This window comes from Triticum urartu, chromosome 1A (genome assembly GCF_056163025.1).
Source record: "Triticum urartu cultivar PI428250 chromosome 1A, HENAU_Tu73, whole genome shotgun sequence".
NCBI classification, from domain to species: domain Eukaryota; kingdom Viridiplantae; phylum Streptophyta; class Magnoliopsida; order Poales; family Poaceae; genus Triticum; species Triticum urartu.
Window position 1 is genome coordinate 443,589,040 of NC_141873.1, and position 72,089 is coordinate 443,661,128.

A 72,089-nucleotide genomic window follows, 5' to 3' on the forward strand; every position below is an offset into this window, starting at 1 on the left:
GGAGAGGGGGGAGGCGCAGCCCTTGCCCCTTCCTCCAAGGAAGGGTGCGGCCAAGGGTGGGGAGGAGTCTATCCTCCCTAAGGCACCTCGGAGGTGCCTTCCCCTTTTAGGACTCTCCCCTTTTTCTCTTCTCTTGGCGCATGGGCCCCTAGGGGCTGGTGCCCTTGGCCCATATAGGCCAAGGCACACCCCCTACAGCCCATGTGGCCCCCCGGGGCAGGTGGCCCCACCCGGTGGACCCCCGGGACCCTTCCGGTGGTCCCGGTACAATATCGGTGACCCCGAAACTTGTCCCGATGGCCGAAATAGCACTTCCTATATATAATTCTTTACCTCCGGACCATTCCGGAACTCCTCGTGACGTCCGGGATCTCATCCGGGACTCCGAACAACTTTCGGGTTACCACATACTAATATCTCTATAACCCTAGCGTCACCGAACCTTAAGTGTGTAGACCCTACGGGTTCGGGAAGCATGCAGACATGACCGAGACGTTCTCCGGTCAATAACCAACAGCGGGATCTGGATACCCATGTTGGCTCCCACATGTTCCACGATGATCTCATCGGATGAACCACGATGTCATGGACTTAATCAATCCCATATACAATTCCCTTTGTCTAGCGGTATTATACTTGCCCGAGATTCGATCGTCGGTATACCGATACCTTGTTCAATCTTGTTACCGGCAAGTCTCTTTACTCGTTCCATAACACATCATCCCGTGATCAACTCCTTGATCACATTGTGCACATTATGATGATGTCCTACCGAGTGGGCCCAGAGATACCTCTCCGTTTACACGGAGTGACAAATCCCAGTCTCGATTCGTGCCAACCCAACAGACACTTTCGGAGATACCTGTAGTGCACCTTTATAGTCACCCAGTTACGTTGTGACGTTTGATACACCCAAAGCATTCCTACGGTATCCGGGAGTTGCACAATCTCATGGTCTAAGGAAAAGATACTTGACATTAGAAAAGCTTTAGCATACGAACTACACGATCTTTGTGCTAGGCTTAGGATTGGGTCTTGTCCATCACATCATTCTCCTAATGATGTGATCCCGTTATCAATGACATCCAATGTCCATGGTCAGGAAACCGTAACCATCTATTGATCAACGAGCTAGTCAACTAGAGGCTTACTAGGGACATGGTGTTGTCTATGTATCCACACATGTATCTGAGTTTCCTATCAATACAATTATAGCATGGATAATAAACGATTATCATGAACAAGGAAATATAATAATAACTAATTTATTATTGCCTCTAGGGCATATTTCCAACAGTAGGGGGCGCGCCCTACCCTACCAGGCGTGCCCCCACCCTCGTGGGCCCCCTGTTGCTCCACCGACGTACTTCTTCCTCCTATATATATCCACGTACCCCCAAACGATCAGAACAGGAGCAAAAACCCTATCCACCGTTGTAACTTTCTGTATCAATGAGATCCCATCTTGGGGCCTGTTCCAGAGCTCCATCGGAGGGGGCATCGATCACGGAGGGCTTCTACATCAACACCATAGCCCCTCCAATGAAGTGTGAGTAGTTCATCTCAGACCTACGGGTCCATAGTTAGTAGCTAGATGGCTTCTTCTCTCTTTTTGGATCTCAATAAAATGTTCTCCCCCTCTCTTGTGGAGATCTATTCGATGTAATCTTCTTTTTGCGGTGTGTTTGTTGAGACCGATGAATTGTGGGTTTATGATCAAGTCTATCTATGAACAATATTTGAATCTTCTCTGAATTCTTTTATGTATGATTGGTTATCTTTGCAAGTCTCTTCGAATTATCAGTTTGGTTTGGCCTACTAGATTGATCTTTCTTGCAATGGGAGAAGTTCTTAGCTTTGGGTTCATTCTTGCGATGTCCTTTCCCGATGATAGTAAGGGCAGCGAGGCACGTATTGTATTGTTGCCATCGAGGATAACAAGATGGGGTTTTCTTCATATTGCATGAGTCTATCCCTCTACATCATGTCATCTTGCTTAAGGCGTTACTCTGTTTTTAACTTAATACTCTAGATGTATGCTGGATAGCGATCGATGAGTGGAGTAATAGTAGTAGATGCAGGCAGGAGTCGGTCTACTTGTCTCGGACGTGATGCCTATATACATGATCATGCCTAGATATTCTCATAATTATGCTCAATTATGTCAATTGCTCAACAGTAATTTGTTCACCCACCGTAGAATACTTATGCTCTTGAGAGAAGCCACTAGTGAAACCTATGGCCCCCGGGTCTATCTTTATCATATTGTTCTCCTACTACTTTGCTATTTACTTTGCCTTTATTTTACTTTGCATCTTTATCATAAAAATACCAAAAATATTATCTTTATCATATCTATCAGATCTCACTCTCGTAAGTGGCCTCATAGGGATTGACAACCCCTATTTGCGTTGGTTGCGAGGATTTATTTGTTTTGTGCAGGTACGAGGGACTTGCGCATAGCCTCCTACTGGATTGATACCTTGGTTCTCAAAAACTGAGGGAAATACTTACGCTACTCTGCTGCATCATCCCTTCCTCTTCAGGGACAACCAACGCAGTGCTCAAGAGGTAGCAAGAAGGATTTCTGGCGCCGTTGCCGGGGAGGTCTTCGCAAAAGTCAACATACCAAGTACCCATCACATACCCTTATCTCCCGCATTACATTATTTGCCATTTGCCTCTCGTTTTCCTCACCCCCACTTCACCCTTGCCATTTTATTCGTCCTCTCTCTCTCTATCCTTCCTCTCTATTTGCCTCTTTTGCCCGTTTGCCTCTTTGTTTGCTTGTGTGTTAGTTTATTTGCTTGTCGTTATGGCTAGTCCCTTATCTTCTCTGTTGTCTCCGAGAATGAAATTCTAAATTTTAAGCAAAGGGATGGTGAAAATATAAAAGATGCTTGGTATAGAATTTGCAATGCTCAAAATAGATCTACTAGGAAGCAATCTACTACCATTCTCCTTCACAATTTTTATGTAGGCATTACTCCTTGACACCGTTATGTTCTTGATACTATTACCGGAGGGAACTTTTTGGGTAGCCATACTTTTGATTCTTATAATGCTATGTTAGATCTATTTGGCTCACCTCCTCTCTTGGTTAATGGAACTATATTAACTTTGGAGCATGTAATGCAAAGGCTTGAGATTATTGAAAATAAGGTTGCTACCGTAGAGTTAATTGAAAATTTGGATAAAAAGATCCACAGTCGAATCTCTCAATATGGATCTCAAGTAGGAGTTACTTTGAAAGATATTAAAGAAAAGGAACCCATAGTTAATGAGAAAATAAATCATGATTCCGTTAGGATCAATAAACTTGAGAATATTATTACCAACATGGGAACCGCTTTTTATTCCGTAAATAATACTCCAAGTCCTTCCGCTAAAGTTTCCAAGCTTATGTACATTCCTAAAAATAAGGGTGAATCTTCTAGTAAGGAAAATGCGGATCTCAAATCTATAAGTGTTCATCCCAATCTTTTTGCTATCATTAAGGAACCATTTGCTACAAATGAATATTTCGATCTTGTGCCTAAAAGTTTGATAATCAATAAAAAGAAAGAAATTCCTAAAGATGGTAGATGCCTCATTGAAGAATTGGCAACCAAAGATGGCAATACCTAGATCTATTCTTGCTTGTTATGCCTAGCTAGGGGCGTTAAACGACAGCGCTTGTTGGGAGGCAACCCAATTTTATTTTTATTCCTTGATTTTTGCTACTGTTTAGTAATAAATAAATTATCTAGCCTCTGTTTTGGTTGTGTTTTTTGTGTTTAATTAGTGTTTGTGCCAAGTAGAACCGTTGGGAAGACTTGGGGAAAGTCTTGTTGAACTTGCTGTAAAAAACAGAAACTTTAGCGCTCACGAGAACTGCTGTCATTTTTATTTGGAGAGTTCTATTTAGTTAATTATTTTTTAAGATGATTAATAGATAAATTCCTCACGTCCAGCAATTTATTTTAGAATTTTTGGGGTTCCAGATCTTGCGCTAGCTACATATTACTACAGACTGTTCTGTTTTTGACAGATTCTGTTTTCCGTGTGGTGTTTGCTTATTTTGATGAATCTATGGCTAGTAAAATAGTTTATAAACCATAGAGAAGTTGGAATACAGTAGGTATAACACAAATATAAATAAAGAATGAGTTCATTACAGTACCTTGAAGTGGTCTTTTGTTTTCTTTCGCTAACGGAGCTCGCGAGATTTTCTACTTTAAGTTTTGTGTTGTGAAGTTTTCAAGTTTTGGGTAAAGATTTGATGGATTATGGAACAAGGAGTGGCAAGAGCCTAAGCTTGGGGATGCCCATGGCACCCCCAAGATAATCTAAGTACACCTAAAATCCAAAGCTTGGGGATGCCCCGGAAGGCATCCCCTCTTTCGTCTACTTCTATCGGTAACTTTACTTGGAGCTATATTTTTTATTCGCCACATGATATGTGTTTTGCTTGGAGCGTCTTGTATGATTTGAGTCTTTGCTTGTTAGTTTTCCACAATCATCCTTGTTGTACACACCTTTTGAGAGAGCCATACATAATTTGGAATTTGTTAGAATACTCTATGTGCTTCGCTTATATATTTTGAGTTATATAGATTTGCTCTAGTACTTCACTTATATCTTTTAGAGAATGGTGGTGGATTTGTTTTACAGAAACTATTGATCTCTCATGCTTCACTTAGATTATTTTTAGAGTATTAATAGCATGGTAATTTGCTTAAAATCCTAATATGCTAGGTATTCAAGATTAGTAAAATTTTCTTAAGAGTGTTTTCAATACTAAGAGAAGTTTGATGCTTGATAATTGTTTTGAGATATGGAGGTAATAATATCAAAGTCGTGCTAGTTGAGTAGTTGTGAAATTGAGAAATACTTGTGTTGAGGTTTGCAAGTCCCGTAGCATGCACGTATGGTAAACGTTATGCAACAAATTTGAAAAATGAGGTGTTATTTGATTGTCTTCCTTATGAGTGGCGGTCGGGGACGAGCGATGGTCTTTTCCTACCAATCTATCCCCCTAGGAGCATGCGCGTAGTACCGAGGTTTTTGATGACTTGTAGATTTTTGCAATAAGTATGTGAGTTCTTTATGACTAATGTTGAGTCCATGGATTATACGCACTCTCACCCTTCCATCCTTGCTAGCCTCTTTGGTACCGTGCATTGCCCTTTCTCACATTGAGAGTTGGCGCAAACTTCGCTGGTGCATCCAAACCCCGTGATATGATACGCTCTTTCACACATAAACTTCCTTATATCTTCCTCAAAACAGCCACCATACCTACCTATTATGGCATTTCCATAGCCATTCCGAGATATATTGCCATGCAACTTTCCATCATCCCGTTCATCATGACACATTCATCATTGTCATATTGCTTAGCATGATCATGTAGTTGACATAGTATTTGTGGCAAAGCCACCGTTCATAATTCTTTCATACATGTCACTCTTGGTCCATTGCATATCCCAGTACACCGCCGGAGGCATTCATATAGAGTTATCTTTTGTTCTAGTATCGAGTTGTAAATAAATAGAAGTGTGATGATCATCATTTTCTAGAGCATTGTCCCAAGTGAGGAATATAAAAAAAGGAGAAAGGCTATAAAAAGAAAAAAAGAAAAGGCCATAAAAAGAAAAGGTCATAAAAATGAGAGAAAAAGACAGAAGGGACAATGTTACTATCCTTTGCCACACTTGTGCTTCAAAGTAGCATCATAATCTTCATGATAGAGAGTCTCTTGTTTTGTCACTTTAATATACTAGTGGGAATTTTCATTATAGAACTTGGCTTGTATATTCCAACAATGGTCCTCCTCAAGTGCCCTAGGTCTTCGTGAGCAAGCAAGTTGGATGCACACCCACTAGTTTCTTTTGTTGAGCTTTCATACATTTATAGCTATAGTGCATCCGTTGCATGGCAAATTGGCAATCCCTATTCCTTGCATTAACATCAATCCGTGGGCATCTCCATAGCCCATTGATTAGCCTCGTTGATGTGAGACTTTCTCCTCTTTTGTCTTCTCCACATAACCCCCCTCATTATATTCTATTCCACCTATAGTGCTATGTCCATGGCTCACGCTCATATATTGCTTGAAAGTTTATAGGTTTGAGATTACTAAAGTATGAAACAATTGCTTGGCTTGTCATCAGGGTTGTGCATGATGAGAGCATTCTTGTGTGACGAAAATGAAACATGACTAAACCATATGATTTTGTCGGGACGAACTTTCTTTGGCCATGTTATTTTGAGAAGACATAATTGCTTAGTTAGTATGCTTGAAGTATTATTAGTTTTATGTCAATATGAACTTTTGTCTTGAATCTTTCGGATCTGAATATTCATACCACAATTAAGAAGAATTACATTATGCCAAGTAGCACTCTGCATCAAAAATTCTGTTTTTATCATTTACCTACTCGAGGACGAGCAGGAATTAAGCTTGGGGATGCTTGATACGTCTCCAACATATCTATAATTTTTTATTGCTCCATGCTATATTATCTACTGTTTTAGACATTATTGGGCTTTATTATCCACTTTTATATTATTTTTGGGACTAACCTATTAACCGGAGGCCCAGCCTAGAATTGCTGTTTTTTTGCCTGTTTAGGGTTTCGAAGAAAAGGAATATCAAACGGAGTCCAAATGGAATGAAACCTTCGGGAACGTGATTTTCTCAATAGATAAGACCCGGGAGACTTGGACCCTACGCCAAGGCACGTAACAGGAGGCCACGAGGTAGGGGGGCGCGCCCTACCCTACCAGGCGCGCCCCCCACCCTCGTGGGCCCCTTGTTGCTCCACCGACGTACTTCTTCCTCCTATATATATATATATCCATGTACCCCCAAACGATCAGAACAGGAGCAAAAACCCTAATTCCACCGCCGTAACTTTCTGTATCCACGAGATCCCATCTTGGGGCCTGTTCCGGAGCTCCACCGGAGGGGGCATCGATCACGGAGGGCTTCTACATCAACATCATAGCCCCTCCAATGAAGTGTGAGTAGTTCATCTCAGACCTACGGGTCCATAGTTAGTAGCTAGATGGCTTCTTCTCTCTTTTTGGATCTCAATAAAATGTTCTCCCCCTCTCTTGTGGAGATCTATTCGATGTAATCTTCTTTTTGCGGTGTGTTTGTTGAGACCGATGAATTGTGGGTTTATGATCAAGTCTATCTATGAACAATATTTGAATCTTCTCTGGATTCTTTTATGTATGATTGGTTATCTTTGCAAGTCTCTTCGAATTATCAATTTGGTTTGGCCTACTAGATTGATCTTTCTTGCAATGGGAGAAGTGCTTAGCTTTGGGTTCAATCTTGCGGTGTCCTTTCCCGGTGACAGTAAGGGCAGCAAGGGGTTTTCTTCATATTGCATGAGTCTATCCCTCTACATCATGTCATCTTGCTTAAGGTGTTACTCTGTTTTTAACTTGATACTCTAGATGCATGCTGGATAGCGGTCGATGAGTGGAGTAATAGTAGTAGATGCAGGCAGGAGTCGGTCTACTTGTCTTGGACGTGATGCCTATATACATGATCATGCCTAGATATTCTCATAATTATGCTCAATTATGTCAATTGCTCAACAGTAATTTGTTCACCCACCGTAGAATACTTCTGCTCTCGAGAGAAGCCACTAGTGAAACCTATGGCCCCCGGGTCTATCTTTATCATATTGTTCTCCTACTACTTTGCTATTTACTTTGCCTTTATTTTACTTTGCATCTTTATCATAAAAATACCAAAAATATTATCTTTATCATATCTATCATATCTCACTCTCGTAAGTGGCCTCATAGGGATTGACAACCCCTATTTGCATTGGTTGCGAGGATTTATTTGTTTTGTGCAGGTACGAGGGATTTGCGCGTGGCCTCCTACTGGATTGATACATTGGTTCTCAAAAACTGAGAGAAATACTTAGGCTACTCTGCTGCATCATCCTTTCCTCTTCGGGGAAAACCAACGCAGTGCTCAAGAGGTAGCAGCCATGTAAGCCAAGAACGGGATTGTCCAATCTAGGATGACATGAAGAGCCGCCACCAACCGTGCCTCCGGGTCAGGAACGGCCAGATCTTCTTCTGTAGGTAACTTAACAGACGGGTTATGCAAAACATCCAAAAAGGTGTTAGGGGCACCGGCTTACGCTGAGATCCCAACCGGCTTAAAGCATCAGCCGCTTCGTTCCTCCTACGGTCAATGTGTTCCACCTAATAACCTTTAAAATGTCCTACCACAACATCAACTTCACGGCGATAAGCCGCCATGAGAGAGTCCTTGGAATCCCACTTTCCTGACACGTGTTGAGCCACCAAATCTGAGTCGCCAAGGCATCGGACCCGGCTTAGGCTCATTTCTTTCGCCATTCGGAGACCATGGAGCAAAGCTTCATATTCTGTTGCGTTGTTAGTACAAGGAAACATCAAACGCAACACATAACAAAACTTGTCACCTCGAGGGGAGGTTAAAACAACTCCAGCCCCCGAGCCTTCCAATTGTCTGGACCCATCAAAGTGAATCGTCCAATAAGTGTTGTCCGGTTTCTCTTCTGGCATCTGCATCTCTGTACAGTCATTAATAAAGTCAACCAGCGCTTGAGACTTGATCGCAGTACGTGGCACATACTTCAACCCATGAGACCCAAGTTCAATGGCCCACTTGGTGACTCGTCCAGTAGCCTCTCTATTCTGGATGATGTCTCCCAAAGGCGCAGAGCTAACCATAGTGATTGGGTGACCCTGAAAGTAATGTTTGAGTTTCCGGCTTGCCATGAATACCCCATACACGAGCTTCCGCCAATGTGGATATGTTTGTTTAGATTCAATCAGCACCTCACTGACGTAATAAACCAGCCGTTGAACCGGATGTTCCTTGCCAACCTCCTTGCGCTCCACCACAATTGCCACATTAACAGCTCGTGAGTTAGCAGCTACGTATAACAATAGCGGCTCTTTCTCAACCAGAGCAGCAAGAACCGGCGGCTCAGCAAGCTGTTTCTTCAGATCCTCAAAAGCAGAGTTCACAACATCGCTCCAAACGAAATCATCTGTTTTCTTCATCATCTGATACAAAGGCGTCGCCTTCTCCCCTAACCGGCTTATGAACCGGCTCAAAGTAGCAACACAACCCGCCAGCCGTTGAACGTCATTGATGTGTGTTGGTTTGGCCAGGGATGTGATTGCCTTAATTTTCTCCGGGTTAGCTTCAATACCTTGGTTGGACACAAAAAAACCCAAGAGTTTGCCAGTGGGGACTCCAAAAACACACTTGGCCGGGTTAAGCATCATTTTGTAGACCCGGAGGTTATCAAAGGTCTCCTTCAGATTTGTTACCAAGGTTTCCTCTTTCCTGGACTTTACCACTATATCATCCACATAAGCATGAACATTACACCCAATCTGATTGTGAAGGCAATTTTGCATACACCATTGATAAGTTGCCTGGGCGCTCTTAAGCCCAAAGGGCATAGACACATAGCAGAAGGCTCCAAACGGAGTGATGAAAACTGTCTTCTCCTGGTCCTTAACTGCCATCTTGATCTGATGATAACCTGAATAAGCATCCAGAAAACTCAAACGCGCGCAACCCGCCGTGGCATCAATGATCTGATCAATACGGGGGAGAGAAAAAGGGTCAGCTGGACAAGCTTTGTTTAAATCGGTGTAATCCACACACATACGCCAGGTGCCGTTCTTCTTGAGTACAAGCACCGGGTTGGCCAACCACTCTGGGTGAAAAACTTCCACAATGAACCCGGCCGCCAAGAGCCGGGCCACCTCTTCTCCAATGGCCTTGCGCCTTTCCTCGTTGAATCGTCGGAGAAATTGCCTGACCGGCTTAAACTTTGGATCAATATTGAGAGTGTGCTCAGCGAGTTCTCTCGGGACACCCGACATGTCAGAAGGTTTCCATGCAAAGATGTCCCGGTTCTCACGGATGAACTCGATGAGCGCGCTTTCCTATTTTGGATCCAAGTTGGCACTGATGATGAACTGCTTGGATGAGTCGCCGGGCACAAAATCAACCGTCTTGGTGTCATCAGCTGACTTGAATTTCAACACCGGTTCATGCTCCATTGTTGGCTTCTTTAAAGACGTCATGTCTGCCGGGTCAACATTATCTTTATAAAACTTTAGCTCCTCTGTTGCACAAACAGACTCAACATATGCAGCATCTCCTTCTTCACACTCCAGGGCTATTTTCCGGCTTCCATGTACTGTAATGGTGCCCTTATAACCCGGCATATTGAGCTGCAGATACACATAACACGGCTGAGCCATGAACTTGGCATAAGCCGGCCGTCCAAACAAAGCATGATATGGGCTTTTGATCTTAACCCCCTCAAAAGTTAATTTCTCCGCTCTGGAATCATATTCATCCCTAAAGGCTACTTCCAGTTCAATCTTACCAACTGGGTATGCCGACTTGCCAGGTACCACACCGTGAAAAACAGTGCTGGATTGCTTAAGACTCTTATCAGTCAACCTCATCCGACGAAACGTCTCATAGTAGAGGATGTTGATGCTACTGCCTTCATCCATGAGCACTTTAGTGAATTTATATCCACCAACCCGAGGCGCCACTACCAAGGCCAAGTGACCCGGATTATCAACCCGGGGAGGATGATCCTCTCTGCTCCACACAATAGGCTGTTCTGACCACCATAAGTAACGCGGAATCGCCGACTCAACGGCATTGACAACCCTCTTGTGAAGCTTCTGGTCCCTCTTGCACAAGCTAGTGGTAAATACATGATATTGCCCACTATTCAATTGTTTTGGGTTGCTCTGATATCTGGACTGATGCTGATTACCTTGGCCGGGTTGTGGATTATAACCTCCCTGGTTACCCGTATGTCCCTGACCGTGAAAGCCGCCTCCACCTGAACCGGCGCCCGGGCCATGAAAGCCGCCTCCACCTGAACCGCCGCCAGGGCCGTGACTTCCATCAAATGCATTTGAATTTTTAAACGCCTTCATGATTGTAGAGTCCTTCCATAGATGGGGGGCTGGCTTCTCCCGGGTGCCGTGTCTTGGACAAGGTTCATTCAATAGTTGCTCAAGGGTGGGACCTGACCCGCCCGACCGAGGAGGTTGCCTACCCTTGCGCCATTGATTGTTGCCCTGCGCATTGGTGTTAGCCACAAATTCGTTAGCCTTACGTTTATTACCTCCTTGATTTGTCGGGTTATGCTGGTGACCCTTGTCGTTGCCGTTCTTCTTTCCCTTCCCTGTCTTTTCTTCATCAGACACAGGGTCCTTGGTACTACCAGAATCAGCATACTTGACGAGAGCCGCCATCAACTGGCCCATGTCATTGCAGTCACGATTAAGCTGCCCCAGCTTCTGCTTGAGAGGTTCAAAACGGCAATTTTTCTCCAACATTAAGACTGTCGAGCCGGCATCCATCTTATCAGATGAATGAACTATCTCCTTGACCCGGCGCACCCAATGGGTTGTGGACTCACCTTCCTCTTGTTTACAATTTGTGGCGACCCGACCCGAATGGATCAAGTCTACTGTGCTCCTGTGTCATCCCTGGATCAGTAATGCTGACACCACACAGTACATCGAAGGATTTATAGCAGAGTGGCAATCACACACTTATTACATCGTTGTCTCAAAGAGAACTCATTACAATAAATATGGCTTAAGGCCATCTAATAACGATAACAGCGGAAGACTCGGAAGATAAATGGGTCCATCAACTCCAACGGCATCACTGAGTATAGAACCACGACCTAAAAGCACCTTACTCGTCGTCTGAAAAGTCTGCAACATGAGAAGTTGCAGCCCGAAACGGGTCAGCACATGGAATATGCTGGCAATGTAACACATAGAGAGTAATGGAATGAAACAGCTATACTACATGCATATATGGCTGGTGGAAAGCTCTATGGTTACAGTTTTGCGTAAAGCCAGTTTTTCCCCACTGCAAAGGAATAAATTTATTTAACTATCATGGTAGTTGTTAAACATCGAGAATGGTTGACAGCATTCCGATCCCAATTAAGTGAACAATTAAAACCCAACAACATTAATTAGAGTAACATGATGAGATTCACATGATATTCAAGTACTAGATACTCAAGTTGTCCATAACCGGGGACACGGCTAATCATGATTAGTTTGTACACTCTGCAGAGGTTTGCGCACTTTTCCCCACATGACTCGATCGCCTCCGTTTGTTTTCTCGCACTACATGGTGTTTGAGAAACGGATGACCGAGACATAGTCTTTCAGAAGCGCTAGCACCTTACATGTGGGGTAGACCGTACCACCTACAACCCCTACATCTGCTAGTCCACCCCGTAAGAGTTCGCACAACTTAGTCAACTATGCCAGAGCCCATAGTAGCATGTGGCTGCACACGGAAGTTTCTAGCATGAATTATCTTATGATCCCTTTGAGCCTGGGTGGCGGTCCGAAAAAAACAGGCAAGTCCTGATAGACATCAGGTGCCTCAATCCACCCAGATGTGTGTTTAAGTTGCCACCTTAGATAAACCATTAATTAACAATACTCACATCTGTCATGGATATCACTCACCCAATCCACGTCTACTAGCATAGCATGGCATAATAAGCAAACTTAGAAGTAACTCCCAAAGGTTTCATAATAATACAGGTAATAGGTACTACCTCATCTACTTCCCATCCCACAATTTAATTAGATCCTAATCATGCAATGTGTGAGGATTGATCTAATGCAATAAAACATGGGTTGTAGAAAAGGTATGATCAAAGTGTTACTTGCCTTGCTGATGATCCGCGAGACCTAGGGAATCGAAGTAACAAGCGGCGCAATCCGGGTGATCTATCACAGACAAACAACAAGCACACAATAAGTACTCATCTAATGCACAGGTAAAACTCGAACAAGAGAATGAACCAGAAGGTTCAACTTAAGAACTCCGGTTGCAAAGAAAGAACGAACCGAACAAAGAAACGGAAAACAAACGGCGGAAGAAAACAACTCGGTTCTAGCAAGTTGAAACTAGGTCAAATTTTACCGGGGCAAAAACTTGTTTAAGTTGATTAGACGGAATGGCGGTTTCGAAACGAAACTCCAGGCGCTTGAATCACCTGATTCCGATAAACGAGCGAGAAGAAAGACTAGAACGAAGATCGGATCTGAGATCACGATCGCGGAATAAATCCGATGAAAAGAAAGAGATGAACGGTTAAATGAACGGGTGTCGTTAACCGGGAAAAATCGGTGATCACGTTCGTTGAGACGAACGGTCCGAAAGAAGAAAACCGATCTAGGGTTTTGGAAAAGAAAACCGAAACAAGAACGAAAGAAAACCGGAACGGTTTAGAAGAAAAACTGAACCGAGGGGAGAAAAAGAGACGCGGCGCGGGACAACCTCGGCGAGGCTCCGGCGAACGGCGGTGACGGCGGCTATAGGGCGGCGGCGGCTATAGGGCGGCGGCGGCGGGTGAGGGGCGCGGCTAAGGAGGAGAGGGGCTTGGGATTGATGTGAGGAGAGGGGGGGGTTGGGGTGTATTTATATAGGTGGAGGGGGATTACTTGGGGTAGGGGGCAAGCAAAAGACGGAAAACAGAACAAGGAAAGGGGGGGCTAACCGGCCTAGAGTCCCTCTGGGACTCGGCCTAGAGCGAGGGAGGTGGCGGCCTGGCGCTGCGCCTGGCGCGCGCGTTGGCTGGGGAGGCGGCCGGCTGGCTGGGCCTTTGGCCCGGCTGGCCTTGGTCCTTTTTTTTTAACTGGATTCGCGCGCAGAAAAACAAAAGAAAACGAAACTAAACAAACTCCAAAATTACTAAAGTAAATTTTCCCCGACTCCTAAAAATGAGTCGAACAAAATGAACTTTTCTCCGGGCCTAAAATGCAATTTTTGAAAACACGCATTTTTCCCTATCCAAATAAAAAGCAAACAAAACTCTGGCAAAACTAAAATTTGACTTATTCATTAAATCTTCATTTTTCCTAACTTTGGGAAAGTCATATTATTCCCTCTCTCATATTTTGATATTGGGAAAATAATTGAAGACGAAATAAATAAATCAAATGATCCTCTTTTCCAAAATTTGAGAAAACTTTCAAATATGGAAATAACGAAATCTCCAACTCTCTCCGAAGGTCCTTGAGTTGCGTGAAATTTCTAGGATCAACCAAAATGCATGAAAATATGATATGCATGATGTTCTAGTGTATAACATTCCAAATTGAAAATTTGGGATGTTACAAACCTACCCCCCTTAAGATGAATCTCGCCCTATAGATTCGGGTTGGCTAGAAAATAGGTGAGGGTGGTCCTTGAGCAAATCTTCTTCTCTTTCCCAGGTGGCTTCATCCTCTGAGTGGTGATTCCATTGAACTTTGCAAAACTTGATAACCTTGCTGCGGGTAACTCTGCTGGCATAATCGAGAATCTTGACTGGCTTCTCCTCATATGTTAAGTCATCCTTCAACTGAATCGCTTCGAGTGGCACGGTATCTCTTAGCGGTACCTCCGCCATCTCGGCATGACATTTCTTCAGCTGGGAAACATGGAATACATCATGAACTCCTGACAGTCCCTCTGGTAATTCCAACTTATAAGCGACTTCTCCCATACGTTGCAAGATCTTATACGGTCCAACGAAACGCGGTGCTAACTTTCCCTTAACTCCAAAGCGCTTAACTCCTCGAAGTGGGGATACTCGAAGGTAAACTCTGTCTCCGGTTTCGTAAATTGTCTCCTTGCGTTTAGAATCTGCGTAGCTCTTCTGCCTGGACTGGGCTACCTTGAGCCTATCGCGAATTAACTTAACTTTCTATTCAGACTCCTTAATCAAATCTGGTCCAAAGAATTGACGGTCTCCAACTTCGTCCCATGACAACGGTGTCCTGCACCTCCTTCCGTATAAAGCTTCGAAAGGTGCCATCTTCAAACTGGTTTGGTAACTGTTGTTATAAGAAAACTCCGCATACGGCAAGTTATCGTCCCAACTAGATCCATAATCTAGTGCACAAGCTCTCAGCATATCTTCCAAAATCTGATTGACTCTCTCGGTCTGTCCATCCGTCTGTGGATGAAAAGCTATGCTGAACTCTAGTCTGGTTCCTAAAGTTTCATGCAACTGATTCCAAAACTTTGAGGTAAATTGGGTTCCTCTATCTGATACGATGCTCCTCGGAACTCCATGCAAACAAATGATCCTAGTCATGTATATCTTCGCCAACTTAGCACTGGTGTAAGTGGTCTTAACTGGAATGAAATGTGCTACCTTTGTCAAACGATCAACTACTACCCATATCGAGCCGTAGCCTGATTTTGTCCTGGGTAGTCCTGTGATAAAATCCATGCCTATCTTATCCCACTTCCATTCGGGTATCGGCAATGGTTGTAACAATCCTGCTGGCTTCTGATGCTCTTCCTTTACTCTCTGACATACGTCACAAACTGCTACATATGCTGCAATATCCTTCTTCATTCCGGTCCACCAGAATGTTTCCTTCAAATCCAAATACATCTTGGTATTCCCTGGGTGAATCGAATACGGTGAATCATGTGCCTCTTGCAAAATCAACTTCCTGATCTCCGGGTCATTGGGCACATAAACACGGTCCTCAAACCATAAGGTATCGTGCTCATCCTCACGAAATCCATTTGCTTTTCCTTCGCTCAATTTCTCTTTTATAGAAGCAATCTCCTTGTCAGATTTCTGAGCTTCTCTGATCTTATCCATCAATGTTGACTGAATCTCCAATGCTGCTACAATGCCTCTCGGAACTATTTCCAAACATAGCTCACGAAGGTTTTCTGCTAACTCCTTTGGTACTTCTCCCGTCATTAGAGTATTGACATGGCTCTTACGGCTCAATGCGTCAGCTACCACATTAGCTTTTCCGGGATGGTAATGCAATCTCATGTCATAATCCTTGATGAGCACCAACCATCTCCTTTGTCTGAGGTTCAACTCCTTCTGAGTGAAAATGTACTTCAAACTCTTGTGATCCGTGTACACCTCACAATGATTTCCAATGAGGAAATGTCTCCACGTCTTCAATGCATGCACTACGGCTGCTAACTCCAAATCATGTGTGGCATAATTCAACTCATGAGGCTTCAGTTGCCGTGAAGCATACGAAACAACTCTCCCTTCCTGCATAAGCACTGCTCCAAGTCCTCGACGTGAAGCGTCGCAATACACCTCATAATCCTTGGTCTGATCTGGCAAAATCAATACTGGTGAGGTAACCAAACGTTTCTTCAACTCCTGGAAACTAGCCTCACACTCCTCAGTCCATTTGAACTTAGTATCCTTCTTCAACAACTCCGTCATAGGCTTCGCAATCTTTGAGAAATTCTCAATAAATCTCCGGTAGTATCCTGCGAGTCCAAGAAAACTCTGGATCTCTCCAACTGTCGTTGGTGCTTCCCATTCGGTTACGGTCTCAACCTTTGTGGGGTCAACTGCTATACCTTCTCTGGATATAACGTGTCCGAGGAATCCAACTTCCTTCAACCAAAACTCACATTTGCTGAATTTGGCATATAACTGATGTTCCCTTAGTTTCTCCAAAACCAAACGCAAATGTTCCTTATGCTCCTCTTCATTCTTTGAATAAACCAGGATGTCATCAATGAACACTATGACGAACTTATCCAAAAACTCCATAAACACTTTGTTCATCAGGTTCATAAAATAGGCAGGTGCGTTAGTCAATCCAAATGACATAACGGTATACTCATACAGTCCATATCTCATGGTGAATGCTGTCTTAGGTATGTCCTGCTCCCGAATCTTCAATTGATGGTACCCTGATCGCAAATTGATCTTGGAAAACACTTTAGCTCCTTGCAACCGATCAAACAGATCGTTGATCATTGGTAGTGGGTACTTGTTCTTGATGGTTACTTCATTCAATCCCCGATAATCTACAACCATCCTTGATGATCCATCCTTCTTTTCCACTAGAAGTACGGGTGATCCCCAAGGCGAAGAACTTGGGCGAATGTAACCTTTATCCAATAACTCCTTAATCTGATTCTTAATTTCTACCAAATCCTTTGCTGGCATCCGGTATGGTCGCTTCGATATTGGGCCTGTACCTGGCAATAACTCAATCAAAAACTCAATGTCCCTATCCGGTGGCATGCCTGGTAATTCCTCAGGAAATACATCAGGAAAATCTTTTACCACTGGTACTTCTTCTTGCACAACTCCTGTTAGGCAGTTTACTTGTGTCCTGTTTGGCACATGCCGGGATACATACTTGATCCTTCTTCCTTCTGGTGTGGTAAGCAAAATTGTCTTACTGGCGCAATCGATGTTTCCTCCATACATCGACAGCCAATCCATACCAAGAATCACATCCAGACCTTGAGATTCCAATACTATTAGGTCTGAGGGAAACACATAGTTACAATCCTTAATGGTAACCGATCACACCATCGTCTAGCCATAAACTCCACTCCTGGTGAGCTTACTAACATGGGTGACCTAAGGGCTTGGGTTGGCAGGTTATATTTATCCACAAATCCCCTTGATATGTATGAATGCGATGCACCAGTATCAAAAAGAATGAGTGTGGTAAAAGACTTAACCAAAAACTTACCGATTACTGCATCGGGCTGATCTTCAACCTCCTCCACATTAACGTGGTTCACCCGTCCCCTGTTGAAAGGGTTCGGCTTCTTCCCAGAGCTTCCATTGCCATTTCCATTCTGGCCTTCAGGACATTCATTGGCATAATGTCCGGTCTTGGAACACTTGAAACAGGTGACTTGACTCAGGTCTCTCTTGGTTGGGGTCGATGGGGTGGTCCGGTTCTGGCCGTTGCTTCCTCCATTCCCATTACCATTCTTGTGGCCATTATGGTTGTGCGAGCTACCTCCTCCATGGGTGTGCTGAAACTGAAATCCCGGTTTAGTGGTAAAACGGGGCTTCTGCTGGGCTCCAGAGTTATACTTCCCCTGTCCATACTTCCTCTTACGGTTCTCAATCTGTTGTTTCTTCCCTTCAATCATGATGGCACGATCTACCAACTCCTGGTAGTTGTTGAAACTTGCTACCATCAAATGCATGCTTAGTTCATCATTCAGTCCTTCCAGAAACTTCTCCTGCTTAGCTGCATCCGTAGCAACGTCATCTGGGGCATAACATGCTAACTTGCTGAAATCGTCAACGTACTGGCCAACTGTCCTTCCTCCTTGGCGTAAGTTGCGAAACTCACGCTTCTTCAGGGCCATAGCTCCTGCTGAAACATGGGCAGTGCGGAAAGCTTGCTGAAACTGATCCCATGTGACAGTGTCAACTGGGTAAGTGGCTGTGAAATTCTCCCACCATGATGCCGCGGGTCCGTCAAGCTGATGTGCGGCAAACTTCACTTTCTCACCATCCGTGCATCCTGCAGTGGTCAACTCCCTTCCTATCTTGCGGAGCCAATCGTCTGCTATTATTGGCTCGGTGCTACTGGAAAACACCGGCGGATTCAGCCTAAGGAAACGGGCTAAGTGGTCAACAGGTGGTGGTGGTGGTGGTGGTGGGTTGTTGTTGTTGTTCTGCTGGTTCTGGACTAACATCTGCATCAATTGATTCGGCTGCTGGATCAACTGAGTGAGCTCCGGTGGGAATCTATTGTCACGTCTCGGAGGCATCTGAGGGTTTTAGAAAAGACGAGATTTAAGAATAGAGTGAGGTCTAAAGGGAAAACACTACCCCAATGCACACAAAATCACTCCAATCAATCAAACAAGGGCTTACAAACGGTCTAACTATCGCAAAAGTGCTTGAACTATTGTGTTTACATGGGGGAATACTACTACTATCTGGTGGTCATCTAGAAATTTGAACCGGTGGAAGACTCCATGATATCTGCTCCAGCTTCGTCTTCAAAGTCGGGTTCACTTGGATCCGAATCGGTGTCGTCGATGATGATGTAGTTGTCCGGACATGCGACGTACATGTCTTCCTTCCTGGATGCTAACTTCCTCTTGAGTTCTTCAATCTCCTGCTTAAGATCGCCATTGTGTCTCGCTAGAGCTACGATCTCGTCCATGTAGTCCTTGCGTGTAGACTTCAGTTCTCCTTCTAGCTCGATGATCCTTGCCTTTGCATTCTTCAACTCTATCATATCATTGCACATCTGGTTCTCGTGGCGTCGAATGTGCTGGTTTAACTCCTGGATGAATGATGCAATGGATCTATCCTTCTTGGTGCTGACTAACTCCCATTGTTCATCTCGGCGTCCGCAAATCTGGTAGATAGTGTCCTTGAGGTCTTCTTGATAAACTTCTCCAATGCGTCCTATGGTGATATGAGTTGTCATGCTCTTTCCCAGACTCCAGGTTGGTGCATTGAAAACACTATCTATAGGCTTCGTGATTGGCGCGAATGTCCTTCCCGGAACATGAGCTTGAATCTTCCAGCGCTCCTCTTCAGGCAGAGTGGCGTTGAAGGTTCCCGTGAAGCTTGGTAATCCAATGTTCAGGTACTTGGTAACTTCCTTCAGGTGAAATCCAAATGGTGTGCCTTCATCCGGTTGAGCATACTTAATCTTCGTGTTCGTCATCCTAAAAGAGTAGAAAAGATGAGGAGTTAGAAAATGAGAAGAGAATGGTGACCTATGGCTTTAACTTAGTGGTCGTGTCCTACAGTCAGTGTGTGCTCTGATACCATCTCTGTGGCGACCCGACCCGAATGGATCAAGTCTACTGTGCTCCGGTGTCATCCCTGGATCAGTAATGCTGACACCACACAGTACATCGAAGGATTTATAGCAGAGTGGCAATCACACACTTATTACATCGTTGTCTCAAAGAGAACTCATTACAATAAATATGGCTTAAGTCCATCTAATAACAATAACAGCGGAAGACTCGGAAGATAAATGGGTCCATCAACTCCAACGGCATCACTGAGTATAGAACCACGACCTAAAAGCACCTTACTCGTCGTCTGAAAAGTCTGCAACATGAGAAGTTGCAGCCCGAAACGGGTCAGCACATGGAATATGCTGGCAATGTAACACATAGAGAGTAATGGAATGAAACAGCTATACTACATGCATATATGGCTGGTGGAAAGCTCTATGGTTACAGTTTTGCGTAAAGCCAGTTTTTCCCCACTGCAAAGGAATAAATTTATTTAACTATCATGGTAGTTGTTAAACATCGAGAATGGTTGACAGCATTCCGATCCCAATTAAGTGAACAATTAAAACCCAACAACATTAATTAGAGTAACATGATGAGATTCACATGATATTCAAGTACTAGATACTCAAGTTGTCCATAACCGGGGACACGGCTAATCATGATTAGTTTGTACACTCTGCAGAGGTTTGCGCACTTTTCCCCATATGACTGATCGCCTTCGTTTGTTTTCTCGCACTACATGGTGTTTGAGAAACGGATGACCGAGACATAGTCTTTCAGAAGCGCTAGCACCTTACATGTGGGGTAGACCGTACCACCTACAACCCCTACATCTGCTAGTCCACCCCGTAAGAGTTCGCACAACTTAGTCAACTATGCCAGAGCCCATAGTAGCATGTGGCTGCACACGGAAGTTTCTAGCATAAATTGTCTTATGATCCCTTTGAGCCTGGGTGGCGGTCCGAAAAAAAAAACAGGCAAGTCCTGATAGACATTAGGTGCCTCAATCCACCCAGATGTGTGTTTAAGTTGCCACCTTAGATAAACCATTAATTAACAATACTCACATCTGTCATGGATATCACTCACCCAATCCACGTCTACTAGCATAGCATGGCATAATAAGCAAACGTAGAAGTAACTCCCAAAGGTTTAATAATAATACAGGTAATAGGTACTACCTCATCTACTTCCCATCCCACAATTTAATTAGATCCTAATCATGCAATGTGTGAGGATTGATCTAATGCAATAAAACATGGGTTGTAGAAAAGGTATGATCAAAGTGTTACTTGCCTTGCTGATGATCCGCGAGACCTAGGGAATCGAAGTAACAAGCGGCGCAATCCGGGTGATCTATCGCAGACAAACAACAAGCACACAATAAGTACGCATCTAATGCACAGGTAAAACTCGAACAAGAGAACGAACCAGAAGGTTCAACTTAAGAACTCCGGTTGCAAAGAAAGAACGAATCGAACAAAGAAACGGAAAACAAACGGCGGAAGAAAACAACTCGGTTCTAGCAAGTTGAAACTAGGTCAAATTTTACCGGGGAAAAAACTTGTTTAAGTTGATTAGACGGAACGGCGGTTTCGAAACGAAACTCCAGGCGCTTGAATCACCTGATTCCGATAAACGAGCGAGAAGAAAGACTAGAACGAAGATCGGATCTGAGATCACGATCGCGGAATAAATCCGACGAAAAGAAAGAGACGAACAGTTAAACGAACGGGCGTCGTTAACCGGGAAAAATCGGTGATCACGTTCGTTGAGACGAACGGTCCGAAAGAAGAAAACCGATCTAGGGTTTCAGAAAAGAAAACCGAAACAAGAACGAAAGAAGAAAAACTGAACTGAGGGGAGAAAAAGAGACGCGGCGCGGGACAACCTCGGCGAGGCTCCGGTGAACGGCGGCGACGGCGGCTATAGGGCGGCGGCGGCTATAGGGCGGCGGCGGCGGGTGAGGGGCGCGGGGTGGGGCGCGGCTAAGGAGGAGAGGGGCTTGGGATTGATGTGAGGAGAGGGAGGGTTTGGGGTGTATTTATATAGGTGGGGGGATTACTTGGGGTAGGGGGCAAGCAAAAGAGGGAAAACAAAACAAGGAAAGGGGGGCTAACCAGCCTAGAGTCCCTCTGGGACTCGGCCTAGAGCGAGGGAGGCGGCGGCCTGGCGCTGCGCCTGGCGCGCGCGCTGGCTGGGGAGGCGGCCGGCTGGCTGGGCCTTTGGCCCGGCTGGCCTTGGTCCTTTTTTTTAACTGGATTCGCGCGCAGAAAAACAAAAGAAAATGAAACTAAACGAACTCCAAAATTACTAAAGTAAATTTTCCCCGACTCCTAAAAATGAGTCGAACAAAATGAACTTTTCTCCGGGCCTAAAATGCAATTTTTGAAAACACGCATTTTTCCCTATCCAAATAAAAAGCAAACAAAACTCCGGCAAAACCAAATTTTGACTTATTCATTAAATCTTCATTTTTCCTAACTTTGGGAAAGTCATATTATTCCCTCTCTCATATTTTGATATTGGGAAAATAATTGAAGACGAAATAAATAAATCAAATGATCCTCTTTTCCAAAATTTGAGAAAACTCTCAAATATGGAAATAACGAAATCTCCAACTCTCTCCGAAGGTCCTTGAGTTGCGTGAAATTTCTAGGATCAACCAAAATGCATGAAAATATGATATGCATGATGTTCTAGTGTATAACATTCCAAATTGAAAATTTGGGATGTTACACAATTAGTCAGGTCCACGATTGGCATAGGTTGTTTGCATGTCTTCTTGAAGTTCTGAATGAATCGGGCTTTTAACTCCGCCCATGAGCTGATGAAATTGGGGGGCAATCCTTTTAGCCAAGTGCGAGCCGTTCCATCCAACATCATAGTGAAAATACTTAGCCATTGTCGCGTCGCTGATCTCCAACAACTCCATTGCCATCTCATAACTCTCAATCCAGGCCCCAGGCTGTAAGTCAGCCATGTAGTTAGACACTTTACGAGGCCCCTTGAAGTCTTTAGGTAAGCGCTCATTACGTATAGCCGGCACCAGGCAAGGGACACCTCTGGTTCTCGTGGCCACTCCTGCCTCAACCGAGGTTGCTGGATAAGCCGGAAAAGTTTGATGAGCCGCCTGCTCCGCTGCTAGTTGAACCGCTCGCTCAGCCTCCTGCTGAATCCTCTCCTGATCCACTAAGTTAAGGGCTCCCGCCTGCACCAGCTCATGCCTACGCGGTTGGTTGTGGCGCTGAGTGTTGCTTGACATATCAGCTGAGTCCATATGCCTGCTATAGCTCGGGCTCTGGCTCGGGCGAGGGGTTGAATGGATTCTGTCTCGACTATAAGAGTATGCATCCTGGTGTGCCAAAGCCGTCTGAAGAAGCTCTCTCACCCTTCGAGTTTCGACTGCTGTTGGAGAATCGCCTTCCATCGGGAGAGCTGCCAAACGAGCCGACGCAGCTATGAGATTTTCCAAGGGATTAGAGAAGTGACCTGACGGTGTTGGCGCATAATGAGGCAGAGAGGTATTCATGCGAGGTGGTTCCATGGCCCGTGGCTGAACCTGTGCTTTGGGTGTCGTGATCCGATTTGCTTCCGGCGGGTTGCTTTGACCGGCCCCAGGTGTATAGAAAAGGTTCCTTGGATCGAGCGTTAGAGGCAGACGTGATTGAGTTTTCTGATGCCTTCTCCTCATGACCTCGTTTGACGCGTTCAGATCCACCGAGAGCCGGAAAGTCTCTACTTGAAGCTGCTGAGCACGAGCGTCCAAAGCCGCCCGCTCCGTGGCCATCCTGACCTCTTCAGCCGCTAAGTTTTCCTTGGCATGTGCCATCTCTTCGCGCACCCGTGTCACCTCCGCATCATGCTGAACTTTATCCGCCGTTTCCACCACGGCAGTCAACAGGGTCGTCATCTTATCTGTGAGGTCCATTAGTGTCTGAGCCGGGGAGCGCGCGGGGTCTCCTGGCCCAGCCGCTACTGACCCGGTGGTCGTCGCTGTTCAGCCGTGGAATTCTGCCCGGGCTGGGTGCCTGCCATGAAAACTCCAGCTCGATTTGGCGGCTCAAAGGGGTCCGAAATACTGCTGCCATTAGAATAGCCCCCCAGCATGCCATCCTGCAACTGATACAAAGAGTTCGTCTCGCCCGTTGATGATGTAGCGTCAGAACAGATGGCCGTCTCACCGCCATCCACCGATCCTTCCGAGTATTCATCGTCGTGGATGCAACCCACGAAGGTGTGCTTCACGACAGATTGAACACAGGTGGACCTCACGCGCTGAGCCGTTTCGACGAGGTTGGTGTGGACGTCTGGCTCAGGGCCCGATTCGTCGATCCGGCCGATGAAGACATGAATTCCGCCGAAGGGGACCCGGTACCCGTACTCAATTGAGCCGGCCTCGGGGCCCCAGCCTTCGTCGTCGATGTAGAGCTTGCCGCGACGACTCTTGGTCATCCGGCCCACATCGTATCCCTTGAGCCCTTCGAAGTTGCCCTTCAAGAACTCAAATCCACTGTGCGCTGGCCCCACGGTGGGCGCCAACTGTCGTGGAATTGTCACGGCAGATGTCCTAGCAAAAGGACTTAGTCATAGGGCCATCGCAACTAGGAAGCTTAAAGGGGTTAATTGAGACAAAGGACACGAGAGGTTTTATACTAGTTCGGCCCCTTACGATGAAGGTAAAAGCCTACGTCTAGTTGTGTTGATATTGCTGGATTTTCGATCACCAAGAGGCTAGTTCGCCGGCTTGGTTATCGGTCTCTTGTTTTTTGCCCTAAGTCGCCACCGGGCCGTCCCCTTATATACACGGGTTGACGCCTGGTGGCCTACAGAGTCCCGGCCGGCTCATACAGCGTGTCCGGCTCGGTGACTTCTTTTACATGTCTTTTCTTACAAGTCTTTCCTTACATACGGCAGTTTACAAAGTTGGGCCTTAAGCCGCCTCTAGGCTTTAGGCCTTCTATAAGCTTTTAATAAACTATCGCCTTGAATGTTTATTGGGCTTCCTTTGTGACCCGCCATTGGGGCTGACCCGCCCCTCCTGGGCGGGTCATAGCTGATAGCTATATCCCCAACAGAATGTGTGTGATAGGTTTGCCTAAATGACAATCTTGAAGTTTACCTGAATGTGTGTCAGATATGCAATGTCATGTTTGTAGATTGAATGTGTGAACTGCATACATGACTATCTTGTAACATGCAAATCTTTTGTTGTTAAATACGTGTCATTTGAGTGTCTCCATTACATACAATCTATGAAGTTTACCTCTCTAGCTGCTTTTATTCCAGGGAGACTTATTTTTGATAATTCGATAATTGCCTTTGAGTGTCTTCTTACTAGCCGACTAACATTTACCTAGCATTGCTTGTTGGTTGACTTGAGTGATCACCTAGGAGGGTTAAAGGCCCTATGCAACTAGTGGGAACCAAGCCCGGACTTTGTTTGAAACCCTGACGATAGAAAGTTGAACAGCAATGAAAACCCTAAATGGGTAAAGTAGAAAAATAATTTCAAAAGGAAATAAGAAAAACATTCAAAACAAATGAAGATAGTTCAAAGGAAAATTCAAGTTAGAAAAACAGGAGGAAACTATTTTGGAGAATAAAATATAGTCAAAAGAATTATTAGTAAAGCCTACAAATAATAGTGCAGAAAAAAGTTAAAAGTCTCAAATAAAATGTTGGAATGTTCATAAATATTCAGGAATGAATTTAGGGAAAGTTTGTCTTTAAAGAAAAATCAAATATAAATTTAGGCTGTAGCCAACCCGGCGTCGGCTACCATGCAGTAGGACGAGATCCACACCGCAGCATAGAGGAGCCCAGCATGCCGGTGGCAGAGTTGGATCTCGAGCAGGTCAAGGGGACCCCAACCGGAACCAGAGTATCCATTCCAACCACGAGGCCCCGTTGGATCCATGAAGAGGGAGGGCGAGGGCGGCCCCGGAGATCTCGCAGGGCAACGCCGTACGGGAGCGATGAGACACGAGGACTGAGGAGGAGGAGAGGAACGGGAGAAGGCAGGGCTTTGCCCGGTGGTGGCAGCGTGGGGAGGGTGCCAGACCAAGCTGTGGCAGCGGCGATACGCCCCCCGTGGCGCCCTAGGTAGGCGACGCGGGGCATGTTTTTTCAGCGATCTCGTTCATAAATAAAAAGTTCTAACTATTTGGTGATTTTTTTTTGCGATGAACTATCTTATGAATTGAATGTATATATACATGTTTTTGTGTGCTTGTTCATTTATTTTAGTCCGTACATATTTCATATTGAAATATTCAAAACATCTTATGTTTATGTACTAGGTGAGTATGTTTTTGCCAATGTTTTCTCCGTGGTAGAATATTCCACCAATTAAATCGACCCATGGATGAGGAACTACACATACGATGAATTATCGCATGATGTCTGTACGTTCAGACTGATCTGGTTTTGTGGGCCATAACTTTAGGAATCAGGCCTGTGTCTTGTGGCACAAAAATCGGACGAAAAAAGTATCGTGCGTAAGGCAGTTCCGGCGAATATGAAACCCGTTCCTCATTGATGAAGATGCTAGGACAGTGTTCAACAGTTTGGTGAAGATAACGGTGGGCAATGGCGAAAGAGTGCTGTTTTGGAAAAATAGATGGTTGAATGGCATGACATTTGCTGATGTTGCCCTAGCCATTCTAGCCGTGGTACACGCTAGAGCACAAAATCAGTGAACGGTCTGTCAAGCTATGATTGACAAACATTGTGAACAAGACATCAGCCGAGACCCGTCCTTTATGGCTCTCATGCAACTCATGCACCTCTGGGTGGCCATTACTGCAGTAGAGAGAGATGTTGATTCACCGGACGTGTTTACTTGGCCATGTGATACATCTGGGAGATACGCGACAAAAACGGTGTACCACATATTGTGCCTTGGGCTTACCAGATCACCGGCATATAAGTGCATTTGGAGGAGCGGTGCGATACTTAAATGCAATTTTTTTTTGCATGGCCGGCTGTACAGTATAGGTTGTGGACATCAGACAGGAGGGTGCGGCATGGGCTACAGGACGAAACGGCAGTTTACTACTCTTGTCTACAAGAGGAAGACACAATGGATCATATCATGATGCAATGTGGATACGCCAAGAAGGTTTGGCATTCATGCTTTGCGAGGGTGGGTGTCAATCACAACCAGATCAAGCTTCCACCTTCACATCTTGGTGGCTTCAGGCACGAATGGTAATTCCAACAAGGCATAGAAGAGGGTTCGATACTTTGACCATACTCGTTGCTTGGTCCTTATGGAAACAATGGAATGCACGAGCATTCAGGCGCACGGAATAGCATAGGAGACCACAACAATTGATCTTTCAAATCATGGAGAGATTCAAGATTGACACACCACGGGAGTTGGACGACTACAACTTTTTGTGAGAAAGTAGGCTAGAGGTTTCTTGTGTGGTGTTGGTGTATCTAGCAAGATGTTCACATCCACGTTTAGCATCTTGTAAACTAGATCGAAAACGCGCCTTGGCGCGTGGTGCCCGGCTGAACGTTTTATCCCAGCTTTTAAACAACCGCAATACTGTTGATATTTGGTATAGGATCATTTTCCAAAGTCATGGAAGAAGGCAAGGCAATCACATGTACAAAATGCAAAGCAACCATGAGGGATTTTTTTTTGAAACAGAGGCAAAAGACTTACCTCATTCATTGATAAAGGAGGAGAGTTTTAGAGTACAAATTAATGGCTCCACAACATAGCCCGTTCGTCAATAAAAGGAAAATAACAACTACTCTCGCGGCATGATAATGCTCAAGTGCCTAGCTCCTGCCATGACCCAAAGTTTGGCTTCATCTTGGATTAGTTTTAGAATGTAGAAGTGAGGCGTTGATTTCTTCCTAAAAACTCTAGCGTTCCTCTCATTCCAGATGGCCCAACCAACAAGCATAGTAAGGGAAGCCATGGCCTTCCGGTTCGCCGTATTGGGCTTCGACATGTTTGTCCACCAATGCTTGATGCTGCGCTCCGCCTGCCATTGATGGATCTCGAGAGCCCCTAGGCCAAGCCACTCCTTTACCAATCTCCATACGCGCAAGGTGAACCTGCATCGAAAGAAGAGGTGCGCGGACGTCTCATTTGCCCTTCTGCAGAGGGTGCATAGGCCGCAATTCTCCCAACCTCACTTCTCCAATCTATCCGCCATCCATATCCTGTTTTGAATCGCTAGCCAAGAGAAGAACTTGACCTTGGGAGGTGCCCAAACCTTCCAAATAGTCTTGTTCATGATTGTCGTCGTGGAGCCCAAGAACTGGATCCTATAAGCAGAGGCCGCCGAATACTCACCGTTGGCCTCAAATTTCCAGGATATGTCATCATCAATGTCCGGTGAAAGCTGGAATTGCTTCAAACGGACCACAAACTCCACAATGTGGTTGATCGTTAGGTTGATGGAAGGATCGATCTTGTGCACCCAAGCATTGTCTCGCAGAGCATCTCTCACCACCCACTTCCTACGCTTGGAGGCTGTGAAGATGAGGGGGGCGATATCTTTAGTTTTTTTTCCTCTCAACCATGGTGCCTCCCAGAAGGGCGTCTTCCCTCCATTTCCCACGGTAATGACGGTGGAGGCGTAGAAGAGGTCCATATCCACCTCAGAGCATGGGTTTCCTAATCCCACCCATAGTCTAGTCGGGTCCTTCCACTCCACCCACGGCCATCTCAACCTACCATGAGGGATTTTGTAGTAGAACCATTCATCTTGAAGTTCATGAGGAATGTAAATATATACTTTTCCAAAAGCGAGACCAGACGAACAATCCACATCAAGTTTGATACAATGTACTTCTCATACAGCAAAATCAAGGCACAGCAGCAATGCGAGACAAATAACCTATGTAGTTCCACGGAAGCATATTTTTGGATAGATCCACCTGATCTTCTTGATCGTCTTGACATTCAACCTTTCATAGGGCCATGAGCAAAAGGAAGAAAGCAGAGAGATTTAGTTAGTGGCAATAGGAGGATAAAGAAGTAAACTGTACTATTGGTAGCTACTACAATGTCCAAATCGAATAATCTAACGATCATATCCACTTGTACATATTTGGGCCCTCTGTTCAATATGTACCATATAAATTAGGTGTCGCCCAACCTGGGCGATTGGGGGGAACCCAGCCGCCGGTGGCTCACCACCCCTCCTCGTGCCTGGCCCCGCGTCACCGTTGCCGGATACTGATTTATATGGTTCTTCTATGGCATAAAGTGATGCAATTTATTGCCAAAGTAGGAATGGTTCATAGCAGAACCATATAAATTAGGCGGCAAATGAGTAAGAAGATTAGCCCTCTGTTCTAGCCAAATTAAGGGGCTGGCTAAGGCATGGTGCTGCACAATCTTCATACCAATTTTCCCTGCTACAATGTAATGAAGCTTTGAAACTACATATACCAAGATATTCATCAACCCATTCAGAACATATACCAATGTAACGAAGAGGGAACAGTTAATTTTGATACAGAACATGCACTTGTGAATTGGCAGGTAATATGAAGGTGTTGTATTGGAATTTTACCTTCGCTTTCAGTGACACATATCAGATAATCTTCCCTCGACCCTTTCATGATGTGGTTGCTGCCGGTGCTCTAGGAAGAACACAGTTTTCTTAATACTAATTTTGAAATAAGAAAACCTTATCATTGTGGAATATAAACAGAAGAAAAAGCAAATATATGCAAATTGTTAAGTTTGAGTGAAATTTTAGAAACTGAAATGGCATGTGAAATATATTTTTATCTACATTCTTCATATAAGCATCGTAAAGAGAAATGTAACCATAAACTTGCCCTATTGGATATATCCTATATATTTTCTAAAATAAACTATGTATCAAACAGAAGTCAGAACAAAGGGAATATGCATCAAATATGATTTCACCTACATTCCTCATGTACACTTCACAAAAAAATAGTGTTGGCTTGCTTTTCATAAAAATAGCAGTGGGGTCTTATCCTACTTGTACAGCTAAAAAATATATACGAATTCACCCCACTCAAAGAAGTAGACCTTTTTTTAGGAATCAAGTGTAAATCAGCCAAACCTGTAGGTAAAACAGAATTGGAGATTACATAGCAGAAAGAGTTCCATGATAAACATTAGGACATGGATGAAAATTAGACACTGTTACACAACTACTACTATAATTGACCAAAATAGAGAATAGCCTAAGATCCACTTGTCCAGCTCTATGAGAAACACAGAAATGAGAACTTGGAAAGTGAAGTTGTCACCTGCTGCGCCATCTTCAGATGGACCATCCACTTGTGCATCATCATCATCTGCTGGTGGTGGTGAGGATTGAGCTCCAGGAGCCCTGCCATTGCTAAGTTTTTTAGAATCTCCTGCAACAAAAATGGGAAGGTTATTTAACACAAAATATATACAACAGTGCAAGGAGCTTCCAAAAGAAGGATGACATGTGAGATTCAGCAATCCATGTAACCAGAGTAGTTGGCATCATTTGTAGGACTGTTGTAATCACATATCACTTTCTGACTCGGTTACATGGGAAGTTAGAAAGTGATATGTGATTACAAAAGAATACATGGAAATAAAAGAATTTTAGTAATAGGTTAATAAAAGCATTTCTCTTTTTGTCTACAATCTACCTGGGTCTAAAAATACAAAAGAAGTTTCGGAGTCCTAATTAAAGTTTCCCCTGATTGAGTAATCCTTAAGAAAAAACTGCAAAAGTAATTGGCTAATAAAAGCATTTTAGTACTATATATATGAACGTACATGTGGTATATCTGTACCAGAAACATAAGAATTAGCTCTCATGTATAAGGGAGCGAGCAGGAGAAACATGGAGGCATGAGGGGCAAGAGTGTACCAAGATTCGTCGACCGAGATTAATCGAGCGGGGTAGGGTTTGTACCTTGACTATGTCGAGGTCGCCATAGCCGCACTTCCGGATCCAGGCGAGGTACCGTGAAACTTAGACATGGAGAGAAAGGTGTCTTCTTGACTTCTTGTATTCCTCTCATTTGCTACTCTTTTATAATTGGGTTGAGCCCAATCCAGCACAAGGGGGCCTAATACATTTTGTTGTCTGTAGAAAGTAACAACAGTCGAAATAAATTAATCAGTTCAGAGGAATATGAATAGCTGACATAGTTGATCATTTTTTCGCGCTTAAAATACCGGGAACCTAATACCTTTAAAACATCAGCATCCCAATGAAAAGCACCATGGATATTATTAACCCGAGACAGACATACAACAATTCATTTTTGTAAGGATCTAAATGCAATGACCATTTTTACCCTAACAATGACATAGGTCTAGATTATATATTTATGTAAGTACCCACGGGCGCATAGGGAAATCAGAGTGATTGCTGAAAATGACCAGTCTAATATAGCAAGCATACATCAGAAGGATGGCATAGATATAAATAGGTTCAGTACATAACAGTTGGTCCAAGCAATAACAAGATGCAGTGGAATCAGTTATGCCAAAAGCAATGCAATTTGGACTGAAATTGTTGCCTGGAGTCCTGGAATCTGTCCATGACTCCAGGGTGCTAAGCAGCAAATTCACCTGCTACTACATTCTAGAATATGTATGTAGTTTAGTTAGTACCTTTCTTTTCGATGTAGTGGCCATGGTCGCTGCAGCAGGCACCACGGCTGTCTCAGCCTCCTCTTCCGTCTCTACGGCCCGCGCTCCTCCTTCCGAGTCCTGAGGAACCGCAACGGTGTAAGCCCCTGAAATTAAAAAAGAAGAGGAACCACAACATCTCATCAGCCTGATTAGTCATGGAAGGAAGCATCACATTTATATACACGACAGGGGCAACCTAATTTGAGAAATATTCTGGGAGCTTATATCAGTCTAAGCGGAAAATTGTTCCAGTAAACCATAGTCTGATGTAATTGTAATAAGATTCAGGAAGAATTAATATTTCAAAGCAAACCAAATACTCACGTCCCCACAAGAAAGCACAAACAGTCCTTGTTCTTTAAGTTGAATCTGAACTTCGCAAGCAAAATGATATACTCCCTCCGTTCCTAAATATTTGTCTTTTTAGAGATCTCAAATGGTTACCACATACAGATGTATATAGACATATTTTAGAGTGTAGATTCACTCATTTTGCTCCGTATGTAGTCACTTGTTGAAATCTCTAGAAAGACAAATATTTAGGAACGGAGGGAGTAGGAAATAAACAATATACGAAGCATGCAACAAAGAGACATCAATCCAAGCAGGGAACCAAAACTCTTCGAGATATCCATCAATCCACTCCCTGGTCCACATTGGCAGGGGTGGCAAATAACTTCCAAGAAATTAATGCTCGCATCTACTATGGGGTCCCAATGCAGAAACGGAAAACATAATTGTTTAACTAAAACAAAAAGCTACAGGCAAGCACATAACAAGCACAAAAAGCTACAGGCAACCTACCTAGAGCAGCACAAGAGAAAGAGAGGGAGCCAGAGGTAGGAGAAGGGCTCACTCACCTGAGGGGGAGGTTGTGGTCGACCGCCGTCGTCGGGGTAGGACGTGGGTTCCACGTCGCGCAGCAGCAGCGATTCCTGCGGGCTCAGGTCTGAAATGCATCACAATGTCCAACACCGTCAGACTCAAATTCAGGTTTAGTATGACAAAGAATGGGACGCCAAGACAAATCTGATTCAGGTTCAGTATGACAAAGAACACATCACCAAGTGAAATGTGATTAAGGTTCAGTATGGCAAAGAACACGCCACCATGAGAAATGTGGTTTTTAGTGTCTAGTGAGCAAGTATTATGTGTATTCATCTGTAACTTGATTACATGAATTCAGGTTCAGCATGTCAAGAAAGAGCAGTAGTGCTATGTATTCCTCTGTGATTGGATGACCATGACCAGTATGTCAAAAGCTTCATCTTACCTGTAGACTTCAGATAGTAGTATAAACACTGTGCTTGTAGGACAACAAAGCGAGGAAGCCAGTCATCGACATCGGCGTCGTCTATGATAGGTGGCTCCCCAGGAAGTTGAGTCCATCTCTGCAACGCACAAGAGATCATTTAGAGTCATCAGTCTGTTGAACAACTGTCACACAAACGAAGCTGTTTTTGGGGCAAGCAAACAAAAGTGCACTGGTTTCTTACGTACACTTCTGATATGGAGGTACCCGGAAAGGAATGCATATCTCAAGACTTCGTCAATATTTTCTAACCTGCAATGCTAAACTGTATGAATCACGTCTGACGGAGAAAAAACACTGAATATAAACAGACACTTAGGTTCAGGTGAAAATCCACACAAACGTTGAGGCTGAATATTGAAGGGGTACTTCATCATACCGGGCTTTTAGCTGGGACTCCCTTTCATCGGCATCGGCAATTTCGCTTCGTAATGATTCTACTTCAGCTCTTGTCAATTCAATCTGATAACAGTGAAAACCGTTGGTGTACTTGTAAGACAGGATTCGAGATACATGACAGAAACAGGGGTAGTTAGAAAACATTGTAACCTTGTCGTCATCCTTGTTGCTGGAAGACCACCTAATGCGAGGAATAGACAACAGTTGCAGAAGCGACGAAGCTCCCTTGACTCATTTCGGGGTCCAAGAACACCTGCGTGGACTGCTTATTACAGGACAGGAACAGCAAGCGTGTCAGTACACCCAGAATTAAAGGAAGCGGTCGAAAATTAAACAAGCCTTTGACAGCCATTGTTCGTTCTGCCATGAGTATCATCACCTTGGTGACGGATCCATGTTGCTCTTACTTGTGGACAGACCATCGGCAGCGTCCATGCCTCCATGGGCTCTTTCTTGGGCGTGAAGTGCTGCGGGAAGACATCTATTCTTCCGTAAACATCATCCAACCAACGGCACAGGTGCTAGAAGAAATTGCATAGTCTGTTTAATGGTACAATGTAGCGTAGAATTAATAAGTGTAAGACAATATCGATAGCGAAGTGGTACGCCACATATTAATTAGACTATCCAGTGCAGGTATTATCTGTTGAATGGGTAGTTTCAGCAAAGGTATTCTGCGCAAATAGGAAGGCTCGTAATATGGTCCAAGCATCAGGTGAAGGCCTCAGATTGCTTCCACGAGCATGTTTGAGTGTTCTAACAATGCTGAAATTCTATTATTAAGACCCGTGCAATAAGCCATTAACTGACAGTTTTATTTATTATTCTATCATAATGGCTAACTATCCAAGAGCTATCACTCCCCCTAATTTTCTGTCTCGGAGAAGATGCACATTGGTCCATCAAAATAAAACACTAAAGCCTGGAACACATTAGTTACATTGGATATGGATGCTACTGCATACTTCTAATCTGAAACCATGAACATTTGACAGGCAAATAAATTGTAATATAACAGATGTATGAGCAGGTATAACTTGGGATATCCAGGAGAACTATTTCTTAGAAGATCAAATGATATTCATGATTCAGTAATATAAGTAAGGTCTCCCAATAAACATACTAAATCTGAATTTTGATGTCAATACAAATGTGACCATCGTACACTAAACAGAAAGGACTATCAGAACCTCCTTGATTCTCCTAATAGCAATGATGGCCTGCTTTTGAATAGTCCCAGGATTAATTAACCATGGAAAACAAAAGCAAGTTCTCCTAACAGAACCTCCTTGGTTCTCCTAAAATCAAAACCAATCGTTGAAACTAATAGGAGGCTAAACTGCCTAAACACACACGCGCGCGAGCGCGCATACATCAGACATCTCTATAGTACCAATTCAGGTAGATCAAGAAAATGAAAAGCCGAATAGCATGGCATATATAGAATTGTAGATTAGTATCTGGTATAACCAGAAAAGTTGAAGAGCATCCAAACACACAAACACCTCATACCAAATTATAATATTCAGCATAGGGCACACACTACAGTATCTCTGAATCCATATCTAAAGACTGCAGTTATTGCTGAATGGCATATATATGAACAAAATGCTAAAACGGACATATATAATCCTTACTGGCATGGATATCAAGGAGGTCGGCCACCTGCCCTCTTTCATCAGTCACATGAGGTAGTTCAGACACATGTCTCGGCACCCCATCAACAATAATCCTGCAATGATATATTCGAGATGTCAGAACCAACGATACAGCATGATCTTTCCCAGATCTCTGTAACACCTTTTTGAAGTAATCATATTGATTTTTTAGTATTTTAGCATGTCATTTCCACTGTATAAAACATTTCAAGAGCAGATTAGGTAAATGGTAAACCTTGATGTCCAGTTATCCCATGATCCCTCCAGAAATGACCTCATTTCCTCCTTGACTCCATGTAATCAAAGTTGGAATTCCGTTTTCCAGGGGGCTATTGTTGGTGCATTCATCCGAGCCATTAATCCCTGAATGGTAAAAAAGGTGAAAATTCAGTCGGTATCGGCAACGGAGCTACTGGAACCTGTCAGGTTCACTTAACCGTGAGTGCAAGCAGGACCATCAATAATGTTCATACATGTTACATTTTTGGGCACCTCGTTAAAAATGTTCACAGCCCAAAAATGTAAAAACATAATGACCAAGAACTTCAGTCCACCTGCTGATATTTACCTACGGTGAACATGTTGGTTTTTTGATCTTGTACTCCGCCCACTCTGGCTCCGGATCATCTTCGTCTGCAAATGTTATCCCGGACGAAGCCTGCTTGATATACAGCCTACAGATATAAATCGCAGATACATCATTTAGGGACCAGGGTCCAAGGATGGGATCCACACAAAGATAGCTGTGTAAGCCATGGATGGTCAAAACGCTTGCAGAAACAAGTTTAGAGCTTGACTTGACTGAAAATGGAGAGGAATGAACATATTAACTGAAGCATAGCAGAATGGTGGGATAAATACTATATGAATATCAGTGTCATCGGGAGCATTACGATTGCATGAGGATGATGAGGTCACCCTCCCCGTACGTGCTGGCGGACAGCCTCGTGCTGATCTCCTGCTACACCCTCCCGTGCGCATCCAATTGCTGCACAAAGCGCAAGAACACGGACATTTCTTAGGCAAACCATGAACCAAGAAAAAGGGAGGCTTTGGGGATTAAGGGGCGGAGGGCGTACGTACCTAGAAGATGCCGTTCCACTTGCCGGCGTTGTGGTCTAAGGAGGAGTCCGCGCCGGAGAGGCGATCTGTCGGGGCGAGGACGACGGAAACAGCGACGTGGACGGCCGTCTCGGCGGCCGACGCTCGTCCCGGCGATGGCGATGCGTGGCCGTAGCCCCCGGCGTTGGTGGTGACGGCGATGGCACGCGCGCAGAGGTGGCCGCCGGGCCTCTCGTACGGCAGCGCCCAGTCGCCAGCCTTCCTCCTCTCGCTGGCGCTCATGGTCGCCGTGTCCAGGTGATGAGGCTGGGGGCGGCGCCAGGGGGAGCAGCAGCGACGGGAGAGGATGGGGAGGCGGCGCGAGGGGGAGAAGGGAGGGAGGGGACGGAGGCTAGGGTTCTCACCCAATCGGCACCTTCCTTGCCTCATCCGACCATGGGCCAATCAGCGCCCAACACGCACGAAGAGGCAGGACGTGAAAAGACGAGAGTGCCCTCGGCGGGGCGCGTGATTTACGTGCGGTAGTACGAGATCTTTACAGCGGGGGTAACTATTCATTGTTACAGCTCCTTTTTTTTATCCGACGGCCCAGCTCTTCCAGCGGCTTGATCCAACGCACGAAAACGCATCAAGCAAACGGATCGGACGGCCAGAATCGCCTGTGCTCTGAGGACGTCCGGGAGTGACTCGATCTCTTATTTCTCGATACTTTGCTCCTTTCTATAAAACTATGGTATGTCATTAGTGTACTCTTGAAAAAATACAATCACAATTGTGAAGCCCTCTTTCTCATGTCGTTATGCCCCGTGAGTACAAATGCTCGATCTATTCTCAAAAAATGACTCGACACTAGGTTCAAAAAGAAAAAAAGACAACATCGCCAATTCTCCAGTCCACGGTCCAAAACGCCAGAGACGTGCACCGCTTGCCTGCAGCGGGTGCGGGACAGGTGTCCCTGCGCACCTTTCGTCAGCCGTCCGATCGACGGCCACCTCCACGCCTCACGGCACACTGGACGGCTCCCGCGCCCCGCTCCGCTCCGCTCCTGATGATCTTGTCACCTTCCTTGTCCTGATACGGTGCCAGCGCTTGTCGGGCTATGGGGGCTTTGGCTCTGACACATCGGAGCGGCGAGCACGAGCGCGATGGCGGCGGTGGCCGAAGCCGGGAGGGCAGAGGGGGCGAGCCTGGTGTCGGCGGTGCGGGCCGTCGCGGAGACGGCGCGTCCGGCGTCGAGCGCCGCGGTGGCGGCTGGGGTGAGCATGGCGGCGGTGATCCTCAAGGGGAATGACACACCATTCGGGTCGGTCGGGTGGTAGGCGTACGCCGGCATCTCCTGCTTCCTGGTGTTCTTCACCGGGATCATGTCGGGGCTTACCCTCAGGCTCAGGTCGCTTGGCCTCGTTGAGCTTGAGATGCTCGAGATCCTCCAGCGCAGCGGCACCTACTCCGAAAAAGAACATTTGCGCTTTCCCGAAAAAGTGAAAAGGAAAATTCTGCTTCATGATTATGGTTTTTTGTTTATTTCTTGTTTGTTCCTGATTTTTTATTCCCTTTTTTGTTTATGTTTTTTTGGTTCCTGATTTTTTATTCCCATTTTTTCGGTTCTTTTAGAACTTATTAACATGTGATATAGTGTTGAAGAACTTGACGTGAAAAAGGCAGCGGAAATGGTTTATGATTATGACAGATGGTTTAAGAGATGAAATGTTTTGGGAAATAAATATATGAAAAAAGGCAAAAAAGAAAACTCACAGGTTGTGACAAGTGTCCAATGCGCCACTTGTAACCATGGAGAAGATGAGAATCAACCTTTGGAAGGGCATCTCCAATGCAAGCCCTCAAAACAGACACCCCGATACGTGGGAGGGAGAGAGATGAGGACATAGTGTGTGGGGTACGTGGTGGCTTTTGGTTCGTCACGTAGATGTTCAGACTTCCGGATAGCTTCGACAGGTTTCCTTTCAATATATCGGGAATCAGACATGTAGATTGGTCCGCGGTCATTTAGGGGACCCTATTGGATGGCAAAAGCGGTTCAGACACTATGATCTTAACATATATAGGCGCTTTGATGGTCCGCTTTGGAGATGTCCTAAATAAATTCGACCGTCAACTGCTTCTATCAAAAGTTGGATTGAGGTAAGATTTCCTGAATAGCACTGGCAAGCTGAAGTTATGTGAGCATCTTTGGCAAGCACAACCCTCTAATTAGTGATTTTGGAAAGAAAAAAAAACAGTGCATTGTTTTTTTAATAGAAACCAAGGCATAGTTTTTTTTTTTAACAAAACCAAGGCATAGTGTCTACCCGGGTTGGTTTGGGCCGGGCTATGATGCTTTCACGCCGCATGATGTTTTTCTTTATGGATATGGAAGCATCAAGCTAAGTCAATAATTCCTGATGTTCTTTGGGTGACTTTTCTCAACAACAAAAAGAAGAAGGAGAAAAAGAAAGAACTGATGTCTACTCGTCACTAGATTATCTTTGGACTTCCCTAGAAAAGTGAGTATGTATGAGTTGCATTATCATGATCTCATGAATCATGATGCCGTAGAGATCCACGGTAACACAACACATGAACACGTCCGTCTTTGTCTTTTTATTTTTGAAAATTAGGCACGTCTGTCTCAAGCCCAAAGTCGTCCATAACTGAGATACTAGTACTGTGCTTTTTCGGATTTTGTCTAGCTAGCAGCAGTAGTTCGAGGTGCCTTGTTGACAAGAGCAATGGAGTGCTGCGTGTTGGAAAATAGCATGTGTTGGCAAGACAGGTAGCATGTATTCCCCTCATCCGTAACTGTCAACGTCGTTATCAAAAGGCAGCACTAATGCACAAGATAATTTTTTGTACGTAGTAACAGTTGGGCAGACCAATAAGGCAATCACCCCATACGACATCTTTGATCTTACCATCAACATTGATGTCACCAACTTTGATCACTTCCATGTCAAACTATTGCCAAGCACCTGCATATACGATAATTTTTTCCCAATGTTTTCTCCGTGGTAGAATCGGCACATGGAAGGGAACATCACAATCTACAATCACATCATCAAAGTTGGCCATCGTGAAGCCCTCTTTCTCATGCCGTTATGCACCGCGAGCACAAATGCTGAATCTAGTCCCACCAGCGACTCAGCACACGTACTCCAGCCACCGCCAATTTTCCAGTCCACGGTCCAAAACGCCAAAGACGTGTACCGCCCGGCCGCAGCGGGTTCCCGAGCGGCGGGACAGGTGTCCCCGCGCTCCTTTCGTCAGCCGTCCGATCGACGGCCACCCCCACGCCTCGCGGCGCATCGGACGGCTCCCGCGCCCCGCTCCGCTCCGCTCCGCTCCTGGTGATCCTGTCGCCTACCTCTCGCCCACATCCTTATACGGTGCCAGCGCTTGTCGGGCTGTGGGGCTTTGGCTCTGACACATCGGAGCGGCGAGCGCGATGGCGGCGGTGGCCGGAGCCGGGAGGGCGAGGGGGGCGAGCCTGGCGGCGGCCGTGCGGGCCGTCGCGGCGACGGCGCGCCCGGCGTCGAGCGCCGCTGCCGCGGCGGGGGTGAGCGTGGCGGCGGTCGTCCTCAAGGGGAATGACACGCCATTCGGGTCGGTCGGGTGGTGGGCGTACGCCGGCATCTCCTGCTTCCTGGTGCTCTTCGCCGGGATCATGTCGGGGCTCACCCTCGGGCTCATGTCGCTCGGCCTCGTCGAGCTCGAGATCCTCCAGCGCAGCGGCACCGACTCCGAGAAGGCGCAGGCTGGTCCGATCCGAACCCCTAACGTTTTCCTCGCCGCCCCCTCGTTGTGCTCGATCTGTTTTCCGTTTAAGGAGTGATGATTTTACGAGGTATCGCGGTACGTTACATTTTGGGGATTGTGGGTATCGTTACTGAATGGTTGAAAATTGTGGTTTATACGCTGCCGTTTATGTTACGAATCGGAAGGATTTAAGGGCTCCGACCATGTCTGCTCATGTGCTAAATCATCTGCTAGTAAAATTTCCGGTTCTGGCAGTTAAAAAATTCGTCACTAATGATGACATGTTTCTAAAAGTGTTGTGGAAGGGAAGTTGGACTAACAAAAAGGTAGTGAGGAATTGGGGAAATGGGAAAAGGGGGTGTGGATGGGATTTGGCTTTTTGTAGGACTCACATCTTACGTGGGCAGATATGAAATGAGCAGAGGATACTTTAGTCAACTGGGAGTTGGAAGTATTTTGCAGTAGATATACTATAAAGATGTAATCTAGTGCTTCTTTGATCTGTCACATTTGTTTACAGGGTTGTCATGCAACTATGGCTGCTGTAACTTTTGGTGTTTTTGTTTATCCTTCTGATATGCTGTAAATTGACATAATCTGTCACGAGACATTACAGAACCTCAGACCTTCAGGTGGTAGGAATTTTCACTTGAAACGCCAAAGTGGCGATACTGCCTATCTCGTGTTACTCTTAACTGTCACCTCTTTCAGCAGGTTTCATTTAATGTGTGCCTCTACACTGATGCTACTATCACTTTTCTTCTTTTGAAAATCTGTAATTTAATAATCGGGTTTTGTCACTGTTCGTGTTTTAGTTACTTGTGTGTTTTGCTTGCTGCAGCTACTATCCTTCCAGTTGTTCAAAAGCAGCACCAACTTCTTGTCACCCTGCTACTGTGTAATGCTGTTGCCATGGAGGTACATAATTTGTTGCATTTTTTAACGATTTATCACACTATATTGCACTGTCATCAGTACATTTGTGCAAACATATTGCCTCTCTTCCAAGTTTCTAACTAGGATTCTGATGATCATATACTGGTAAACATGTTAAGATATGGTCTAGTGCAGACAAACGAATCGACAGAGAGAACTTCAATACACCACTTTTCTATCTGAACACATAAATGAGTTTAAAGACAGAGGTGTTGAGCTGAATAATATTATGCTACAGATACCCAGTGATTCCGATCTGCAACTTGGGTGCTCATCAGAATCTGCACACCATTTTACTTTAGTTGTACTATTAAAATTGCGGAGAAGAGGCTTTAGTTCTATGTTAATGCCTTGAAGAAAGTTTGGATGAGATTGACTGTCGTGCTTATTGCATCCTCTGTAGATTTATTCACGAAGTGGACAGTGCTATTGTATTTTTCATTTGTGATAGGATTGATATGCAACTGTCTATATTTCATTTTACGTGATTTTGCAAATTGGAAGTGCATGCTATGAGATAAAACATGCAGTAAGCACAATATAACTGGAGTGTTGACTGCTAAGTGGATTCATAACTCATAAGTCATACCATGTTGTCATATGCATCCTTGTCCTAGGTATATTGTTTTTCAGCTATGCACAAAGGATCTTCTGCATTCATTGTTTCACATTTGCAAACCTTATTACGTAGTTCTTTCTCCTAGTACAGTTGACATGCATGTGCACTACTTGTTCCCACCATCCGCTTTATTCAGAATCATACATCCATTGGTAAATAGAGAATGCATTCTCTGGTACCTTTTGCACAATGCTTTGTTTTAGCCAGTAATTTTTTTCATTTGTGCTCGTGGCCTTTGCAGGCTCTTCCTATATTCCTTGACAGGATTTTTCATCCTGTTGTCGCTGTTGTCTTGTCAGTGACATTTGTTCTTGCTTTTGGAGAGGTACTGCTTTCCAAACATTGTTATTATTTCGTGTTATTAATTCCTCTACAATGCCAGGTATGGTCTAATTAATTTCCTATTTTGGCACCAGGTTATACCACAAGCAATCTGTACTAGGTATGGGTTGGCGGTGGGTGCTAACTTTGTATGGCTTGTACGTATCCTCATGATCATGTGCTATCCTATTGCATACCCTATTGGGAAGGTAAAGAAATTTATATGTCCTTTTCAAGTTTGGTGCCTATGAGTTAATTGCATAGAATCTATGGTTTGGAAATCCCATGAATTAGATTATTACAAGGCTTATGCTCAATTTAGTGGCACAATTGATGGGCAGATTGGTATTTGGATTGCACTATCCTAATTGGAGATTCTGATAGTTAATGTGCAAGTTATTTCTAGTTTTTATGCTTTAGCCCTTGTAGCTCTGTATGTTTGTATGCTTCACAAATATTTAGCCCTGCAACAATTAATTTTATTAATTATTCCCTGTCATATGTTGAAACTTGAAAGCAGTGCTGCTAGATGTATCGAGAAGAACAGCTACTAGTGATTGTAAATATGGTTAATAGTTGGAATCCCATCATGCATCTGGCTACAGAAACTAGTAAAAGCATTGGAATTTAAGGGCTTAGCTTTGGTTCTGTGTTAAGTACATTGCAATTGATGGATTCAAAAGGGTACTTTTATTTCGGATTTTTTAGATATTTGTCCAGATTCTGAAGTCCTCATGTGTTCTTGGGATCGATTCAGTGGTCTTATTTCTTGTTTTTAATCGAAAATTGATATTGGTTCTTCATGAGTGACTTAACTTTTGTGGAACACCAACGATCTTCTGTGTGTTTAACATTTAAGATTAAATTATCAATGAAATAACTCCTCTGATAAGGTCTAAGCTGATCACATTGGAACTCACTTATGCGCGGGGATATATATATATATATATATATATATATATATATATATATATATATATATATATATATATATATATTGGTTGCCATTTTTTCCTGATAAGCCTGTCTTGAATAGCACAGTTTATGAAAATGCTAGCAGGCGATATGTCGGTGAGTCAGTAATTGGGTCCAATTGGAGTCCAAGTTGGGTTCAGATTAGAGTCCAGCTACAATTGTAATCAAGCAGTATTTGTAAAGGTGTGAGGGTTCTGGCACTGCTATGGTACAACACACGATTATTGCTATAGACTCCAACAAGCCCTCACAGATTGACCCTTTGGTACATTCCATTGAGGATTTATGTCTGACACATCATATGAGCTTAGAGTAGGTTAATCAATGTCCTTCGTTGTAGTTGTATTGAAGCTTCTATTCACATGAGCAATGCGTGATTACCGAATGTATCGTTTAAAGTTCCTGTGAGCATTTAATGCCCTATACTACAATTCAGTCCAGAATTTTGATGCAGTTTTGACATGTTGATGGGATCATGGGAGTTTGATTTCTTGCAGATTCGTATTTTCTTAGTATTTAGTAAAAACTAACTTGATTACAAATCTACAATAGGTATGCAAATTTTTGAACTGGAAAATAGTATGTGAATTTTGTGTTGTTGTGTTCTATTCTTTTTCTTATGAGTTTGAATTGTAGTTGATCTGATTTTTAAAGGGGTTATTGAAGTATTTGAAACTTTGATGTTATCCCAGCTCCTAGACTGCGCTCTTGGGCATAATGAATCTGCACTCTTTAGGCGAGCTCAACTGAAAGCTCTTGTTTCTATACACAGCAAAGAGGTACATGATATTAACATGTAACTTTTTACGAAGTTCACACTTTCTATCTAAGATTCTCTCATTTAAATGCTTATACCCTGGCAGGCTGGTAAGGGTGGGGAGCTTACCCACGATGAGACTACAATCATAAGTGGAGCTTTGGACTTGACTGAAAAGGTGCACATCATGTTTATAATTTGTCTTCTATTTCTATATGTAATGCGTAAGCATAATCTGAAGGCGACATTGGTAACTGGAATTCAAATAAACTTGGTGCAAAGTTAGATGTTGCTTGACTTACTATTTTCTATATGTGACTAGTGCCTGCCTTTTTTGGCTTTTGGGGGAGAATAAAAGAAACTGAGCTACGATTCTTGTCTTTAGTCTCTTAACATTTGATGATGTGCTTGTATCTCCAATGATCTTGCCTGTAGAGGACTTTGATCTATTTCATGCTTTATAGCTCTCTTCGTATTTTTGATAAGTTATTTTGGGCGATTCTACCAGAATCGCCCCCCTCCCCAGCTTCTCCCAGAATCGCCACTCCATATGTTTTTTACAATCCTAGCTAATTAGACCTTAACTAGATAGGATTGTAAAAAAAATATGGAGTGGCGATTCTGGGAGAAGCTGGGGAGGGGGGCGATTCTGGGAGAATCGCCGAAAAGAACTGGCCCTTATGGGCTTGTAGCTTCAGAAAACATGTTACTCTTGAGAAGTATTTTAAATCTTTTTCACAAGTCTTGAGCAATCCTCTGTGTTGTATTCAGAACTAGGTGCCTCATTTTCATTGCAACTCTTTGAAAGAAACAAAGTGAATGGTGATTTCGATTTAACAGAACAGTGCTGACAGAGAACGGCTTGATTATACTTAGAATGAGAAAGCATGAATTATTGTAACTTCACTTGGCAGAAATCTTATTATATCTGTGTGTGCAGACTGCTCAAGAAGCTATGACACCTATCGAATCAACTTTCTCACTAGACGTGGACTCCAAATTGGATTGGTAAAAATAACAGTCCCACTTAGTACACCAGAACTTTTGCTCATTTTATCAGTTATTGTTCATGCTATATTTTTATTATATTCCATTTTGTTATTCTTTGCTTTCCTTGTACTTTCTTGTTTTTGTTGTCCTTTTTGTGGAGTTTTGCCATTGTGTATATAATCTTGGTTTTGGTGATCGGGTGCTGCCATGTGTTGATGATGTGCACACCAATTCCAATGAACAAAGTTAGTATGCCACACATTAGATCCAGATTCACTTAGTGCTCATTTGCTTCACCTGAAAGGTTGCAATAAGCAGTTTACAATATCTGGTTGTCATTCTGTACTTCCCCTCCTAGTCGGAAGGTTCAAGTCCATCCTATAACTCCTGATTCTTCTATCTATTTGTGGGCCTGAAGTTAGATGACACAATCTTTTGTATTCTGCATAACACGTGTAATTTAGGCTTCATGATGATGCAACTCTGCGCCTTCATAATGATAGTTGACTTAGGAACAACAAATTTTGTTTAATCATTAATGAAAATAGTGATATGTCCAGAACACTATGTTATGGAATTTTTTCCAGACATACTTATTTTACTTGCAGCAGTTTTTGTAAGGCACATTGCCAATCTTCTTTACTTGCATTTGCAGGGAAGCAATTGGTAAAATTCTTGCCCGGGGCCACAGCCGTGTGCCCGTGTACTCAGGAAACCCTAGAAATGTTATTGGCCTCCTGTTGGTAAGTGCCAATTATGCCATGAAGTATTAGAGTGATTTGTCGTGTATGTTCTTCACTAACTCAACCATTTTGAATTTAACTAGGTGAAAAGTCTTCTGACAGTTCGTGCTGAAACAGAGACACCAGTTAGTGCGGTTTCCATTCGAAGGATTCCGAGGTATACACCTTTTGTATTATATACTTCAGATTTTTTTGGTTTCTGTGTGTGATACAATTGGTCTAGCAGTTGAAGTACAATTGTTCCAGCAGTTTAACTATCTCCTTTGGTGTACGATACCTCTAAGATAATCTGAGAAATCATTGATCAATATTTACCTTTTCAGGGTTCCGGCGGACATGCCTTTGTATGACATATTGAACGAGTTTCAGAAAGGGAGTAGCCATATGGCTGCTGTTGTGAAGGCTAGACCAAAGAATCCTCCAGCCGACACAACTGAACCAAACATGGAAGCAGCTGGGGCAACACAGCTGACTGCACCCTTACTATCCAATGCTGAAGAAAGGGCGGAAAGTGTGGTTGTCGACATTGAAGCACCGCATAGCAGGCAGACTAATGGAAACAAACACCACTCTGTGCAGCAAAACGATAAGCCATCGAATGGAGTGGGTCGGTCATCAGAGGACATAGAGGAAGGCGAGGTCATTGGTATCATCACACTTGAAGATGTATTTGAAGAACTCTTGCAGGTAAGCTGTAAGCTGGCTAATTTGTTCTTTGGAATGTATCATTGTTTTGTTTTTCTGCTGTATCGTGGACGATCGAATATGTGGTTTATTAGTACAAAAAACACAATCTGAATCCAGTATATTGAACGTATGCACCCGAACATTTCATTGTTTTACTCTTGCGTTTTCTGTTGTAGATGTTGTACTGGAAAGCAGGGAGATATAGTATCATGTGACAGTTTTGGTAAATTGTGAGATGATCTAGGAACCATGTCTATCATAATTAATTGATTTTGTAGTCAACACTTGAAGTGCACTTTCATTTTGGCTTGCAACAACCAATCTATGGTATAGCTCTTGTCATTTTTCCTCAGGAAAACGGATACTATTTTCAAGATAAGTTACATGATTCAGTTTAATCATCTAAAATATTTGATGATTTTGGGAATCTCTTTCAAGTTATCACGGCTTCTGTTTATGTACCTTCTGAACTATTGTATTCTTTGTGTATAGCCAAACACTGACAATCATTTGTATTGGTCCTAGATAATTTATACTGAAACATGGGGATTGGGCAACACAAAGTGTTCCACCTATTGGCAAACAGAGTTTAAGAGTGTCTGAAAGGAAACATAGAGCATGGATATTTACCTGTATGGTTTGGATCAGGAAAAGACAAAACCAAACAGATTTGTTACCTCATCTTCTTGACTCAATATTACGAGTAAAGTCTTTTCGTGACAAGCGGGAAAACCCCGGCCCTCTGCATCACGATGATGCACACATCCCTATTATTATGAGTTACTACCCCTAGATGATTATAAAGTACAACAGCACCCACACACCCCACTGTTTCAGCTAGAATAAGCACGACCAACACTCAACCATGACCAAACTAAGACTCCCATGGTCAGTCGGGCCAATTCATTTGCCCCGGCTCAAGGGAAAAACCCTCTAGAGGATTATGTTGTCTGTAGACACTAGACAGTTCTGTCATGCATATACTCTGCCTCTTGACCATCTACTTATACGCAGGTTGCTTGGTCTGATGAATTGAATCTTATCAAATTTCTGGAGGTTGCTTCATTCGCTATTTAGCAAAAAAAAAAATCCTAGCCTTTGTTATTTGAAATCTATCCTAAGACGATAATCATCCCAATTGGAGGCATTTATGCAGTTCGTAATTTTGATTCAAACATCTTTTGAATCTCTCACCGTTTTGAGTTTTCTGATTTTGCAGGAAGAGATAGTGGATGAAACCGACGAATATGTTGATGTTCATAAAAGGTATTGTCTCATCTTTAGAGGAACTGCTTGCTACAAGCTGCATTCTTCAACTTCTGCTGAGTATATTATATGCACAAAAATGAATTATATTCCTTACAGGATCCGGGTAGCTGCTGCTGCTGCCGCGTCATCAGTTGCAAGGGCTCCATCAGTTAGAAGATTAACTGCTCAAAAGGCTTCCGTAAGTGCCATTTTTTACTTACCATGTGTGGAAGTGTTGATGGGGGTCCTCTCCTCCCTTCTCAATCTACTCTCATTTAGATATTAGTACATGTGCCTTTAAACAAATCCTGATACTAGTACATGGTAAAATATTATTACGTGTAGGAAACTGGTTGAAATATGATTATATGTGCATTTTAACAACAGAAGTACTAAAACGGTATACTTATGAAATAAGAGATGACTATAATCTTGGTCTTCTTGTGCAGTCTTTGATCAATTTTCTTTTGTACAATATGCACCATCCCCATTCTAAACAGCCTCGGAATTGGTCAAGGGGCTAAAGCAGACAGTTTTGGTGTTTAAGGTCTGTTTCAGACGGTTTTTAAGTTTAGGACCAAAGGTGGAGTCGAGGCAAAGTTCAATGCCCAAAGTGGATCCTTTGTCTTTTCGTTGTTTTCACTTTCGAGTTCAGTTTCCTATAGGCTTCTAGCTAGCATCTGAGTTGTGGCGATTCTTTAGGCCCTGTTCGTTTAATCCCCTCGCCACAGGGATTGAATGGGGATTGGGGAGTTTTGAGGGGTTTTTTGACTTGCAAGGGATTTAATCCCCTTCAATCCCTTTCAAACCTCTCCAAACCCTGCCAAACCGAACAAGGCCTTAGGAGTCTACCTCTACAAAATACTGCATCTTCTAAAAGTAAATTATAGCATACAAAGTTAAATTTGATATATAAATTTCTGTTGGCAGTGTTAATCTTCTTCCATTCTTTACCCATATGCTCGTTGGGCATTCTTTTCCTGGTTACACTGAATGTTTGGTGAAAGTTATTTCGTAAGCTTTTGTTATATATGAACTGTTAAGTTGGAATTGCCAAATTTCTGTAGAAGTCAGTCTTACTCGAACTTATATTGTTGCACATAAAACACATTCTTTGCTAAATAGACTGCAATTTAGTCTTATCTTTATAAAAAATATATAACCGTTAGTCTTGCTTCTATGATAATTGCTATTTTTTTTGAACCTTCAAAGACAGTAGGGAAGGTTCCTACTGACATGTATTAACTCATGAATCACAATCCACAATTACATGATGGTGTCTCACCCTATTCCTTCTCTCGATAACTATTCCGATGGTCCATCTTATGCGAGGGTCAAAAGATGTTAAATTCGCTTTCATTGCAGGGAGCGCAGAGCCGGCAAGGGCAGGCTGGACAGCCTGCTGGAATTTTGAAAAAGCCTGCTACTGAAGGTGATTCAAACCCATCAAAACAGGTGAACCTTGTCGAACCTCTGCTGGAAAATAGGAGGTAATTGTAGATGTCTCGCATAAATAGAGCGACGGGACGCATGGAAGCATGTTGTGATGTTGCTATATCCAGTGAGAGTAAATACGAGTTTGCTCGCTGTAAATTTCCACAGTAGCAATTTGAACCTTGTCATGAATGTCACTATGTCAGCGTTGAGATTCATCACTGGGACGGTAGCAACTACTGACATTTGGGAATCATAGACTTGGAACTAGTTCAAATGATAAATTAGATGTGTCCGCAAACTTTCTGAATGTCAAGCACGTGGAATATTATAAGGTGGAATGCCTACACGGTGTGCCTGACTTCAAATCGACTATTGGCGTAGTCAACAAAATCCCGGCTCATGTACGAGCATCATTTTGTTAGCATCAGTTTTTTTTTAAATGGAGTATATGTTTCTCTTTCAAGTGAGCTACTGTTGAATTTTATTTTGGCACTGGAGAGTATTGCGTGCGATTTTCGTGCTTGTTGGAAAATACGAGCGGTCCGAGTGGAAGTGAAGTCCAGACCGACATGGCCTTGCGTATGCCAAGGCTTCCACCACCCCTTTCCGGATAAAACAACGTTTGTCTTCCTACGCTGCGTAGGTTACGTGTGCTCTACTCTTCCTATATCTCGATCCTTCCTTCCACTCTGGTCTCTTTCTAAGATAAGAATGAACTTGGCTGCCAAGATACCTGCACAACTAAAGCGCGTCGGGTTTCCATCCGACTCAGTTCCGGGCCTCGCCTTACATATACGCTACCATAATCCACGAAACGGCAGCCGAGCAATCGAGCACAAGGATGCGCTGACGAACCCGGCCGATCGACCCCCGACCAGCGGCGCCCCCGACGCGCGCGCCTCCGTACGTGGCAGAGATGACGATGTCCGGGCGGTACGTGGCGGCCACGGGCGCCCTCATGGCGTGCGGCCACTGCGGCGGCCTCCGACGCGTCAGGATGGAGGGCGAGTTCGTCTCCTGCGACTCGTGCGGCAAGGTCCTGCAGCAGCGGGGCCGGAAGCAGCGCGCCGTGGAGGTGGAGGCTCGGCGGCGGCGGCGCTGGTTGGGGGGCAGGAAGAGACGGGACGGCCGCGTGGCGGCCGGTGGCGGAGGCATGGTCGTCGGACGGGAGGCATCTGATGCCGAGTCCGACACTGGTTGTGTTTGTTTCGTGTAATCGTCGTCGTAGTGATTGCGTCCTCCTCAACTGATGTTTTAGAGCAGTTTGTGGATTCTGGGCTAGACAGCGTCACTGAACAAGATATCGATGATAATGCTGGGAAAGTTGCAATTTATAGCCTGTTTGGCTGAATTTAATCCTTGGAGGACAGCCAGACAGGTGGGAGTAGATTAGCGTGTGAGTTTTGGTGGGTGCACTGCCTACCTAACCTTTCACTTGTTATAGGCAGGGGCCTCTTGTAAACATCTTTGCTATATTTATTTTTTTGACAAAAATGATGTCTTTGTTATCTATGGTCATTAGGACATCTCCAACGGCAACTAGCAAATTTTCTCCCACATCCGTCCGTGGTCAGGGGGACCAGTCCACGAACACGGATGCGGGAGGAGGACATCCAGCGCTAGCCTCATACATTTCAAACTTTTTTTTATCAAACCGGATGAAATTCATGCAAACATGCCCGGATTTCATACAAACATGACGGATTTCATACAAATACAGCGGATTTTATTACATTTAGAAAAAAAAGATCCACCCCTAAACCTATCCTACGGCGTCGGCGCCCGATGTCCAAGTCCGTGTCCTCCTTCATCCGTCGTCTCTGTGAGCACGGACAATAAGACCGATGAAGTGAAGTGCGGTCTTCGGCGAGGAAGAGTAGAACATGAAAGACAGACCTACCCATATGGGACACAAGGCACTGCCGCCTCCTGTTGCCTACTCATTCTTGGAGGAGTTTGCGACCTGTCCGTCGCCAGTGGACATGAGTTATATATAGTGAAGTGGAGTTAGCATTATAAGATGAGACACCCAAACATTTTTACAAGCGATGGAAATGCAGCCAAGGTTTACTGTAGTTGAACGAAACCATCATCGATGGAAGAACGGCTAAAAATGATGATAAGAGCATAGAGATAATGCAACGGTGGAGTCGAGGTAGAGTTGAGAAGCTGATAAAAGAGAATACACAAATCTCCTTCATAAATAAAATAAATTCATACTTATACGTCAAGTAGTAATGGCGGCAATGGTAAAAGATGCACACACTAACAGTTATGGTCTGCTAGACTGTTACTCCTTCTGTCTTATAATGTAAGATGTTTTTTGACACTACATTAATGTAAAAAAAGTCCTATATTATGGGACAGAGGGAGTAGTACTTAACTATCTGCTAGACTGTCAGTACTTAACAACTTATGCCTACTGAAGTAGCAGCAACATGGGAGATTTGTTTAGAGCCATCTCGGCATCGCCGCCCTTGCCTTACTGAACTTAGCAGCGGGCTTCTCTTCTCCTTGGTTTACTTCGTGGTTTTGCTGAGTGATATTGGCCAAGTGCTTGCGAGATGTGCTCTGTTGGTGATCACCATTATTATTATTATTATTATTATTATTATTATTATTATTATTATTATTATTATTATTATTATTATTATTATTATTATTATTATTATTATTATGTCTGTGTATAATATACTAAATTTAGGTGTGCAATTTGAATTTTGAGCTTGCAGAGCACCAACGGTCTGTCTAATTCTGCTGAACTCGAAACTTGTGTGAGATGTGAGGAATGGCCATAATCTCATTCATCATTTTTTTATTATCTACTTCCCTGCACCGAATTATATACCCGCTTGAGCTTTTAAGTATTATAGAGAAAGTTACCCTACGTCTGTCACCTGAATGAATTCAGGTCAAAAAATTGAATTATCGATGCAACTCTGTGTTTAGATAGGTAGAATCTGCTGTTGCTCTCCAGTTGCAACGGACAGGCACATTTACTAAAGAAGCTATTGCTTCTTGTGGTACGTTGCGGAAACTGCCCTCAAAATTGCAAAATATTACTTAAATGCTATTAAGTGATAAAAAAAGTTTCACACAGGGGAATCCCTCGTCTGAGCCTACACATGCATTAGGGGCCTCCTATACCGCGCTCTGCGCGCTGGCCTGTTTCTAAAATTTCCTTTTTCCTTTTTTTATTTTTCTTTTCCGTTTAGTTTTTCCCACTTTAAATAATGAGACTTTTGAAATAGAATGTTTAATAATTCATAAAATGTTTGCGATTTTATAAAAAAAATTTGCATACTAAAAATGGTTGAAAATTTTAAAACAAATGTTTGGGAAATTGAAAAATGTTAATGAAATTGAAAAAATCACCAATTCAAAAAAAATCATGAATGGAAAAATATCCTAAAAATTCAAATTGTCATGACTTACAAAATAGTTTATTCATTCACAAAATGTTTGATGATTCAAAAAATGATCATGCATTTCAAAAAATGTTCGTGAATTTTAAAAATTGTTCTATCAATTTTCAAAACAATGTTCGTCTATTCTAGAAATGTTCGCCGATTCAAGAAAATTGTTAAAAACAATGCTCTTTTTTTAAATGTTTGTGAGTAGTATAAAATGTTCATGAATTCAGAAAATGTTCTTGGTTTTAGAAAATGTTTGAATATTTGTTAAAGTGTTCATGAATTTAAAAAATGTTCATGATTTCAAATATGTTCGCTAGTTAAAAAAAATTATTCACAAGTTCACAAAATTGAGAGTGATAGTGTATCTCGGTGATGCAACAAAATGTGATCATGGCCATTGGAGGTTATGATTTTTTTTTCTTCCGTTGCAACGCACGGACCCTTTTGCTAGTATTACCATCTTAATATCAAAAACTATTGCATGAATCAAACATATCATATTCAGCGATCTATATGAAAGTTTTTATTATATCCCCCTTGAATACCTATCATTTATGGACTAGTCTTATAAACCGTGCAAATTGCCATTACTATTTTATACCCTCAAGATTTAAGTGGAGCATGAGAGTGCAACTATTTCTATAAAATATAACCACAGCCGTGCTCTAAAATATATAAGTGAAGCACTAGAGCAACTGACTAGCTTAAAAGATATAAGTGAAGCACATAGAGTATTCTGAAAATCACGAATAAATGTGTGTCCCTCTCAAAAGGTGTGTCCAGCAAACAATGGTTGTGGAAAACTAAAAGCAAACAAAGCAAAAAAAACTACTATAGTGCAAGACGCTCCAAGTAAAACTCATATCATGTGTTGAATAAAAATGTAGTTCCCAGTAACATACCGATAGATTGTAGATGAAAGAGGGAACGCCATCCGAGGCATCCCCAAGCTTAAACGCTTGAGTCCTCCTTGAATATTATCTTGGGGTGCCTTGACCATCCCCAAGCTTAGGGTCTAGCCACTCCTTATTCCTTCATCCATCGTGATCTCACCCAAAACTTGAAAACTTCAGCACAAAAACTCAACATAAATCTCATGAGATCCGTTAGTATAATAGGCAAATCATAAATTTTAGTTACTGTTATCAACCCATTCATATTTTAATCTTGGATAATACCTATTATATTCCAACTTATCCATGACTTATACCCCCCGATATAATCCATAGCATCATCAAAACAAGTGAACTGCGCAATAAAAATGGTAACTGTCTAAAACAGAACAGTCTATATATAATGATCTAAACAAATACCATACTTCTAGAACTCTAACAATTCTGAAAAATTAGGACAGCATGGGAAATTTGAATATCAATCATGTGTTATGTTTCAGTGAATTTTAATACTTCCTGGACTGAGAGCAAAAGTTCCTATTTTTTCCACAGAATCAGTCAACTATCATCCAAATCATCCCAAAGACTTTACCTGGCACAAACACTAATTAAAACATAAAAACACAATCATAATAGTAGCCATAATTGTGTTAACGCACCAAAATGGAAAGTAAGAGAATTTTTAAGATAACTATTGTGTTGCCTCCCAACAAGTGCTATTATTTTATGCCTCTAGCTAGGCGTAAGGCATTGTTTCAAGTATCATCATCTTCGGATTCAACTCAATTATGCATCCACTCTTCCTAGGAGCCTTAGCATACATGTTTTTAATAATCACACTCCTAGGGACAAAGTTGAGGAATTTATTTTCATAAATAGGTTCCTTTATCAAATCAATGAAATTGGGGTGCACACTAATCATTTTAAGATCCTCACTTTCGTTACTAGATGTGGCACCTTTATTCTTAGGAACATAAATAAGCTTGGGATTTTATTCTTATTAAGAGGAGTTCTTTCTATAGATTTAAAGAAAGAAAAAGCGGATCCAAAATTAGTAATGACTTCTTCCAACTTATCGATTCTAGAAGGACTTTCCTCTTTCTCTCGTTAATTATTGATTCCTTCTCTTTTAGCATCTTTAATGTAGTTCCTACCTTGGAGCCAAATTGAGTAATAGATTATGGACCTTCTTGTCTAGATTTTCAATATTTTCAATAGTAGGCCTTTAATTTTCAATCATCGGTATGTTACTTGCCCGAGATTCGATCATCGGTATCTCAATACCTAGTTCAATCTCGTTACCGGCAAGTCTCTTTACTCATTCCGTAATGCTACATCCCGTAACTAACTCATTAGCTACATTGCTTGCAAGGCTTATAGTGATGTGCATTACCGAGAGGGCCCAGAGATACCTCTCCGATACTCGGAGTGACAAATCCTAATCTCGATCTATGCCAACTCAACATACACCATTGGAGACACCTGTAGAGAGCACCTTTATAATCACCCAGTTACGTTGTGACGTTTGGTAGCACACAAAGTGTTCCTCCGGTATTCGGGAGTTGTATGATCTCATAGTCATAGGAACATGTATAAGTTATGGAGAAAGCAATAGCAACAAACTAAATGATCATCGTGCTAAGCTAATGGATGGGTCAAGTCAATCACATCATTCTTTAATGATGTGATCCCGTTAATTAAATGACAACTCATGTCTGTGGTTAGGAAACATAACCATCATTAATTCAACGAGCTAGTCAAGTAGAGGCATACTGGTGACACTCTATTTGTCTATGTATTCACACATGTATTAAGTTTCCGGTTAATACAATTCTAGCATGAATAATAAACATTTATCATGAAATAAGGAAATAAATAATAACTTTATTATTGCCTCTAGGGCATATTTCCTTCAGTCTCCTACTTGCACTAGAGTCAATAATCTTGTTCACACTGTCATGTGATTTAACATCAATAGTTCACATCTCCATGTGACTAATACCCAAAGGGTTTACTAGAGTCAATAATATAGTTCACATCGCTATGTGATTAACACCCAAAGAGTGATCATGTTTTGCTTGTGAGAGAAGTTTAGTCTATGGGTCTGTAACATTCAGATCCGTATGTATTTTGCAAATTTCTATGTCAACAATGCTCTGCACGGAGCTACTCTAGCTAATTGCTCCCACTTCCAATATGTATCCAGATTAAGACTTAGAGTCATCTGGACAAGTGTAACACCCTCGATGCGACTATAGCTCCCACGTGTCGAGGCACGACTTAGAGACATAATCGCATTGAAGGCATATGTCGCAAGTTAGGCAATCTTCACAACATCCCATGTAATATAAATAATAAAGGGGAGATAACATAGTTGGCTTACACTCGCCACGTCAATCAAGTACATAAATAACATTACATCATCCAAACACTCATGGACCGACTACGGCGCCAAAATAAAAGAGAACCCAACATGCGACACGGTCCCAATCACCCCCAACTGGGCACCACTACTGATCGTCGGGAAAGGAAACATAGTAACATTGAGAGTCTTCGTCGAACTCCCACTTGAGCTCATACGCGTCTCCTGGAGCGGAATCATCAGGCCCTGCATCTGGTGTAATAGTAATCTGTGAGCCACAGGGACTCAGCAAACTCGCACCCTCGCGATCAAGACTATTTAAGCTTATAGGTAAAGGCAAGGTAAATATATGAGTGGAGCTGCAGCAAGCGACTAGCAAATATGGTGGCTAACTTATTCGCAAAAAAGAGCGAGAAGAGGAGGCAAAGCGCGAGCGAGAAACTAGAGAGCAACCTGCGCAAACATTACTCCAACACCGTGTTCACTTCCCGGACTCCGCCGAGAAGAGGCCATCACGGTAACACACTCAGTTGATACATTTTAATTAATTAAGGTTCAAGTTATCTACAACCGGACATTAACAAATTCCCATCTGCCCATAACCGCGGGCACGACTCTCAAAAGTTCTAATCCCTGCAGGGGAGTCCCAACTTAGCCCATGACAAGCTCTCACGGTCAACGAAGGAATAAACCTCCTCCCAAGACGTTCCGATCAGACTCGGTATCTCGGTTACTCAAGACACTTCGACAGGTTAAAACAAGACCAGCAACACCGCCCGAATGTGACGACAAATCCCGATAGGAGCTGCACATATCTCGTTCTCAGGGCACACTCAGATGAGCAAGACGTCGGGTAGGCCAGCCCAGAGTTGCCCCTGGTAGCCCCGGACATCGCTCAGTTGGACCAACACTCAGAGGAGCACTGGCCCGGGGGGCTAAAATAAGATGACCCTTGAGTCTGCAGAACCCAGGGGAAAGAAAAGGGCTAGGTGGCAAATGTTAAAACCAATGCTGGGCATTGCTGGAAAGGCTTTAATCAAGGCGAACTATCAAGGGGTTCCCATTATAACCCAACCGCGTAAGGAACGCAAAATCCGGGAACATAACACCGATATGACGGAAACTAGGGCGGCAAGAGTGGAACAAAACACTAGGCGAGAGGCCGAGCCTTCCACCCTTTACCAAGTATATAGATGCATTAAAATAACATGGCATTATAATGATATCCCAACAAGTAAATAAATGTTCCAACAAGGAACGGCCTCCAATCTTCACCTGCAACTAGCAACGCTATAAGAGGGGCTGAGCAAAGCGGTAACATAGCCAATCAACGGTTTGCTAGGACATGGTGGATTAGATGTTTGACATGGCAATTTGGGAGGCTTGCAAGCAAGTGGTAGGCATCGTAGCAATGGCATAGCAAAAGAGCGAGCAAACTAGCATAGCAAAGATAGTAGTGATTTCGAGGGTATGATCATCTTGCCTGCACAGTTGTCAGAGTTGACTGGATCCTCGAAAGCAAACTCAACGGGCTCCTCGCTAGCGAAATCGTCTCCCGGCTCTACCCAAACAAGACAAACAAGCAACAAGGATACAATCAACCACGTGCAAACTCAAACAACACAATGCAAAGATGGTATGCTATGCGGGATGCGATGCGGGATGCAAAATGTAAGATATGACAGGAAATGCATGAACCTGGCCTCAACTTGGAATTCCAAGTGTGCCACTGGAAAGATGAGATGAAGTCGCTTGAAAACGATATAAAGAACGCCGGAATCGGAGTTACGGTTTGGAAATGTCAAGAGATTCAAAAATGACACCGGTCTGCGATTTACAGCAAGTAGGCATCTAAATGCAACGAAATGAACATGCTACAGCAACCAAACATGACAACAAAATACATGGCAGGGATGCACACAAGATGCTTAACAAAAGTCTAGCACTGAGCTACGGCCAATTCATCCATTAACAGGTTCAAACAAGCATGGCAAAAATGCATATGGCAAACAGATCTCAGACTTAGTGAAATTAACACTTGTCTGTAATTTCAGATCAGGTAGCCCTCTTCGGAGCAACAAAACTACATGCTACAGGATCTGAACATGGCAAAGTAAAGCATGGTATGGATCTACTCAAAGAGCTTAACAAAAGTCCCTTAGTGACCTTGAGCCAAAAAGGACCAGAAAATACAATTGCAAGCATGTGAACATAGCAAAAACATAATCAGTTTTCAGACAGTGAAAAACTGACACATGCTGAAATATAACTCAAGTAGGCATGTTTACGAGCTCGATGCACTCACTACAGAGCAAGTCATGGCAAGACAAGCATACATCCATCAAGAAGGCACAAAATTAAAGCTAGGCATGGCAAGAACAATAGCATAGCATGCACGGATCAACTACAACATCACCGGCAAAATTGCAAACAAGTTGACAATCTGCCCAGATTCACAAAGTAGCAAAAGTAGAGCTCGATTGACTCAAGCTAGGGTGCTCCATAATTTCAAACAAAGGCATGGATGGATAGAGCACTACAATATTAACAAAACATCCTTACTGATCATCCTCAAAAGAGGCACGGATCACTAGAAAACAACAAGAACATATGGCATCATGAGATAAACAGCTCCAGGACTTAGTGAAATTACTAAGTCCCTGACAACAGAATTAGCAAGTGCACCACTTTGAAAGCTTGCACAAGTCACCACACATATCACAAAAATACATGGGTTGCACCTCTGGAAAGATGACAAAACCCTTAAAAAAACACATGTAGAGCATCAGGGCATAGCATGCACACATTAATCATGGCAAAAATGACAAAAACCTAAACGAAGTAGCAGATCTGACAATTAACTCAAGTAGCCCTCTTCTAACAGCATTTCGGGCATCAAGATGAATTCAAATGAAAATGATGCAATGGAATGAAATGATGTACTCTCAGAGATGAAAATTTTGATATGCTATATGCATGAATCGGAGCTACGGATGCAAAGTTACAGGGTCACGAACATGAGCACTTGGACTGAGAATTTCGGGACTTAGAGAAAAAAACGACCTAGGGTTTCACTGTTCACCCCGATCCAGATCTGGATCGCACGGAGCACGAGGTTCGTCGGCCGGAGGAGTCACCGGAGGGGACGCGGGGCGGCGCCGGGGAGGTCGAAGGAGGCCGGGGCCGACCGGATCCGGCCGCCGGAGTTGGGTCGTCGGTGGTGGCCGGGGTCGGGCGCGGCGCCGGCGGGGCTGACGCGCGTCGGGCGGCGGGAGGACTCGCCGGAGCTGCTCTCTAGTGGCGGCGCCGGCGTCGGTGCAGGAAGGCGGCGGCGGGCGGCGCGGAGGAGGAGGACGCGGGCGCGCGGGCAGGCGGCTCTGGCCCGGGCGGCTCGCGGGGAGGGCCGGCCTCGGGCCCGGCGGGCTTCGGCGGCGATGTGGGGCGGGGAGCCACGTGGCAGGTGGCGATAGGGCGTGGGCGGCGGCGGTTTTGTCCGGCCGGACGGACAATGTCCGGTGCGGCGCGGGGTGAATTTAGGGTTTCGGAGGTAGGAGGAGATCCGAAAATCGGGGGGGGGGGTGTTTAAATAGGCATAGAGGGAGCTAGGAGAGTCCAAATGAGGTGCGGTTTTCGGCCACGCGATTGTGATCGAACGCTCTAGATGATGGAGCAGAGTTAGGTGAGTTTTGGGCCAAATTGAAGGGATGTTGGGCTGCAACACACACGAGGCCTTTTCGGTCCCTCGGTTTGCCGTTGGAGTATCAAACGAAGTCCAAATGATACGAAACTTGACAGGCGGTCTACCGGTAGTAAACCAAGGCCGCTTGGCAAGTCTCGGTCCAATCCGGAAATATTTAATCCCCACACATGAAAGAAAGCTAGAAATGATCGCCGGAGGAGAACGAAGCACCGGAATGCAAAACGGACAATGGGAAAAATGCTCGAATGCATGAGATGAACATGTATGCAAATGCAATGCACATGATGACATGATATGAGATGCATGACAACGACAACAACACACGGAGACAAAACCCGAACCCGAGAAAATAAATATAACTTAACGCCAGAAACAGCAAGAGTTGAAGTACAAATTGGGAAAGTTACATCCGGGGTGTTACAATAAGTGTAAAAAACTTGCATTGACGTAACCCTTTACGATGAACTTTTTGTCACCTCCATAGCCGAGAAACATATCCTTATTCCACTAAGGATAATTTTGACCGTTGTCCAGTGATCTACTCCTAGATCACTATTGTACTCCCTTGCCAAACTCAGTGTAGGGTATACAATAGATTTGGTACACAACATGGCATACTTTATAGAACCTATGGCTAAGGCATATGGAATGACTTTGATTCTCTTTCTATTTTCTGCTGTGGTCGGGTTTTTTAGTCTTACTCAACTTTACACCATGCAATACAGGCAAGAACTCCTTCATTGACTGTTCCATTTTGAACTACTTCAAAATTTTGTCAAGGTATGTATTCGTTGAAAATATATCAAGCGTCTTGATCAATCTCTATAGATCATGATGCTCAATATGTAAGTAGCTTCACTGAGGTCTTTCTTTAAAAAAAACTCCTTTCAAACACTCCTTTATGCTTTCCAAAAAATTCTACATTATTTCCGATCAACAATATATCATTCACATATACTTATCAGAAATGTTGTAGTGCTTCCACTCACTTTCTTGTAAATACAGGCTTCACCGCAAGTCTGTACAAAACTATATGCTTTGATCAACTCATCAAAGCGTATATTCTAACTCCGAGATGTTTGCACCAGTCCATAGATGGATCGCCGGAGCTTGCATACTTCTTTAGCACCTTTAGGATTGACAAAACCTTCTGGTTGCATCATATACAACTCTTATTTAATAAATACATCAAGGAATGTATTTTTGATATCCATTCGCCAGATTTCACAAAATGTGGCAACTGCTAACATGATTCAGACAAACTTAAGCATCGCTACGAGTGAGAAAATCCCAGCGTAGTCAACACCTTGAACTTGTCGAAAACCCTTTTGCGACAATTTGAGCTTTGTAGATAGTAACACTACTATCAGCGTCCGTCTTCCTCTTGAATATCCATTTATTCTCAATGGCTTGCCGATCATTGGGCAAGTCAATCAAAGTCCATACTTTGTTCTTTATACATGGATCCCATCTCAGATTTCATGGCCTTAAGCCATTTCGTGGAATCTGGGCTCATCATCGCTTCCTCATAGTTCGTAGGTTCGTCATGGTCTAGTTGTTGGGGAACGTTGCAGAAAACAAAATTTTCCTACGGTTTCACCAAGATCCATCTAGGAGTTCATATAGCAACGAGTGATTAGATGCATCTACGTACCTTGTAGATCGCGAGCGGAAGCGTTCAAAGAACGTGGATGAGGGAGTCGTACTCGACGTGATTCGAATCACCGAAGATCCTAGCACCGAACGGACGGCACCTCCGCGTTCAACACACGTACGGAACAGCCACGTCTCCTTCTTGATCCAGCAAGGGGGAAGGAGAGGTTGAGGGAGATGGCACCAGCAGCAGCACGACGGCGTGGTGATGATGGAGCTGCAGTACTCCGTCAGGGCTTCGCCAAGCGCTATGGAGGAGGAGGAGGTGTTGGAGAGGGAGAAGGAGGCAACCAAAGGCGTGGATCAAAAGCCCTCCATCCCCCACTATATATAGGAGGGCCAAAGGGGGGGGCGCTGGCCCTAGGAGATCCAATCTCCTAGGGGGTGCGGCCAAGGGGGAGGAATCCCTCCTCCCCAAGGCACCTAGGAGGTGCCTTCCCCTCCTAGGACTCTTCCTCCCTTCAAACCCTAGGCGCATGGGCCTCTTGGGGCTGGTGCCCTTGGCCCATGTAGGCCAAGGCGCACCCCCTACAGCCCATGTGGCCCCCCGGGACAGGTGGCCCCACCCGGTGGACCCCCGGGACCCTTCCGGTGGTCCCGGTACAATACCGATAACCCCGAAACTTGTCCCGATGCCCGAAACAGGACTTCCCATATATAAATCTTTACCTCCGGACCATTCTGGAACTCCTCGTGACGTCCGGGATCTCATCCGGGACTCCGAACAACATTCGGGTTACTGCATATACATATCCCTACAACCCTAGCGTCACCGAACCTTAAGTGTGTAGACCCTACGGGTTCGGGAGACATATAGACATGACCGAGATCGCTCTCCGGTCAATAACCAACAGCGGGATCTGGATACCCATGTTGGCTCCCACATGCTCCATGATGATCTCATCGGATGAACCACAATGTCGAGGATTCAAGCAACCCCGTATACAATTCCCTTTGTCAATCGGTATGTTACTTGCCCGAGATTCGATCGTCGGTATCCCAATACCTCGTTCAATCTCGTTACCGGCAAGTCACTTTACTCGTACCGTAATGCATGATCCTGTGACCAGACACTTGGTCACTTTGAGCTCATTATGATGATGCATTACCGAGTGGGCCCAGTGATACCTCTCCGTCATACGGAGTGACAAATCCCAGTCTCGATCTGTGTCAACCCAACAGACACTTTCGGAGATACCTGTAGTGCACCTTTGTAGTCACCCAGTTACGTTGTGACGTTTGGTACACCCAAAGCACTCCTACGGTATCCAGGAGTTACACGATCTCATGGTCAAAGGAAAAGATACTTGACATTGGAAAAGCTCTAGCAAACGAACTACACGATCTTGCGCTATGCTTAGGATTGGGTCTTGTCCATCACATCATTCTCCTAATGATGTGATCTTGTTATCAATGACATCCAATGTCCATAGTTAGGAAATCATGACTATCTGTTGATCAACGAGCCAGTCAACTAGAGGCTTACTAGGGACATGTTGGTGTCTATTATTCACACATGTATTACGATTTCCGGATAATACAATTATAGCATGAATACAGACAATTATCATGAACAAAGAAATATAATAATAATGCTTTTATTATTGCCTCTAGGGCATATTTCCAACAGTCTCCCACTTGCACTAGAGTCAATAATCTAGTTACATTGTGATGAATCGAACACCCATGGAATTCTGGTGTTGATCATGTTTTGCCCTAGGGAGAGGTTTAGTCAACGGATCTGCTATATTCAGGTCCGTATGTACTTTACAAATTTCTATGTCTCCATCTTGAACATTTTCATGAATGGAGTTGAAGCGACGCTTGATGTGCCTTGTCTTCTTGTGAAACCTGGGCTCCTTGGCAAGTGCAATAGCTCCAGTGTTGTCACAGAAGAGCTTGATCGGCCCCGACGCATTGGGTATGACTCCTAGGTCAGTGATGAACTCATTCACCCAAATTGCTTCATGTGCTGCCTCCGAGGCTGCCATGTACTCCGCTTCACATGTAGATCCCGCCACGACGCTCTGCTTGCAGCTGCACCAGCTCACTGCTCCACCATTCAACATATACACGTATCCGGTTTGTGACTTAGAGTCATCCAGATCTGTGTCGAAGCTAGCGTCGACGTAACCCTTTACGACGAGCTCTTCGTCACCTCCATAAACGAGAAACATGTCCTTTGTCCTTTTCAGGTACTTCAGGATATTCTTGACCGCTGTCCAGTGTTCCTTGCCGGGATTACTTTGGTACCTTCCTACCAAACTTACGGCAAGGTTTACATCAGGTCTGGTACACAGCATGGCATACATAATAGAACCTATGGCTGAGGCATAGGGGATGACACTCATCTCTTCTATATCTTCTGCCGTGGTCGGACATTGAGCTGAGCTCAATTTCACACCATGCAAAACAGGCAAGAACCCTTTCTTGGACTGATCCATTTTGAACTTCTTCAAAATCTTATCAAGGTATGTGCTTTGTGAAAGACCTATGAGGCGTCTTGATCTATCTCTATAGATCTTGATGCCTAATATATAAGCAGCTTCTCCAAGGTCCTTCATTGAAAAACTCTTATTCAAGTAGGCCTTGATGCTGTCCAAGAGTTCTATATAATTTCCCATCAAAAGTATGTCATCTACATATAGTATGAGAAATGCTACAAATCTCCCACTCACTTTCTTGTAAACGCAGGCTTCTCCATAAGTTTGCGTAAACCCAAACGCTTTGATCATCTCATCAAAGCGAATGTTCCAACTCCGAGATGCTTGCACCAGCCCATAAATGGATCGCTGGAGCTTGCATACCTTGTCAGCATTCTTAGGATCGACAAAACCTTCCGGCTGCATCATATACAATTCTTCCTTAAGGAAATCATTAAGGAATGCCGTTTTGATGTCCATTTGCCATATCTCATAATCATAGAATGCGGCAATCGCTAACATGATTCGGAGGGACTTTAGCTTCGCTACCGGTGAGAAAGTCTCATCGTAGTCAACCCCTTGAACTTGTCGATAACCCTTAGCGACAAGCCGAGCTTTATAGATGGTCACATTACCATCCGCGTCTGTCTTCTTCTTAAAGATCCATTTATTTTCTATGGCTCGCTGCTCTACGGGCAAGTCAGTCAAAGTCCATACTTCGTTTTCATACATGGATCCTATCTCGGATTTCATGGCTTCTAGCCATTTGTCGGAATCCGGGCCCGCCATCGCTTCTTCATAGTTCGAAGGTTCACCGTTGTCTAACAACATGATTTCCAAGACAGGGTTGCCGTACCACTCTGGTGCGGAACGTGTCCTTGTGGACCTTCGAATATCAGTAGGAGCTTGATCAGAAGTATCTTGATCATCATCATTAACTTCCTCTCTCGTCGGTGCAGGCACCTCAGGAACATTTTCTTGAGTTGCGCCATTTGCCGGTTCAAGAGGTAATACTTCATCAAGGTCTACTTTCCTTCCACTTACTTCTTTCGAGAGAAACTCTTTCTCTAGAAAGGATCCATTTCTTGCAACAAAGATCTTGCCTTCGGATCTGAGGTAGAAGGTATACCCAATAGTTTCTTTAGGGTATCCTATGAAGACGCATTTTTCCGATTTGGGTTCGAGCTTTTCAGGTTGAAGTTTCTTGACATAAGCATCGCATCCCCAAACTTTTAGAAACGACAACTTAGGTTTCTTCCCAAACCATAATTCAAACGGTGTCGTCTCAACGGATTTCGACGGAGCCCTATTTAAAGTGAATGCGGCAGTCTCTAAAGCATAGCCCCAAAAAGATAGTGGTAAATCGGCAAGAGACATCATAGATCGCACCATATCTAATAGAGTGCGATTACGACATTCGGACACACCATTACGCTGAGGTGTTCCAGGCGGCGTGAGTTGTGAAACTATTCCACATTTTCTTAAGTGTGTACCAAACTCGTGACTCAAGTATTCTCCTCCACGATCTGATCGCAGGAACTTGATTTTCCTGTCACGTTGATTTTCAACCTCACTCTGAAATTCCTTGAACTTTTCAAAGGTCTCAGACTTGTGTTTCATTAAGTAGACATACCCATATCTACTCAAGTCATCAGTGAGGGTGAGAACATAACGATAGCCACCGCGAGCCTCAACACTCATTGGACCGCACACATCAGTATGTATGATTCCCAATAAGTTGGTTGCTCGCTCCATTGTTCCTGAGAACGGAGTCTTGGTCATTTTACCCATGAGGCATGGTTCGCACGTGTCAAATGATTCATAATCAAGAGACTCTAAAAGTCCATCAGCATGGAGCTTCTTCATGCGTTTGACACCTATGTGACCAAGGCGGCAGTGCCACAAGTATGTGGGACTATCATTATCAACCTTACATCTTTTGGTACTCACACTATGAATATGTGTAGCATCACGCTCGAGATTCATAAAGAATAAACCATTGACCATCGGAGCATGACCGTAAAACATATCTCTCATATAAATAGAACAACCATTATTCTCTGATTTAAATGAGTAGCCATCTCGTATTAAACGAGATCCTGATACAATGTTCATGCTCAAACTTGGCACTAAATAACAATTATTGAGGTTTATAACTAATCCCGTAGGTAAATGTAGAGGTAGCATGCCGACGGCGATCACATCGACCTTGGAACCATTCCCGACGCGCATCGTCACCTCGTCCTTCGCCAGTCTCCGTTTATTCCGCAGCTCCTGCTGTGAGTTACAAATATGAGCAACGACACCGGTATCAAATACCCAGGAGCCACTACGAGTACTGGTAAGGTACACATCAATTACATGTATATCAAATATACCTTTGGTGTTGCCGGCCTTCTTGTCCGCTAAGTATTTGGGGCAGTTCCGTTTCCAGTGACCCTTCCCTTTGCAATAAAAGCACTCCGTCTCAGGCTTGGGTCCATTCTTTGACTTCTTCCCGGCAGCTTGCTTGCCGGGCGCGGCAACTTCCTTGCCGTCCTTCTTGAAGTTCTTTTTACCCTTGCCCTTCTTGAACTTAGTGGTTTTATTGACCATCAACACTTGATGTTCCTTCTTGACTTCTACCTCTGCTGATTTCAGCATAGCAAATACTTCAGGAATGGTCTTTTCCATCCCCTGCATATTGAAGTTCATCACAAAGCTCTTGTAGCTCGGTGGAAGCGACTGAAGGATCATGTCAATGACCGCGTCATCTGGGAGATTAACTCCCAGCTGAGTCAAGCGGTTATGTAACCCAGACATAGTGAGTATGTGCTCACTGACAGAACTATTTTCCTCCATCTTACAGCTGAAGAATTTGTCGGAGACTTCATATCTCTCGACCCGGGCATGAGCTTGAAAAACCATTTTCAGCTCTTCGAACATCTCATATGCTCCATGTCTCTCAAAACGCTTTTGGAGCCCCGGCTCTAAGCTGTAAAGCATGCCACACTGAACGAGGGAGTAGTCATCGGTACGTGCCTGCCAAGCGTTCATAACGTCTTGTTCTGCAGGGAGAACAGGTGCATCACCTAGCGGTGCTTGTAGGACATAATCTTTCTTGGCAGCTATGAGGATGATCCTCAGGTTCCGGACCCAGTCCGTGTAGTTGCTGCCATCGTCTTTCAGCTTGGTTTTCTCTAGAAACGCGTTGAAGTTGAGGACTACATTGGCCATTTGATCTACAAGACATATTGTAAATATTTTAGACTAAGTTCATGATAATTAAGTTCATCTAATCAAATTATAATGAACTCCCACTTAGATAGACATCCCTCTTATTGTCATCTAAGTATAACATGATCCGAGTTGGCTAGGCCGTGTCCGATCATCACGTGAGACGGACTAGTCAACGTCGGTGAACATCTTCATGTTGATCGTATCTTCTATACGACTCATGCTCGACCTTTCGGTCTTCTGTGTTCCGAGGCCATGTCTATGCACATGCTAGGCTTGTCAAGTTAACCCTAAGTGTTTTGCATGTGTAAAACTGTCTTACACCCGTTGTATGTGAACGTAAGGATCTATCACACCCGATCATCACGTGGTGCTTCGAAACGAAGAACTTTAGCAACGGTGCACAGTTAGGGGAGAACACTTCTTGAAATTGTTGTAAGGGATCATCTTATTTACTACCGTCGTTCTAAGTAAACAAGATGCAAAACATGATAAACATCAAATGCAATCAAATAATAATAGTGACATGATATGGCCAATATCACATAGCTCCTTTGATCTCCATCTTGGGGCTCCATGATCATCTTGTCACCGGCATGACACCATGATCTCCATCATCATGATCTCTATCATTGTGTCTCCATGAAGTTGCTCGCCAATTATTACTTCTACTACTAAGGCTAACACGTTTAGCAATAAAGTAAAGTAATTTACATGGCGTTTCTCAATGACACGCAGGTCATACAAAAATAAAGACAACTCCTATGGCTCCTGCCGGTTGTCATACTCATCGACATGCAAGTCGTGATTCCTATTACAATAGTATGAACATCTCATACATCACATATAGATCATTCATCATTCATCACAACTTTGGCCATATCATATCACAAAGCACTTGCTGCAAAAACAAGTTAGACGTCCTCTAATTGTTGTTTGCAAGTTTTACGTGGCTGAAGTAGGGTTCTAGAAAGAACGTTTTCTTACCTACGTGAAAGCCACAACGTGATTTGTCAACTTCTATTTACCCTTCATAAGGACCCTTTTCATCGAATCCGCTCCAACTAAAGTAGGAGAGACAGTCACCCGCCAGCCACCTTATGCAACTTGTGCATGTTAGTCGGTGGAACCGGTCTCACGTAAGCGTACGTGTAAGGTTGGTCCGGGCCGCTTCATCCCACAATACCATTGAAACAAGATAAGACTAGTAGCGGCAAGAAAGTTGACAACATCAACGCCCACAACAAATTGTGTTCTACTCGTGCAAGAGAACTACGCATAGACCTAGCTCTGATACCACTGTTGGGGAACGTTGCAGAAAACAAAATTTTCCTACGGTTTCACCAAGATCCATCTAGGAGTTCATCTAGCAACGAGTGATTAGATGCATCTACGTACCTTGTAGATCGCGAGCGGAAGCGTTCAAAGAACGTGGATGAGGGAGTCGTACTCGACGTGATTCGAATCACCGAAGATCCTAGCACCGAACGGACGGCACCTCCGCGTTCAACACACGTACGGAACAGCCACGTCTCCTTCTTCTTGATCCAGCAAGGGGGAAGGAGAGGTTGAGGGAGATGGCACCAGCAGCAGCACGACGGCGTGGTGATGATGGAGCTGCAGTACTCCGTCAGGGCTTCGCCAAGCGCTATGGAGGAGGAGGAGGTGTTGGAGAGGGAGAAGGAGGCAACCAAAGGCGTGGATCAAAAGCCCTCCATCCCCCACTATATATAGGAGGGCAAAGGGGGGGGCGCCGGCCCTAGGAGATCCAATCTCCTAGGGGGTGCGGCCAAGGGGGAGGAATCCCTCCTCCCCAAGGCACCTAGGAGGTGCCTTCCCCTCCTAGGACTCTTCCTCCCTTCAAACCCTAGGCGCATGGGCCTCTTGGGGCTGGTGCCCTTGGCCCATGTAGGCCAAGGCGCACCCCCTACAGCCCATGTGGCCCCCCGGGACAGGTGGCCCCACCCGGTGGACCCCCGGGACCCTTCCGGTGGTCCCGGTACAATACCGATAACCCCGAAACTTGTCCCGATGCCCGAAACAGGACTTCCCATATATAAATCTTTACCTCCGGACCATTCCGGAACTCCTCGTGACGTCCGGGATCTCATCCGGGACTCCGAACAACATTCGGGTTACTGCATATACATATCCCTACAACCCTAGCGTCACCGAACCTTAAGTGTGTAGACCCTACGGGTTCGGGAGACATGTAGACATGACCGAGATCGCTCTCCGGTCAATAACCAACAGCGGGATCTGGATACCCATGTTGGCTCCCACATGCTCCACGATGATCTCATCGGATGAACCACGATGTCGAGGATTCAAGCAACCCCGTATACAATTCCCTTTGTCAATCGGTATGTTACTTGCCCGAGATTCGATCGTCGGTATCCCAATACCTCGTTCAATCTCGTTACCGGCAAGTCACTTTACTCGTACCGTAATGCATGATCCCGTGACCAGACACTTGGTCACTTTGAGCTCATTATGATGATGCATTACCGAGTGGGCCCAGTGATACCTCTCCGTCATATGGAGTGACAAATCCCAGTCTCGATCTGTGTCAACCCAACAGACACTTTCAGAGATACCTGTAGTGCACCTTTATAGTCACCCAGTTATGTTGTGACGTTTGGTACACCCAAAGCACTCCTACGGTATCCGGGAGTTACACGATCTCATGGTCAAAGGAAAAGATACTTGACATTGGAAAAGCTCTAGCAAACGAACTACACGATCTTGCGCTATGCTTAGGATTGGGTCTTGTCCATCACATCATTCTCCTAATGATGTGATCTCGTTATCAATGACATCCAATGTCCATAGTCAGGAAATCATGACTATCTGTTGATCAACGAGCCAGTCAACTAGAGGCTTACTAGGGACATGTTGGTGTCTATTATTCACACATGTATTACGATTTCCGGATAATACAATTATAGCATGAATACAGACAATTATCATGAACAAAGAAATATAATAATAATGCTTTTATTATTGCCTCTAGGGCATATTTCCAACACTAGTAACATGACTTTCAGGAAGGATTACCGCACCACTCTGGTGCGGAACGTACTCTGGTTAACCTACGAGGTTCGGTAGTAACTTGATCTGAAGTTTCATGATGATCATCATTAACTTCCTCACTAATTGGTGTAGTGATCACTAGAACTGATTTATGCGATGAACTACTTTCCAATTCGGGAGAAGGTACAATTACCTCATCAAGTTCTATTTTCCTCCCACTCACTTCTTTCGAGAGAAACTCCTTCTCTAGAAAGGATCCATTCTTAGCAACAAAATATCTTGCCTTCAGATCTGTGATAGAAGGTGTACCCAACAGTTTCTTTTGGGCATCCTATGAAGACGCATTTCTCCGATTTGGGTTCGAGCTTATCAGGTTGAAACTATTCACATAAGCATCATAGCCCCAAACTTTAAGAAACGACAACTTAGGTTTCTTGCTAAACCACAGTTCATATGGTGTCGTCTCAACGGATTTAGATGGTGCCCTATTTAATGTGAATGTAGCTGTCTCTAATGCATAACCCCAAAACGATAGTGGTAAATCGGTGAAGAGACATCATAGATTGCACTATATCCAATAAAGTACGGTTATGACGTTTGGACACACCATTATGCTGTGATGTTCCAGGTGGCATGAATTTGTGAAACTATTCCACATTGTTTTAGTTGAAGACCAAACTCGTAACTCAAATATTCGTCTCCGCGATCAGATCGTAGAAACTTTATTTTCTTGTTACGATGATTTTCCACTTCACTCTGAAATTCTTTGAACTTTTCAAATGTTTCAGACTTATGTTTCATCAAGTAGATATACCCATATCTGCTCAAATCATTTGTGAAGGTCAGAAAATAATGATACCCGCCGTGAGCTTCAACACTCATCGGACCGCATACATCAATATGTATTATTTCCAATAAGTCAGTTGCTCGCTCCATTGTTCCGGAGAACGGAGTCTTAGTCATCTTGCCTATGAGGCATGGTTCGCAAGCATCAAGTGATTCATAATCAAGTGATTCCAAAAGCCCATCAGCATGGAGTTTCTTCATGCGCTTTACACCAATATGACCTAAACGGCAGTGCCACAAATAAGTTGCACTATCATTATTAACTTTGCATCTTTTGGCTTCAATATTATGAAATATGTGTATCACTACGATCGAGATTCAATAAACCATTTATATTGAGTGTATGACCATAGAAGGTTTTATTCATGCAAATAAAACAAGAATTATTCTTTGACTTAAACGAATAACCGTATTGCAATAAACATGATCCAATCATATTCATGTTCGACGCAAACACCAAATAACATTTATTTTAGGTTCGACACTAATCCTGAAGGTAAAGGGAGTGTGCGATGGTGATCTTATCAACCTTGGAATCACTTCCAACACACATCATCACCTCGCCCTTAACTAGTCTCTGTTTATTTTGCAACTCCCGTTTCGAGTTACTACGCTTAGCAAATGAACCAATATCAAATACCAAGGGGTTGTTATAAACACTAGTAAAGTACACATCAATAACATGTATATCCAATATACCTTTGTTCAGTATGCCATCCTTCTTATCCGCCAAGTATCTAGGGCAGTTCCACTTCCAGTGACCATTTCCTTTGCAGAAGAAGCACTCAGTTTCAGGCTTGGGTCTAGCTTTGGGCTTCTTCATGGGAGTGGCAACTTGCTTGCCATTCTTCTTGAAGTTCCCTTTCTTTCCCTTGCCCTTTTACTTGAAACTAATGGTCTTGTCAACCATCAATACTTGATGCTTTTCTTGATTTCTACCTTCGCTGATTTCAGCACCGCGAAGAGCTTGAGAATTACTTTCGTCATCCCTTGCATATTATAGTTCATCACGAAGTTCCAGTAACATGGTGATAGTGACTAGAGAACTCTGTCAATCACTATTTTATCTAGAAGATTAACTCCCACTTGATTCAAGCAATTGTAGTACCCAGACAATCTGAGCACATGCTCACTGGTTGAGCTATTCTCCTCCATCTTGTAGGCAAAGTACTATCAGAGGTCTCATACCTCTCGACATGGGCATGAGCATGAAATACCAATTTCAACTCTTGAAACATCTCATATGCTCCGTGGCATTCAGAACGTCTTTGGAGCCCTAGTTCTAAGCCGTAAAGCATGGTGCACTAAACTATCAAGTAGTCATCATATCGAGTTTGCCAAACGTTCATAACGTCTGCATCTGTTCCTGCAATTGGTCTATCACCTAGTGGTGCATCAAGGACATAATACTTCTATGCAGCACTGAGGATAATCCTCAGATCACGGAGCTAGTCCGCATCATTGCTACTAACTTTCAACTTATTTTTATCTAGGAACATATTAGAAAATAAACGGGGAGCTATATCGCGAGCTTATTGATCTACAACATAGTTATGCAAATACTATGTGGACTAAGTTGATAAATTAAAGTTCAATTAATCAAATTACTTAAGAACTCCCACTTAGATAGATATCTCTCTAATCATCTAAGTGATCACGTGATCCATATCAACTAAACCATGACCGATGATCACGTGAAATGGAGTAGCTTTCAATGGTGAACATCACTATGTTGATCATATCTACTATATGATTCATGCTCGACCTTTCAGTCTCAGTGTACCGAGGCCATATCTGCATATGCTAGCCTCGTCAAGTTTAACCCGAGTATTCTGCATGTGCAAAACTGGCTTGCACCCGTTGTATGTGAACGTAGAGCTTATCACACCCGATCATCACGTGGTGTCTCGGCACGACGAACTGTCGCAACGGTGCATACTCAGACAGAACACTTATACCTTGAAATTTAGTGAGAGATCATCTTGTAATGCTACCGCCGAACTAAGCAAAATAAGATGCATAAAGGATAAACATCACATGCAATCAATATAAGTGATATGATATGGCCATCATCATCTTGTGCCTTTGATCTCCATCTCCAAAGCACCATCATGATCACCATCGTCACCGGCTTGACACCTTGATCTCCACCGAAGCATCATTGTCGTCTCACCAACTATTGCTTCTATGACTATCGCTACCGCTTAGTGATAAAGTAAAGCAATTACATGGCGATTGCATTTCACACAATAAAGAGACAACCATATGGCTCCTGCCAGTTGCCGATAACTGTGTTACAAAACATGATCATCTCATACAATAAAATTTAGCATCATGTCTTGACCATATCACAACCCTGTTCATTGAATCCGATTCAACTAAAGTTGGAGAAAC

At 43.8% G+C, this 72,089-nt stretch overlaps 1 protein-coding gene and 1 pseudogene across 3 annotated transcripts; one reads left to right on the forward strand and one right to left on the reverse strand.

The window, feature by feature from the left end:
• Positions 1–28,363: 28,363 nt before the first annotated feature.
• On the reverse strand, positions 28,364–35,969 carry LOC125516967 (uncharacterized; annotated as a pseudogene). Its single transcript, XR_015613939.1, has 16 exons — positions 35,732–35,969; positions 35,544–35,613; positions 35,198–35,299; positions 34,605–34,699; positions 34,341–34,351; positions 33,347–33,488; positions 33,118–33,229; positions 32,948–33,030; positions 32,757–32,820; positions 32,530–32,647; positions 32,117–32,205; positions 31,236–31,360; positions 30,529–30,702; positions 29,882–29,992; positions 29,167–29,236; positions 28,364–28,555 (listed from the first exon to the last, which is right to left on the reverse strand). The product of XR_015613939.1 is annotated as an uncharacterized LOC125516967 (transcript).
• Positions 35,970–38,855: 2,886 nt separating this feature from the next.
• On the forward strand, positions 38,856–49,526 carry LOC125516978 (DUF21 domain-containing protein At4g14240). Of its 2 annotated transcripts, XM_048682226.2 has the most exons (13): positions 38,862–39,442; positions 40,282–40,358; positions 41,237–41,320; positions 41,412–41,525; positions 42,984–43,070; positions 43,155–43,226; positions 43,989–44,056; positions 44,694–44,781; positions 44,865–44,938; positions 45,105–45,468; positions 46,688–46,734; positions 46,834–46,915; positions 48,082–49,526. In XM_048682226.2, exons 1-13 carry the CDS (start codon positions 39,130–39,132, stop codon positions 48,208–48,210), a joined length of 1,599 nt encoding a protein of 532 aa, XP_048538183.2. In that variant the 5' UTR covers positions 38,862–39,129; the 3' UTR covers positions 48,211–49,526. The 2 variants fall into 2 exon arrangements, with proteins under 2 accessions (XP_087380623.1, XP_048538183.2); XM_087524497.1 differs by having other exon boundaries at positions 38,856–39,442; positions 46,688–46,915.
• The last annotated feature ends 22,563 nt before the right edge of the window (positions 49,527–72,089 follow it).

Coding starts and splice junctions, on each gene's coding strand:
- LOC125516978 (XM_087524497.1), top strand. CDS start 39,130: ATGGCGGCGGTGGCCGGAGCCGGGAGGGCGAGGGGGGCGAGCCTGGCG. Junction 40,359..41,236: donor GTAATGCTGTTGCCATGGAG/GTACATAATTTG, acceptor TGGCCTTTGCAG/GCTCTTCCTATATTCCTTGA. Junction 44,939..45,104: donor TCCATTCGAAGGATTCCGAG/GTATACACCTTT, acceptor TTACCTTTTCAG/GGTTCCGGCGGACATGCCTT.